A 72,089-nucleotide genomic window follows, 5' to 3' on the forward strand; every position below is an offset into this window, starting at 1 on the left:
TTTTGTCTTTGAAGTTCAGTTTTAAAAATTCCATATCTAGATATTGCCAAAGCTTCTACAGCAGAGATCAGTAATCTTAGAAAATAGATATTCCCATATATTATATCTAGCTATTTTTTACTTGCTGTCATGAATATTGTAACATCTTCTTCTTGTACTGCAATAATTAAAGTGCACATGACATTTCTTTTAAAAAAATCATATAACTCAGTGGGGAAAAGTTGAATGCTCCAGCTAGGCTGAAGTTCAGCTTTGGAAGTATCTGCCTGAAAATGAATGTTTCCGTTACCTTCAAATTTTAAATTGAAATGTGTCTAAATAAAAGTTGTGGAAATATGATTTTAGATTCTAAAATACATCTCAAATGCCATCAAAAGAAAAGAATTCGAGGCAGTATAGCTCTTGGCAAGGTAATTATTCAGAACCAGCCATACTTTTCAGACTTTAACTGACTTCTTCTGAACCAGATAAATAATTCCTCAATGACTTTCTGGGGAAAGGAGCAAAGCATGTTTACTGAGGTAGTGATTCAGTTCCCAATACATCCAAACCTTTAATGGCTGACAAAATGTGACTGTTTTTTTGAAAAGACAATCCTACACTATTGTCTGGGTATGAACTGATGCTCCCAAATTTCACCTTCTCCTCTTCCCTTCAGATCCAAACTAGAACATGTGGATGCTCCATCCTTGGAGATATTCAAGGTGAGACTGGACTGAGCTCTAATCAACGTGATCCAGCTGTAGGTGACCCTGTCCATTGCAGGGGAGTTGCACCAAGTGTCCTTTAAGGATCTCTTCCAACTCAAATGATTACATGATTCTATAACTCCTTTGGAGAAGCTGCAGCCATTGCCTTGTTAAAGCGATTATCTTGATGCTAGAAGTCTGCAGAACTCAATGTAACAAGGGATAGTTTTTAGGGAGCAGAATGATATTCAGGAAGACAAGGAACCAGAGAATTCCCAGGTCTCCACAACTCATATGTAGATCCCGATCCTCCAGAAAGATTTTTCCTACAATAATTTCTTAATGGGATTATTAGGAGTAGAACAAATACGCAATCAAAGTGAATCCTGAAACATTCATATTAATAAATGACCTGACATTTGGGATAATAAGGCCAGGTCCCTATGATCTCATAACTCCCTCCTTCAAAAAAGCTGTAATTTGATTCCTACTCTGTCCTAAGGATGAGCCTGTGTAGAGAGCTGTGTGTGGGTATGATTTGTGAGATACGGACTAAGACTAACCCACATGCCCCTTGATATGATGCTAAAGGAATGACTCACTGTATTGCTGGCTGTTCTTAAAACAGCATAAGACCTTATATTAACCTGGATCTTCATATTTTTTTAGGCTGCTTGTTATACACTATTTACTTGAAGAGCAAAGCAGACAGAAAGTCTCTTTAATGAGTACAATAGGTTCTGATCTCTTCTCACTCTTCATTTAATTCAAATCCATGTTCCACAGTCAGCAGGGAGTACAAGTGGGGAAAGGAAAGAAGGAGGAATAAGGATTAGCTAGAATGGAACAAACTGAAATGATGAGTCCAATAACACATATGACAAATTTAGACAAAGGAAAACTAGGTTAGGAATGATGTGAGAGGATCTAATGTAGTCAAATTATGGTGATCCAGACCAGCAGCTGGCGCTTTAAGACACATTTTATCTTCATTTGTGTACAGGTTGGATGGGATATCAACCAGAACGGAATCTGCCCATTTGTTACGCACTCTGCTGTCTACACTGAAACTGCTTTAGTGAATCCTGGACCCTGTTCTGATGACAGGTACAAATATTTGTAAAATATAAATCTACTTTTTATGTGCAAATTAGAATTTAAAGTACTGTGTCCTGTTGGGTTTCTTTTTGTGTGTGATTTTGTTCCATTACAGTCTATAACATTTATAAGGAAAAAACCTCTCGACATTAGGACTTTTAACTCAAGCCTTTATTATCAGTTCAATTTTAAGATAACTTTTCTTTATGATGCAGGATCTCAGCTGTTCCCCTGTAGTTGCCCCACATCCATTGAAAATGTTCCTCCCCAGCTCAGCATAAAAGTAGCTCTAATGGATGTCAAGTTTGGATAAAGTTTGGTTGTTGTTTTTTTTTCCTTTTGACATCTTTCTTTGCACTTTGCACTTTGCACGTTCCCTGTATCATTATCCAGCCATGGTATATTGTTAAGCTTTGCGGTTAAAAGCACAGAAGTAGAGATTAAATGTCACTTGATTTGTTTGCACACTTCTCAGCTTTCCTCAAAGCACATTGTGATAGAATCTATGCGGTGCCTGCCTCAAATGCAAGCAGGTGCACTGAACAAGATCAATAAGGGATACTGGCAGGAGGGTGTTTGCAGCAGGTTTCATGGTTCAAACTAATGAGTAGGTATTGCAACAGACTTCTGTACATTCTCAGGACACAGCCTCACATTTTCTCTAGTGGAAAGCTGAGGCGGGAAAGAGGGAAGTCCCATAATTAGAGGACAAAACCTTTTCAGCTTCTCTTTTGTGTCATTAGAACACAGAATAAGAGAAAACTTTCAGTCTCTGTAGAGTTAACTTGACAACAAAGCAGGAGAGTTCCTACAGTCTGGCTCTTCTTCTGCAGTTTATCATCAGCCTCAGAAGCTAACAGGGCTTTCAGGAGGCTCTTGCTGCAACAAGGTCCAGGAACTCCGAGATTTAAATCAGATTCTATGAAATACAAAGTGTGTCAACAACCTGAGGAAGAGATATGCATGCTTCTCCCTCCATTGCCTGCAGTAATGTTTGTTATTATATAGACACTCATCACAGCTTTTAGCTCCAGCAAGAGCTCTTATTAACCGCCACCTGGGAACAACATACACAGAGCAGGCGTACATGAAATTTTGTGAGGAAAAAGTGGGAGAAGTATGACTGTGTGTCATGTGGGGGTTGGAGTGATGATTTTGGGGTGCTGAGTGAGAGACTGAAGTGAGGAAGAAGTAGAACACGCAGGAAAGAGCTAAAGAACACCACAAGAGCTGTTTGAAAAGATGGAAGGCGTAAGAAAACAGAGGAAAAAAAATAAAACACAATTTCAAACAAATTATGGAAAGGAGGAAAAAGCTCACTGGGTAAAATAGCCCATTTTGGCTTCACTTGTGCTACAATTATTGTCAATATCTAGAAGACAATATTACAGTTATGTCAAGACCAATTGCCTATAGCAATAATGATACTAGGAGAAATCCTTTGCCCAGTTTCTGGTGTAATTCTTCCCTCACTTAAAAGACTTTCATCTAGACCTCATTATGAACAATTTTCTTTTGGTCTTAATTTGTACTAAGAATGGCACAGAAAGTATTCCAGCGCAGACATTTCTCCCATTTCCTGCAAGGCTTTCCTCTGATCTGTGGTAATTGGTGGACTACTAAAAAGATTATTATTATTGATTATGTTTATTATAGTCATGCCTAACAGCCAATGAACGATAGTCCATCTTATGCTAAGCACTCAACAAACATGGAGTGGTAGAAGGTCTCCTTGGCTCCAAGAATTTTTAGTCTAAACAGAGACATGAAGCTAATTGATTTAATGCACAAAGAGTGAACAGTGCTGGTAGCATGTGGCCTGTATCAGCATCTCCACACATTTATTCTACTGGCATGATGAGAGAAGTTAACTGAAAAGAAATTTTGAAAAACAGAAAAAAAGAAATGAAATCCTTGATATGATGTCAAGAGTCTCTGGGTGCACAAGACAGGCCCGTTCAGGGTTACAGATATGTATCTTAAATTCAGTAGTCCTGGATAGAAGGGTTCCGCATCCAGTTGCTTCACTTTCCTGAGTGATGCCTCTCTACAGCTTTGTGTTTTCCCTTTGGAGTACACAGCAGCGTAAAAGTGAGCAAAAACTAGCATGCTATTACTTGGTAAACTCGGACCAGGGAAGTTTAACACCAGCTGCTTGCAGAATGGAAAACAGAGTCAGCACAACTGTTTTAGACATAAAATGTCTGACTTCTGTGCTACAAATGAAAGGCAGTGCTCTAGAGAGTCATTTTTTTTTTGAGGACTTAGTCACTTTGTCACTGTTTCCCAGAGTATAAATGTAGGAGTAATGAAACAGTGCATAAAGAAAGAAAAATCTTTAGGTCTTTTCTGATTTGTAGACAGAGAATATTTTCTTCCTGAACTAAGGAATCTGTAAGGAATCTGTGATTTCTTTGACCATTTTTTTTTTCTAAAACAGTTTCCCTAACTCAGAGATACTGTCTTCCCACACATTATAGGTTCCATTGGTGGCTGGGAGGTTCATCTGTAGGAGATCAGGGATGTCAGTCCCAGTAGATGTGACACAGGACCATGTGTATGACTCTTCCTATCATAGGCAGAAAGACTACATCTCTACTGTTAGATCAATGGCCTGATTTTTGGCTCAGAGAACAGACAGCATGACATAGCTCACATCTGAACAGACAAACTTCTCCTCTCGAACGGGGTGAACTTATGTATACTGAGCATTAGGAAGAGTTCCTGGCTGGTGCTATTGTCAAAATGAGCCTGGGGAAAAAGCATTAGCTGCCATGCAAATCCTATGGCACTAAATAGCATGGATGAGCATGGACCATCTTTGTTTTCCTTGGCACTTCATAGTCCATAACACAGACAAAACCAAAAGAACTTACAAAAAGTTGTAATAAAGACAGGCAATATCTTTTCAATATAATAATCTTATTTCAGACTCTTATTAATGACTGCCTTGACAGAATACTTTTTTTTTTTTAAAGTGATTAATTTGTTACATATTATAGTTTTTAATCTTTGAGACTTTTGTCTGAACCCAAGCGTGCAAAATGAATGGTCTTTACTGACAAAAACAGCTCTGCAAACTGGAGCTAGAACACTTTGATCCGAGATCCCTTGCCTTTTTTTTTAATTTCAATCCAGTTGACAAAATCAATCTAAACTATTTCTGTACTTAAAGCTGCTCAGATGGTTGTTGGATCTGTATGCAAGTCATATACTTTGACAACAGGGAATGTCAGGCTAGTGTGACATGTTGTGTTTTCTTTTAGGTAAAGCTGGCAGTATCATGTGGTTTGGTGACTGTGGCAGTGTTAATCTGATTTGTTCAGCAGATGGCTTCAATATACTGGAGCTCAGTCCTTTGCTTTGAAATACATAGTCCTTGGCTAATTTTATGATTCAGAGAGACACTGTAAGATGCAAAATTATGTACCTTTTATCACAAGAGGCATTACACATTTGGTGGTATGGTGCCAATTATACATTTCGGGATGTCTTTGAGAAATCAAGATATGAAAAAGTTTTAATTTGAAGCAAAAACTTAAAGATAAATTAATCCTTTTTACTGTTAGATCTGTTTCCATGTTGAATGTTCCATACTGCTTAAATAATGAGATTTCTACCTGTATGTCATCTTTTTCATTGAGGTGCCCTGTCTAATTTCATTGCTCATTAGGATCACTAATACAGAATGGTGCTTTTTTATAATTATGCATCATCTTCAGTAAGTCTTTGGTTCGCCCTTACCAGGGTGATATTTTAAAGGTAGTATATTTTATCATGCTGGTTGATTTTCACCTCCTATTTTCAGGAATCAAATGTTTTGTTCTATTGTATTCTGAGGTGAAAGAAGAGACACAAACTCTGCAATATAGATTTAAATTTGGCTTCCTGTATATGCAGTCTTTAATACATACAATTTCCATCACTTTTAGCAGTGAGTAAAAATGGCAAAGAAAGCTTTACAGGGAAGAAAAATTGTTGGCTTTTGCTACTGAATAATTCTTCAACTCTTAACTTAAAATGAAGATATAGGTGAAGAAATGAAATGGGGAAGAAAACAAAGTAGGAGATAGATACAGCTCATTTGTGACTAGGAGCTATGAACCAATTACTGCACTGTAATTTGGGAAACACAGTAGGGTTGTTCTATACATTGCTTATTTCTAGGCTGACAGGGAATATACAGAACTGCCTTTATAACAAATTTGTGAGGTACATGTGAATCATTGGTAATAGAATTGTCTGTGTAAAAAAAAAGACATTTGTTTTAATGTTTAATAAGGTCCCATAATTAAAAGTCAGGAGGTAACAGTGAGGTGTTTGTTAGGGAAATACTAATAGTGGGAGATCTTTGCAATTTATAAGTAGGATGGTTATTTTCCTTTTTTAATGTAGATGCCTATGAGAACAGTACAAACAAGGCCCTAGGACATCCCACTCCTTTTATCAAGGGTGAAACATCTTATCTGACTTTTGTGTTCATTATCTGTCTTATAACAACATTAAGATTCATGGATCCCATTAAGGCAGACGCTGTCATTCAGGGAGGGAGTTCCCACTGTGAAGAGTGCATTACCTACTGAAGCTAAATGAACTCTAAAAATTGTTGGTTTTTTTTTTTAAGTTTTGCATTGTGCCCGTTTTGTAGAGGAGACCAATGGACCACCGCCAATAAAGGATATGCTGAAAAAATATGAAAGATCACAGAAAGCATCTAGAAATTAAACTAAATTCGAGAGAGTTCTAGTACTGTCTTATGTGCATCTCCAGGTACTGTCGGGCTCCTGGTGAGCAGACTTCTTCCAGAGATCAGCTTTAATATGTCAGTTGGGCAAGGCATAGCACTCATCAACACAGTAAAGATAAGTTTTGGCTCCCTTCCCAGCAAATGTAAGGAGAAATTCCCTTATAAGTAAGTTGGCTTATAAACACCACATAAGAACTTGAAAGTTAGTTGATTTAAAAATAAGTAAAACACATTTATAGGGAGAAACTTGTGGTTTTGGTAGTAGATCTCAAAGGAAAGTTTCCTGTATGAATTTTAGAAAAAAAGCAAGTACATGACTCTTCACCTAATATATTGCGTGTAGAACACCCAGGAAAGCAGATTCAACTGGAGACATATTTTGCTAGCATTGGAAAGGTAGTGGTAAACATGTTGGAGGAAAAATAATGCTTGAAAGAGAAGACACATTTGTAATGTTTGTAAGAACATATAGGGAAAGTATTTGCTATTTAGGTATAAGCATTTATCTTTCATGATAGTTTATTTTAGTACCCCTTTGAAGGTAAATAATCTTATTGTGGTGGAATGAGAAATATTCATCCACTGCTAAATCCAAGAATATAACATTTGATTTTCTTCTAGATCTTTATAGAAAAACCTGTTGAAATTTAGTGCAAGCTTTGTAGTAGTGGGGAGTTCAAAATATAGCTTTTTTTCAGAGACATTCATTTAGTAACATTTTCATTTGGACTTTTGTCCTCCACCCAGATACTTTTCTACTCCTGCATATGGAATATATTATTGTACTGAATTAATCTGATTTCTCATGCACTGGGTGGGAACATGGTACAAACATTCTGGAATTTTGTTTCTTGTTATTTGTAGTCCTTAACATTTGCCTTATAGTTGATTTAGGTATGAGCATGGATACACCATGACCTGAAGTTAGTCATAGCTCTGAGATGGGCAGAGAGCACACAATAAACTTGTAAACTGCAAAGATCCATTATCACATGTGGCCTTGTGAAAACATGAAAAAGAAGTACCTTATAAAATGGAATTTTAAAATGAACTTTCAGTTCAAAGATTTGTTGGCCATAATATAATAGAAATAAAAGGATTTGCGATCAAATTCTTCCTCTAAGGTTCTGTTCAAATCTGGTTCTTTATTGCCGTTTTGGACTCAGTGTGGTGATTTCTAGTACATGGGCTACAATCATTATGGGAATAGGATGCACTGGGTCTGTGGTGAAATCTCTTTTTTCTTATTCTGTGGAAGTTTACCAGCCTCTGTCTGTGCTACAGGCTCACTGCTGGCCTGCACCTTCTCTGCAATACAGCTGCATTACCTGGACTGCTCTCATAAAGGTCATAAATCCCTCTCACTCCAGAGGGCACCACCTCATGCAACAAATATCCATCATTAAGACAAACAAGCAGCTTTCCTTTCTGTACCCTTTACAACAGAAGGAAGGTGTAGTAATCCAGAGCAGACTGCAAGCAAACAGTTTAAACAGTTGTAATATGCCAGTATATCCTTCCTTGATACTGTTTCCCTCATCAGCTCTTTTTGGATTCCCTGCCATTGTTTCTTAGATTCTTGAGTTACGTTTGCAGGAAATAAGGTTTTGAATTCTTCTGGGCTCAAACTATTTTCTTGAGAGCCTGAACAACTACTCATACAATAGAGCCCAATTTTCTTTTACCCCCTTGGCCATTATCAGAATACAGAAAATAAATTATAATGGTGGAATATTTTTGTTCCTTTAATAGTTCTTCCTTTTCATCCTGTTTGGTGCTTCAGAGAAGTGCTTGGTAATAGCTTAAAGTAGATTGTGTTATGTGTATGTTAAGAGTGCTAACAGAGAGGAGATAAAAGAATTCTTGTTGGAAAAGTGGCCTTTGTTCTCATGGGTCAGTGTACTTTAATTTCAATTTCCAGTAAGCTGTCTAATACATCTCAGTGCCTGTTATATCTGTGTCATCATCTACCCTCAAACTAATAAGAGTAATTTCATTAGTCTGGACATTTGAAAAAGCAAAACTTTTGTCTGAAATTAATAACTCCCACAGATTAATCAAAGGTAATTATATTAGGAGAAGTTATGTCTTCTTGTATCCTGAGTCATAAAATGAAATTCTCATTAACATTGTATTACATTCATTACCCATGTATACCCAGATTCCCAGAGATATACATTATATAAGAATCTCAATCTCAATATTGCTTTCAAAACTCATTTTAATTCAGGCCTGGATTGCAGAATAGTACCATTCACTCTGAGAAAACCATGCAATTCCTACATGTGTGACATAGATAGTCCTGTTTTGTGTAAAAGTGCAGCATTCAGCTTAGCAAAGGCCAGAAAGTTTACTTAGTGTACTTGTAAACTCCAACTGATTTCTGGTTGTAAATATCCAACATTATTTCAGGAGGATAATTAAGTTGATATTGCATCTATCCTGTTGGAAGTATACCCTAAAATCACTGATTTTTTTTTTTTTTTTTTACATGGAAATTTTTCTTCTGTGAGCATAGCAAGTTGGATAGAATCGAAGAAACATGTGTGACAAGTGCTTTGTTTTACACCTGGTGTCTCAATGCTTTCATTTTGCCCTCTAGCTTTCTGTCATTCTTTTCTGTTGTCATTCCTTCTGAGGAGCAACTTACTCCTTATGAATCTATATAGTGCAAGCCTGATTTTGGCTGGAACAATGCAGTACTGTGAAGAAAACAAAACAAAACAAAGTAAATCTGCAGTGTCCCATTCAAAACATTTACCTAAATGGTTGCACAAGGATTTTGCTCTTCTGATTGGTTGCGATAAAGACTGCCAACCATGCAATTTTTCTAGTGAAGTATGCTAGAGAAATAGGAAGTGTAAATTTTTTTCCATGATAAGGCAACTATTAGGAAGGTTGCTCTGAGAAAGCAAAAAAGTTATCTAATCATTTTTGAGGCCAATAATACATTAATTACTTGGGCAAAGAAAGAAAATTCACCAAGAGATACTCCTCTTTTAATTTTACTCACTAGCAACAATGCATCTATTGATGTGATTTTCCATCTTAGAAAAATTCCACAGCTACCACTTCCTTTTGAATCGCTTTTGTTCCTGCAATTTCCCCAGAAGTCCATTCGCCTACTAACATACCTCTGTCAAAGACTGTAGTCCACAAGGTATATCTGAATGAAGATGATATTTAAATAATTAGTAAAAAAAAAAAAAAAAAAAAAGATTTGGAAAGCTCATCTATTTCTTGAGGTCATATTACTTTTTTTTTTTTGTTTGCATGAGGAATCTCATTATCACACTGCACTTCCTCTTTTCTGCTAGCAGCTCCAGTATGAAGTAAATCAAATAAATTAACTGTGTTGCTAATCTAAAAAAGATCATTAAAAAAAAAGTAAAATCTAAATGACCAAAGCAATGTCTTTGAAAGTACCAGAACCTGGTAATATGTAGTGTATATAGTGCTCTATGGAAAATGAAATTGTTCTTTACACTTCCACTTTTACTTTATTGGAGAGATTTACTGCTTAGATCATAATTAGTCACATTCTTCATCCTTTGTGAGGGAAAGCTCTGGTTCTTTAGCTTTAAGTTTTGTGAATTAGACGAGAGGAATTACCATAGATTCTCAGACCCAGGGGTTACCAGTACAAAGGAACAATCAGAAACGCACCTGACACACAAAGGCAGGCATGATTTAAAATGTTTTATCAGGATAGAATTATATAATGAATATCAATCTAAAGGAAGACAGTCCAAAACCAAAGAAGAACAAGCAAATAATCCAAAACCAAACAAGAATAACCCATTTTTTTTCCCCCATGTTGCCAAAAGTAAGGTAGTGTTTTCTTATAATGATTTTTGTTGTTTTCTGACTTACATATTCAGTGAAGTATGTGAATAGAGGAAAATCAGATGTTGGAGGAAAAGAATGAAAAATGAGTCCTTGCTGGGTATCTGCATCACAGCTGTGCCAGCATTAGAGCTTGCACTTCCAAGGTGAGGGAGCAAAAGCGCATAATATTGGTAAGATGCAGTTAAATGGAATAGTTTTTATGCTCCTAATTTGGGCAGGATGTGTCCCACTTCTCTGCAATACCAGTGAGGGAGGGTAGATATGCTTTTCAACTTTCCAACATATTAGGAAGCTATAGTGCAGGACCCTAAGCACAAATGAAAGGAGACCAGAAACCAAGCACATTTACTGTAACAGATTTCTTTTTGCTGGCATGTTACCTCATGGAGTAACTTTCTGAGAAAAAAGATCTGTGATAGTTGCAATACAGCCAATGGGATCTTGCCATGAGAGTCTCCAAATGAAGTAGAATGTTTCTGAGGACAAGATATCCACCACTATATGATAGATACAGTACGTATAATATCTCATGCAGGAAAGCTTTCTGGAACAGCTGTAGTGGAGGCTGACACAAACTGTACAAAACTCATGACCTTCAGGCTCAGCATGTTCCTAATGTCAGCAGCAGCAGGTGTGAGGACGTGAATCAGTCATGCAAGCAAGTGTTCTTTGCTGCAGTGGTCACCCAGAACATGAGTTGTAGAATAAAATACTGCAAGTGGCTGGGATTTTGATCATCTGTTACAGCATAGGGCATTCTCATGATCAGTCTGGTTACACATCTTTCCTTTCACCCTCCTTCTTTTTTCTGACCTTTAGGTGCTTTTTTTCAACTCCTTGCATGTTGGAATATATCCCAGGCAAATTCTCCTGAATTTGGCAAATCTAGCTCATGTGAATTATGGCTCTGTGTCAACAGGATTTATTTTTATTCATGGGGAAGCTCGATGAAGATGTTGTAAAAAGGTATAGACAGAAGGATCATTTCAACATATCTGAAAAACCGAATGGTTTTGGAACTAGACTAAAAGAGAGATTATGAACCTGGGCTCAAGTCAGGATTATTCGCAGCAGCCCTCCATAAGACATTAAATGGCAACAGCAACAATTCAAGAGATAATCAAATGATCCTTTTCCTCCATTAGAAAGCCATCCACCATATCAGGACCTTGTTGGAACTACCTGTGTTATTCTGTATTGGATGAGCAGTAATGGACTTAAGTTGCACCAGGAAAAGTTCAGGTTGGATATTAGGAAAAATTTAATCTCAGAACAAAGGGTGAAGCCTGTCTCAGAACAGGCTGCCCAGGGAGGTGGTGGAGTCACTGTCCATGGAAGCATTCAAGAAACATGTAGATACAGCACTGAATGTCGTGGTATAGTGGGCATGATATTGGTAGGTCAGTGAATGGACTAGATGATCTTGGATGTCTTTTCTAATTGTATTGATTCTATGATGTTATGATTCTTCTTTTTTGTTTCCCACTACATTGGAGGATACCAAGAAAGGGTTTCTTACTTCTTTAAGTCACTTCTACCAGCTGAAATGGTCTGGAGCACCTTCCCTATGAGGTCAGGCTGAGAGAGCTGAGGCTCTTCAGCCTGAAGAGGAGAAGGCTTCAAGGAGACCTTATAGCAGCCTTCCAGTACCTGAAGGGTGCCTACAGGAGAGATGGAGAGGGGCTTTTTATAAAGGCAGGTAGTGACAGAAGGAGAGAAAATGGATTTAAACTGGAAAAAGGTAGATTTAGACATTAGGAAGAAACTCTTTACTGTGAGAGTGGTGAGACACTGGAACAAGTTGGTCAGTGAGATTGTGGGTGCCCCCCACCCTGGAAGCATTCCAGGTTAGGCTGGATGGGGCTTTGAGCAACCTGGTCTAGAGGGAGGTGTCCCTGCCTGTAGCAGGGGGTGGAAATGGATGATCTTTGAAGTCCCTTCCAATCCAAACCATTCTATGATTTTATTATTATGATTCTATGAAATGGTATTAATCCTATTTAATATTCTGGGATTCTGTCAACTTCAGGTGTGTAACAGAGAAGATGAAGCTTTCCTAAGTTCCTCAATACTTTGAAAAATATAGGTGCTTTAATATATATATATTTAAATTCCATTTTAATGAACTCTGATTTTATTTAATGCTTATATTTAAACATAGCAGAAAAGTATTTTATAATTACTTTAAAGGAGAGTAGCATTGGTACTGAGGCAGGCTGATGTTTTGTGACTTACCACAAGACTCATATCTTCCCTTTTAGAGAATGTGGCCCTGCTGTGGCCCTGTTCATTTTTATCCCAAAGATCATTTTACACTGAAGCAAATGATAGCTGTCTGACAAATCTGAATCTGTGATCTTTCACTTCTTTTCTTTAACGGCCACCTAGAATACATTTCTAAAAAATTTAAAATGTAACTGTTTTTTAAAGCTCATTAATCTGTAGGTTATTTTTCTGATTTATTTTGGCAATGCTTGCTCTTCTGAGAAAACATTTGCATGATAGTACTAAAGAAGTGTGTAAAATTTGTAATTAAGGAAGGACTTTTCCAGCAATTTTATGTGCTAGATGAAATAATTTTCCAATAATAAAAGCCTTATTTGCTATCTGTAGCATGATTTAATCATAAGTTACTAAAAGGACACTGTGATCCAGACAGCCTTATGTTCACTCTCAAGTATCTAGTCTGTGACACCAAGATCTTTTCATAACCTTATGAATAAATTCATGTTATTACATATGAATTAGTTATTGTTGAGACTTTTTATAGCATAATCATCAGTTTGGCATATACACTCTTTCCATTTCATTGGATCACAAGCAAATAATTTTTTTTTCTAAAACTAATTTCATTTCACTAAACTTTGTCTTGTCGACAGTTCCATGCCTCTTCCTAAATCAGAATGATTTTTACTGACAGAGCATAATGATAATTATTAACAGGAGCAGTAATTGTGAACTGTAGAAATAATAATTATTTTCTTGCTTAATTGCCAGGAAGCCAGAAATCTCTAGAATGAGCAATTTACCCAAGCACAGTTTTGGTTGGTGGCAGAGTAAACTCAAGACTGAAGTAACTGCACAAATATGTTTCCTTACTGTTTTTTAAATGGGATTAAAAGCGCAGGTTTGTAACTACCATCTGAACTCTTTTATGCATTTTATAAATCAAGTATTGTCCTTACCCTGATTTTCATCACCCTTAGTTATGCCAAAATTATTTATCGTGTTAAAAAATATGTTTGAGATTTTTTTTTTTCTGATTTTTGAAAAAAAAATTCTGAGATGTATACTTTAAAGTGGTACTTTAGTAAAGTGGATGCATCCCATCCTCAGCCCATCTTCTCCAAGAATTGCACAAGTGGCATGGTGAGGCTTGCTCCTTCTCCAGTAGCACATTGAGTAGTCTGACCAGCTGCTGATATTCACAGTTTGCTCTTTCATCCTCTCAGCAGAAATGAGTGAGGTGAATGATCTGAAGGTAAAGTGAAGGTAAAGCAAAGACATGGACAGTTGTAGGAAAAGCTGGTGATCAAGAGAATTGTCTCCAGGCTGTCAATTAGACATGAAGCCAATCCCATGTAACTGAGCACTGCTATGCTGTTTTTATATGGGGCACAGATGTAAACCCACAGATGAGTTGTGCTTCTCTTGCCTTGTGCAGTGGAATATGAGCTTGACCAAGAGCTCCCATTCCTGTATCCATACTGACAAGCCAGCTGGCATCTCCTATGGCATTAGCCAAGGTGCCAACAAATGTCAACAACAGTGGCCTAAGTCAGCATTAAATTATCTGAATTATGTCAGACAAAATTATCTGAAATCCATGGTCAAAACCCAGACTGAGTTTAGTTTGATGAGGTGTGAGTATAGCAAAAGTGGACTTACCTTGATGTTAAACTGGTAAAGTTCTCACACTATCAACAGTCTGGCCTTAGTGGCACAGATCATCTGCAGCACTTTGTGATTTGAGGGGCATCAGCTTTCATCTCATATTGCTTGGGGTCATTTGTTTTTATTCTGTCTCTAGGTGATGGCTCTGAGTGTCGTGTAAGTGTCTGTTGTGTGGGTCATCTATTGTCTCTAGGCTATTTATTTTTCACTATTTTTTGATGGCAACAGACAGTTCTCAGTCATGCTGCATGTGAGTAATGTTCTTGTTTGATTTTTGTTATTTCTCTTTTCCCATTTCAACATTTTAACTATTTATTTATTTATTTTCCTGTTCTGTCTCATTAATTTGCACAAATTTCTTCTTTATGTTTAGGAATGCTGTCTAGTCTGTAACATAGTAAGCTGGATATCTGGCCTAAAAATTGCTAGAAAAAAAAAATTCTGGACAAAGATTCTCTTTTGTCTTTTTTTGGGACCTGAAGTATTCTCTGAAGTATTCAGGGCTAAGCGTTCTCATGTTCTGATGGTAAGAACAATTCAAAAAGATTGGAGCAGTGGGTTCTCATGTGTGTTTCAGCACATGTAGTCTGAATGACAGAGAGCTTCAGAAGACTCAGACATCTGCATCTGTTCATCTTTGATATCAAAGAACCCTGGTCAGAACCCAAGATTTCATAGAATTGAGTGAACCAGAGTGCTTCCAGGTCTGCACATTTCGCTCATTAACAAAGCCTTTTACTAAGGTCTTTCATGTGCCAGCAGCAGATCAAGAAAGAAATACACGGGAACAAACCTTGTGGTATGACTTTTCATATTTACAGTTTTCATGAAGTCAGTAGCACAATTCAGGTGGCTTAAGGATAGTAAGGAAAGGATTAATGGGAGCATGATCTACATCATAGACTACATAGACTATAATAATGGCTCCAGTCATTCTTTTGAAATGGATTTTTTTAATATGTCAGCCACATGGTTTCATAACTGAAATATCCACAGGGGAGAAAATCCTTAAGAGAAGCATGAGGATGCACAGCTGTTTTGGAAATGGCTATAAATAAAAATGTCTTAATTCTTTTAGCTATACATTTGAAAGAGGTCAAAGCTGCAGTGAAAATTTATAGGACAATAAGGAAAACACTCAAGATTAATAAAGGTGGGTTTCCATTTTCCTAAGCTGTAGAGAAAAAAAGGCATAGAAACTTAGCAGTCAATATATTTCACAGTGCTGAGTAAACAGTAAAAAAGAAAATGTAATTTGCTCATAGCAATTTCATTGCAGAAAAGATCATGGAAAGGGTATTTTTTTTTTAATTTATAAATATATGTGCATATATAGGAAAATTTATAGACTGCATTTCAAATACTGATGAATGTATACAAATGCTACGTAGATATTTGAATGAATATCTTTTCAAGAGAATAAAAAATTGTTTTCAACAGATACAGTTCCATTTATAAATAAAGTACTAATGTAAAAAGCACCAAACAGTTGCTGGGATTTGAGAATGTAAAGGTGCATGTGTTAGAGGAGAGGAAGTATCTTTCAATCTGTCCCATATTCATGTCCTGTGCTGATATTTCTGTGAAGCCTATAGATAATGTACAGTTAGAAGTTCCAGTCTTCATATATGCCTGGAAAGCCATGTCCTTTCAACTTATCTCCTATTCACATGGATGTTGATGATTTACAGAAAGTTTTTAGAAGGTTCCTTAGTATCTTGGATCATCCATGTTTCTTGTCTCTTGAAAGTAATGTGCCACAGAAAGGCTTTGACAAGCTGATGCTGAATATTAATTCATATTCATGATGTGCTTGCATAGGATTTTTCTTTGTAGAGTGTGAAGAAAAGTATAATCTAATGCATAGACTGAATGAGACATGCATCTCTCCTTGAACAAAATAAAATAAAACAGAAAAGAAAGCAATTCTGACTCATCTGGTGGAGGTAGACAAAAGTGGAATACTGGACGTAATGGGAAATTTCTGACAACTGACAACTACCATCTTCTCCAGCTGCAGTACGCTTCACAAAACTCTTGCATCCTCACTAATGGCCTGCTTTGTCAGCTTAGCATTCAGATGAAGTATATTAGGAGCCCCTCACATTGCTTGGGAAAACTCAGATCCCTAATAGGAGAAAGGGAAATTGTTCCTCTTCCTTTTCTTTACCCAACAACTAAACAGCTGGAGCCCTCAGCTGGCTTAGGGAAGAGTTGACTTCCTGAAGTGATTTGAAGGCATAATGCCTGTCACTTAAAGCCATCTGCACAGGTCAGCTAAGCTGTGTTTACAATACAAAACACAGTGATTCTGGGGCAGAAGAACATAGATCAGAATTTGAAGAAGAAATGGCGTCCCTAAGGATGGATAAATGTTATTTTCCTCTTCTTTACCTGCTGCTGAAACATCTTAACTTTTTTTACTTGAGGGCATGATCCGAGTATAGTGAATCTAAGCATCTCTTCTTTTATCTGCTTCCTCCTTTCCAAAAATGCTGTCCCAGTTTCCACTCCCATACATATGAATAACTTGGTTAGAAAAGATGTCAAGGATGAGGAGAGCTGCTTATTATCCTCTTCTCCACCAGTGATTCTTGATACCAGCTGCCACTGTGACATTGACACCGTGGGATCAAATATGATGAACCACAAGGTGCCACTTTAACTGTCACTTCACATTCCTGGAGTCTTCATACATTTACTCATGTTTATTTATAAGATACATTTCCTGTTTCTATATTGGCACTGATTTTATACTGCCTGCAACTGAACATTGCCTGTCAAAATGCATCTCTCCTTTCCTAAGTATATCATGGTGAATACCATTTTCATTACCTAGAAAATGATTGTTTCAGTCTATGGAAGCAAATATCTATTGTATTCTCATTTATCCCCTAGTCCAATCAACAACCTCATCATTTTCCCCTTTTCAGTCTAGCAGATACTCTTCCATGTGGCTCAGAGGTAATTTCCAGATTTCCTTGACTGATCTTCAAATCACCTGACCATCTGTTTCAGATTTAAATATCCCAAGATACAGTCAATCTAACTACGTAAGGTATGTTGTAAATTATGTTCAGAGATATCCTTTAAATCATCTGTTGATGGTTTTTTGTTTGTTTTGTTATTATGATTGTTAACTATTCCATATGTAGATCTATAATTGACTTTAGAATCTGTAAACACTTTATTATCTGGAAGAAAAAGCTCAGTGCTGAAATAATGTGGATGATGGCAACTGACGAATCAGTGCCTGAAGCAGACTCATAGACAGATAAGTACAGAGGGATTAGTTAATAGTATCTCACACGGAATTGTTGAGATTGGTAATTGTGATATTCCAGCTGGAGCTATGTTGCACCAGGCTGACAAACAACAAACCATTTCCACATTCCATAAGAAGTAAATCAATTTAAAAGAAAGAATAAACCTTGACTTGGTGTTCATAAGTATGCATGCTTCTGTTAGGAGTGCAATATACAAATTAGGAATTGTATTGAGCCTGAAACAGATGATCTTCTAATATCCCTTCTGGAATTACCTATCTAAGACACTGTAGATCTTTTTATTTTCTTCTTTAAGGTTCCTGAAATTGGTTGATTTAGACTTTTATTATTGCCCTCAGAAAACATTATTTTCTAATGAATATTAAACTTTATCCAAGTGCATAAGCTCAGTTGGTTTTAAATGAAAAGTTTAAACATACGGAAAATCAGAATAGGTATTTCTTCTACCAGAGAAGTGCAATGCAAGGATTACTGGGCCACAGTTAGTCAGAAAAACTGTTAGGAACTTTTCACTCCTGAATAAGATATGGTAAGAAAATTTGTTCTGCTATCTCCACAGTCCTCTATGGAGAGAATCAAGACACCATTCTCCACAGCAGTTAATCTGAGACCCACACAAAACTTAAAATTTACTTTATATAGCTAAAAGAAAACATCAAATCTTTGTGAGGCTATTGTTAGGTGCCCCTTGGCTCCGAAGTAGACTTATCTAATGAGTATTCAGACTGAAGAAACACAATTTCAAAAGCATTTATTGTTTTCCGTGCAGGCTGAGCTCTGCTGCACACAATCATTTGTGTGGAGAACTTATGAATAAGAACAGCACTTATGGATCCAGGGGGATCCAACGAGTGCAGAGTCAGCGAAGAATGACCTGCTGAGTGTGTTTGCTTTGTAACCACCATTAAAAATATGCAGCAGCATGAGATGCCGATCCAAAACAGAAATGGCTTCCTCTAACCATTCAGATAATACTTCTAAGATGAACAGAAGTTTGCCTTTTAATGACACGTTTGGGATGAATTCTGGTTTTCTGTTTTTGCTGGAATGTGTTTGCTTTGATTCTATTCCAGCCTAATTTTTTCTTTTTTTCTTTTCCAGTTCCAATAACATGAAAAAAAATAATAATGTACTGTACATATTTCCTACTTTTCTCCTTTTATTCACAGCAGGGCTTGTTATCCTTGCACACTGACCAGTAAAATCAGTACCATGTCTGATATGTCTTGCTACAGCCCACATACCATATTCTTCCATGATGCAGAAATTGAGCTCACCAACATCAAGACAAGAGCAGGTGATTTCTCTGCTTGTGAATAGAATGATGAGGGTGGGAACCCCTGTCTGGCACTACAATCCTTTCTAGCACTGCAAATCCAGAGAAAACATCAGTCTTTTCACAGGAACTTGCTTGAGGGTCTTCTAAAGTATTGGTCAGCTAATCAGGTTTTATCATACTTACCCTCATTCTGTGTGATTTGCCACAAGAATATGAGTTGGTGTGTTTTGTGCATGACAAGTCTCCTCATAAAGCCAGAACAAGGCTTGATTTAATTGATAAAGGTGATTAGGAGTAGTGTAGATCTAAAACCCATAGCTGTATACCTTCTAATTTAAACCTAGAAGTGTGAGTTGTATTTTATCTTTTCCTGAATCTTTAATTTCTGTTCTCCAACACACCACTGTGTTGAACTCCAGTGGTGTTGAGCTCCAGTGTTGGAGCTACACCATTAAGTAAATTGTGGGATTTGAACTTTAACTGAGTTTGATATTAAGCTGCAATTCACTTAGCCTGGTCTCTACAGGATTTCATACTACACATTGTGTTGCCCTTCTTTAACATACTTTTGGTGGCCTCACTCCCTCTTCAAAGGCTCCTTCAGCATTCACCTATGATTTCTGGTCAAAATCAAGCATATGATTCACAATTACAACTATGCAAATTGTCTATCTTACACACAAAAACTTGTCAAAATAAACTGAATCAATAAGAGAACTACTGTCTTTTTTCAATCTTCTCCCTCATTGGAGTGCTAACAACCTTCTTTATAGTGCTGATATTCAGCACTAAAAATGACTGATCATGCAAGAACTTTGATATTTGGATAGATTGATCCCTTTGGCAAGAAAGACTGGAAATGGCTACTAAATTCAGAAGTTTTTCCTGGCAGAGGATAGAGGACTATTAAATAGACATCTGGACAAACAAATGGAGAAATAGTGTGATCTGTGGACAAGCAAGCTGAAGTTTTAGATTGCTTTTATTTTTTATTTATATTTTTGTAAAAATTTCATTTCTTGATGCTTTTCATGTGTTAATATCAGCCAGCAATACATTCTGAGGTTTCGTGGACAGGGTTTCAGTCAGAGTTTCACTGACAGTAACTTTGGAACAACTCTTCCAAGTTCATCAGAAAGATGCAGAAGGATACAATTATGCAAGAAATCCTTTTGGGATTTCTCTAGTTCTCTAAAGCAAGAGAAGAGAGAAGTGGAACATTGTGGGGATTGGTTATGTGCCAGAGGAGAATGGTTCAGTTCTGCAGACATGAAGGATCTGCTTTGGAGAGATGCATCTCAGCCACAGATGTATGTATGTCTGGGATGATAAATTAGTTACAGAAGATAAAACTGCTTTTAATATCCCCTTAAAAGCAAAAATCCTCACAAGCTTGGCTTGTAAGGCATACACAGGAGTTGGACTCAATGATTCTTATGAGTCCCTTCCAACTCAGGATATTATATGATTCTGAGATAAGTTGTCTTCTTATTTAGGAATCTGAATACAAGGAAATGGGAGCTAGTCCATGTGAGTGAAGAATGAGTTTGAGTACATTGTCATTCTAGTTGTCCTCTGATCCCATTGCTTGAAAATCTCTTTCAAGCCCATCAAATTCGTGGCCCTCGGAGCAAAGATTTTTGAAGTGTTTCTGTATTAGGCACTTTCCTAATTACATTTGCTTGATCATATTGAATCTTCCTGAAAGATTTATGTGTAAATTATTAGAAGTTGCATATTCTTCACTGTGGCGTAGTTCTGAATACATTTTTGTTCTGAAGAGTTTTAGGTTTGAGTTACAGTTTAGGGAATAAATGTTCTTCAGTAAGAAAAACAGCAACTTCAAAACAAGGTTTTGTTTATATTCAGTCCTTTCTTCAAGAAATTCACTTGTGCTTTTGTAACTTTCGTATCTTGTAGATGACACAGTTTCAAAGAACTGTGATAGCTTTGTGACTAGAGCGAATTCAAAGGAATGGTGGAGGGTAGGGTAAGAGATCTGGGCTGAGAAGGAAAAAGTGTTCAGCCTTGAATTTTTACCTTCCAGATGTTTTAACTCAGTAAATTGAAAAACTTCTATTGTTTTCATCATCTTTTAAATGAAACTGAAGCTGCTGAGTTTTTATTTCAGTGAAAGACTAAACAATGCTGTAGTCACATTTCATAAAAAATCAGCACTTTGAAACACTTGTTGTTTTTAATTTTCCAAAAGGAGAGCAGATAAAATTATTGGTGCTGACATTCAGTGTGCATATCCTCCCTTCTTTTTAGAAAGTTCAGCATTCAATTTTGATGATTCATAACACTTTTAGCACACATTAACATTTATTTCTGGGCTAGACCTCTTTCTAGACTTCTGTACTTCATAGTTTCATGTTTTGGAATGTATGTAGGAGCTACATCCTACAAGAAGCTGTCTTGGGAAATGTTTAGGGACACAACCATCAGAGTGACACCTGGTTTTAATCTGTTGATTTCTAGATATTCTCCTTGAGTTGAAGCATCTTTTTTGCACTCAGATATTCTCTTCACTAATTTGACAGCCAGGAGAGACTGAAGTGAGAACAGAGTTGATGAGACTAATTTGCTGTCAAAATGTATTTGGAAATAAAGGTGATTGTTTTAGGGTTTTATTAATTTTACTCTTGTAAAATATCTCTTGAAGTGTGAATATGTTGATGGCTACTCATCTTAGTACATATGGTTACGCTAACACTCTTCAGACGGGAGTATAACTTCAGAATGGATAAAGGAGTTAACAACAGTGACAGGGCTAGAGGAGTTCGAAAATACTATTCATGAATATGCATTTATTTCCGTGAGCAGGTCCTCAATCACAGTAAGACCAAATGAGCTGCAGTCTTCAGTATCCATTAAAAGGATGGTTCTTTTGACCACTATTTTTATAAGCAGTTTTAAAAACTTTACAACTCTGGCTACTAAAAATGGACTTCCAACCAACATAATCTCAGAAATTAAATACAGGATTTGGTTTTTTTAAAACCTTCTTTCATGCTGTTATTATTTTATGACAAGAATGTACTGCTTTTTTATTTCATCTATGAAACTGTTTTTGAGAGCATTTCAGCTTTTTGCGCTTGATGATATACTAAAATACCTTCATTTGCATTTATTCAAAAATGGGTTCTCTTAAATAAAAGGTATTATGCTAGAATAATAATAATAAAAAAGACTTTTCTCAGTAAGACATATTTATCACTACAGAGTGCGTAAGTGAAAGATAAACCATTAAATGCATGTCCTCAGAAATGCAAATATCAGACTTTTTTTTCTATATTTATCAGTTTGTAACTGTACCTATCCAATATTCATGAAAGGCCAAGATGTCAGCATCAGTTAGATTGCATATTTAAACTTTGCAATACTTAGTGCACAAAACTTGAAACATTCTCTGAAAGAGCAAGAAGGATTTAAAGAACAAGGAAATGGGTGAGTACAGGGTCAAAAATCCTACCCTGAGGCACATAGGTACTGTATGCTACAGCTCTGTCAGACCCAATTGTGCATGCCAATAGTGTCCTTCACTTATAACACTTCAAGTCTGCATTTATACCAGCCATTACACATTCAAATAAATGCAGTGTGAGGCCCCATATATATATTCCAATCTCACATTTCATATTCAGAAAAACACACATTTATTATTAATATTGATAATGAGATATTAAGCTGTCACAGGAGATTGTGATGAACAGTATCAAGGCAAGTCTATTGCTAGCATCCACAGAGGAATTTCTGCCAAGTAAATGTAATGAGGAAACTTGGGGAAAAAAGGAAATGAAGCAACAGAACATGGTAGTGTGAAGGGTGTGTGGGCTGGGAATGCTATCTTGGGAGTTCACCAGTTCTGCTAGTAAAGATGCAAAGTTTAACCTGTCATTTTTTTTTTTTGGTAGATTTTCTTTTGAAATGAATATCATGCTCATTATCGGTGCCAAACTGACAGCCCTCAAGACTGAAGTTCCCTCTTAAAAAATCAGGTGCAGCAAGCAGGAGCAATAGGAACTTTTTCACACATGCCTCATAAGTCTTAACACTGACCAAGCAAGGATGATCCATGAGGACAGGTTGAGAGAGCTGGGCAGTTCAGCCTGGAGAAGGGAAGGCTCCAAGGCGACTTGATAGGGGCCCTTCAGTATCTAAAAGGGGGCTTTAAGAAAGAAAAGGATAAAGTTCTTAGCAGGGTTTGCTATGACAGGGCAAGGGGGAAATGGTTTAAAACTAAAGGAGTGGAGATTTATATTGGATATAGGGAAGATATTCTTTACAATAAGAGTTGTGAGGCACTGGAACAGGTTGCCCAGAGATGTGGTGGATGCCTTATCCCTGGAGACATTCATGGTCAGGCTGGATGGTGCCCTGAGCAACCTGATCTAGCTGTAGGTGTCCCTGTTCATTGCAGGGGAGTTGGACTAGATGACTTCTAAAGGTCCTTTCCAATTCAAATGATTCTATGATACTATGCAAAGTAGTTAAAATTTATCTTAACTCCCAGTAATTTATTCAGTAGCAAACAGACTTTCAGGATTTTTCTACTCTTGGAAATGGATTCAGATAATCACATTTCTCTTGGGTCATTAAGCATTTCATAGAAAGGAGTAACATTTTCCTTATCTTATCATCAATGAGTGATCCTATCTTTAACACTGTGAGGCTCACCAAATTTACCACCATCTTTTTACCAAAATCTCAGGTGATAATTTAGTTTCTAATAGCCTTTAAGAGCCTCATAAGGAAGGATCTTAAAGAAAAAAGTGAATGAAGCTTACTATGGGCACAACTGCATTCCAGTGAATAGAATCATAGAATCATTAGGGTTGGAAAAGACCACTAAGATCATCAAATCCAACCATCAATCCATTCCCACCATGCCCACTGTAACGTGTCCCTGAGTGTCACATCTCCACATTTCATGAACACCTCCAGGACTCCACTAAGTCTCTGGGCAGCTGATTCCATTCTTTCAGAGATGAAATTTTTCCTAATAAGTCTTAAAGCTCCCAGCAGTGTATGCTACTTGTTGTTCAGATTTCTTATGTCCTAATATCTTTTTATCTTGCTTTTTCTCAAATATTGTCTCCCAGTACCCAAATTCCATTTATCTGTTAAACTCTTGTTAGTTTGCTTTTCTGTACTGTAACTGAATTGTCTGGTTTTCAGGTCTAGTTTGTTCACTTCATAATAGAAAGCAAAACAGGAGGAAAGCTCAACAGCTCATCTATTTCATACCTCTGTTCCATGGAGGTATCAGTTTTATCTAGTCCATCCCTCAGTGGATAGTCATTAAGACATTGTCAAAAGCTTCTACAGAGTAAAAAATCTTTGTTGTAAGAATGACCTTCCATAAAAGATTGTACTATATATATAATACAGCCAATAGACCTAATAAGATAGACTTCTATCCCAATTTAAATCAGTACATTTCTCAGATAGATGGGAAGATACAGCAATATGTGAAGGCTGAGACTGTGACTAGCAGTGGTTAGACTCGGGAAAGAAAGGGAAATGAGAATTCTGATTATCTTTTTAATACTCTAATAAACACTTTTAGAATGGGGATATGATATTGATTCATTTGTCATCCCTGCCTCATTCATCAAGTGTGTGCAGCCATGTGGAGAAACTTAGACAGACTCAGCTCAGCATTAAAATGGACTTCTGACCATAGTGGTGCTCAAATATTAGGATGTGATGTCCTTGCTTCTTAGGGACCTAGAGGATAGTTTATACTGAAATTCAAACAGTTGTTCCAAATGAAGTTTGTCTGTCCCTGTAGTATGAATTACTGCTGCTAGTACTCTTAAATTCTACAGCCTCATAGAAGTCCCAAATAGAAGGCAGCACACAATCTCTCACTGACCAAAGATATCTTCCAAGCCACAACTCTGCTCCAATATATTACAGCAACAACAGACGTTGCCTTTGCTCCTCTACAAACCAGCACTGGCAGAAGTTAGGTCATTAAGCAAATTCACAGAGTGCAAATATGGAGAACAGGAGCATCCCTGGAAGGGGTCCAGATCACAGAGCAATAAAACATCAAAAATCAGAGCTAGCTGTCTCAGTGTTGAAGTAATTTCTTCATACAGGTTTTATCACAAAACAGATGAAGTCAGTGACGATATCTTGATAGCCTCTCGAGAGAAACTGTGTGGAGGTATAGATGATGGAAGGCGAGGATCAGAATGCCATGAGGCTTTGTGGGCAGCATTCAATATTCTTTCTGTTTACAACATTGTAAATGCAGCCAGATTGGAAACAGTGGTATGGGAACAGGTACTTGACAGTCACTCTGTCTTTCCATTCTTTATGCTTTTCTGGTTAGAGAAGATGCTAAATTTATGTTTTTAAATGTACACAGAGATTTCTCATAGTTACATTTTCAAGTAAAAGGAAAAAAGAAGCAAAATACAAAATTGTCAATCCCCAAAATTCTTCCTAAACTCTCATTGTGATGTATTGCCCTGGGAAAGCCTGCCAGACCATTTAACAGCTTTATTGTTTGATCCTGGGAGCTCAATTTGTTATTTACTGATCCTTCTCTTGTCACTCCTCATGAGCACCAATCTGCTTATATTATTCCTATCAGGTTCTCAAGCACACATCGGTTCAAAAATCAATCCCACCGTAGATCCATCATTTCTGTCCCCTTTTTGGGCTACATGTCTCAAGTGCTAATTTGCCAGTTGTGGACAAATGCTGACTACAGTGCTACCTTCTTTTTCAGCATGAGGAAAGAAAAGCTTTTCCTCTTGTTTCTCCAGCCAAAGTACCCTAATAAATTGATGGTATGGATGAATAAATGCATATATCTTTCCAACAGTACAGAGTTCCCTGTGGTATTTTTATTTACGTTCTCTGAATTTTCAAATAGTTTTACCACTCCTCTGGGGAGGTGGTTCTTCGAAACATTCATCAAGATTTGTTTAAATTATCCTCATCTTATACTACCCTGAGCTTAATTTCATCTGATTACTTATGCTTTAAAGTGATATTTAAAATCATTCTCATCTTCTTGTTTATTTCCTCTATAATGCATATTTAGCCAAGATTCAAAATTCTTAGTTTATTCATTTTTCTTATTGTTCATTTATTTCTCCAAGTTTTTAATACGCTTTTGGGTAACTCTTTAGATTATAGTCTTTTTTCACACTCCCACACGTATCAGTATGGATGGCAAAGGATATTTATCTAAGTACTGGCTTGTTTTTTTCTGCCATACCTCATTGCTAGCTCTTCTACATTTTTTTTGGTCACCTTTCTTAGAGTTATATTTTCCAGGTTACTCTTCTTTCATGTAGTACTGAATAGATACATTATAGCTTCGTAATTTGTGTTTCCTGTTTTGTTCTGTTTTCCTATTCATACTTTCCAAATTTCTTAATTCAGGTCATTTTGATCTTTTCTCCTATTTTTCTTTGATGTTCATAAATCATTTACTCCTTTTAAAGGCTACCACTGTGCTAAGTTTTGTAAATAAAAATGGAAAAAAAAAAAAAAAAGGCCTTGCCATAAAGAAAATTCATTCTAGGCCAGTAACAAAACAAAACACAGAAAAACAAAACCAGAAAAAATCAGCCAGGGAAAGAGAACAATTTAGCAGTGAGGGCAGATGAGAGTGAGTCACATATTCTGCTTTGAAGAGGTTTCCTGATTTCAGATCCTCGGTTGGAATGGAAGATGCAGATGAGACTTCACAGTTTTGCAGTTTAAAGGCTGACAGTTTAACGTCTGACCAGCTTCAGTTGTAAGGTTGGTCATGCACTATTTTATGCACTCCACATAAATACTTAATTCTAATTTAAAAAAAAAAAAACATTCTTGTGCTGCGTCATTGAAGATCTTCTGATATGATAAGAAACAACAAAAAACAAAACAAAACAACAACAACAAAAAACCACCCAGCATTGCACAGCAGTGAGACCCTACAAGGTCTTAATATGTGGATTGGAATTGAGAGGCACTTTATGGAAGAGTTACCTCATAGTAATTTTCCAAAGAAGGGTGGAAGGGAACAACCTGTTAGTCTGAAACAACCTTCCTTTACTTCTTAAGCTAAACTGCAACATATCTAACTTTCATACAAACTCATTAGGAACTGAGATTGGGAAAAATGAAATGGAGTAGTAATCCTTTAAGTTCACTTTTACAGTTCTAGAAATTTCTTAAATTACTTGCAAAAAATAGTGGCTAATATTTTGAGGATATGTCTCATTATTTTTTAAGGAAATACATTTATCTGAAAATCCTAAAGACTTACATACACACACACAAAGCATCCTAAAAACAAAGCAGTATTTTTCTTTCTAGACACAGCCTATACAGAAGCAAATCTTCTGACAAAACAAAAGTTTTCCTTAACTGACCTCTGCTGGAGCTGCTTTATTTTTGTCCTAAAAGACACTTTGGCAAGGACATTGCAGGTTACAAATTTTCTCTGTGATTCTTGTTCATTTCATGTCTCTCAACTGGCCATCCATTATTTATCACAGCACAATGTGTACCTGGGTGACCCTGAACAATAGGTAGAGCTTAAAGAAACAAAGCAGGATGTCTGCTTAGTGCATTTTTCAATCTCAGTACACTGCCTGGAAAAGTTATGGAAAACAGCAGAGATATCACTGTTCCCACAGAATCACAGGATGACAGAATGACTGAGGATGGGAGGGACTTCTGGATCCAACTGATTCAACTCCTGCTCAACGGAGTTGCCCAGAGAAGGTTGCCCAGGGCCATGTCCAGGTGGTTTTTGAAGATCTCCAAGGAGGAGACTCCACAATCTCTCTGGGCAATCTATGTCAATGATTGTCACCCACATAGTAGTGATTCCTGATGTTCAGCTGGAACCTGTTGTGTTCTAGTTTGTGGCCATTGGAAAGGAGCAGAGAGGCAAGGAGAGGCGGGGAAGGGAAGGGAAGGGAAGGGAAGGGAAGGGAAGGGAAGGGAAGGGAAGGGAAGGGAAGGGAAGGGAAGGGAAGGGAAGGGAAGGGAAGGGAAGGGAAGGGAAGGGAAGGGAAGGGAAGGGAAGGGAAGGGAAGGGAAGGGAAGGGAAGGGAAGGGAAGGGAAGGGAAGGGAAGGGAAGGGAAGGGAAGGGAAGGGAGGGGAGGGGAAGGGAGGGGAAGGGAGGGGAAGGGAAGGGAAGGGAAGGGAAGGGAAGGGAGGGGAAGGGAAGGGAAGGGAAGGGAAGGGAAGGGAAGGGAAGGGAAGGGAAGGGAAGGGAAGGGAAGGGAAGGGAAGGGAAGGGAAGGGAAGGGAAGGGAAGGGAAGGGAAGGGAAGGGAAGGGAAGGGAAGGGAAGGGAAGGGAAGGGAAGGGAAGGGAGGGAAGGGAGGGGAAGGGAGGGGAAGGGAAGGGAAGGGAAGGGAAGGGAAGGGAAGGGAAGGGAAGGGAAGGGAAGGGAAGGGAAGGGAAGGGAAGGGAAGGGAAGGGAAGGGAAGGGAAGGGAAGGGAAGGGAAGGGAAGGGAAGGGAAGGGAAGGGAAGGGAAGGGAAGGGAAGGGAAGGGAAGGGAAGGGAAGGGAAGGGAAGGGAAGGGAAGGGAAGGGAAGGGAAGGGAAGGGAGGGGAAGGGAGGGGAAGGGAGGGGAAGGGAGGGGAAGGGAAGGGAAGGGAAGGGAAGGGAAGGGAAGGGAAGGGAAGGGAAGGGAAGGGAAGGGAAGGGAAGGGAAGGGAAGGGAAGGGAAGGGAAGGGAAGGGAAGGATACAAGTGGTACAAGACAGACTGTATAACTTTTAACACTACTCTGCATTGCATTATGAGCTTGCACTCAGAACACAAAAAAGAAGGTATATCAGTAAGAACCTCATGTCCTCATGTGTTGTTTACTGCTGATCTAAATCAGTTTTGATGAAGTCAGTACATGATTGAAATTGGATTCCCAGGGAGCCTTTTTGCCAGAGGGTTCTCTTAGGTTTCTAAGGGCAGCACTGGGGTGTGTCTTGGTATAAAATGAAGTAATGAAGTCTATGTGATATGCTTCTTTTGAAACACAGCTCTTATGAAAAATGCAAGAGGAAGTGCTCTCCTTTTGTTCACTGCCAGTTCATCTAGTTTGCAGCTCGAGAAAGAGAGAGGATTATCTTGGGGTACTTTAATGTGTGGGAGCTTTTAAGTGGATATAGATTTGTTCTGTTTGTTCTGTTTGTTGTTGATATGCCAGAAGTTCTTGAAGCCTGAGAATGCTCTTTCCATGTTTTATTCAGGTTGTCATCAGTAATGAAATACAATTTAATTTTACTTTCCTATTATACTTTTCTCATATTACTACAAAAAAAAAGTTATGCAGAATATTTTTTTATCACTGCTCACAAACAAGGGAGCTTTAAAAGCAAATGTATGCAAAGAATTAATGTTTTTGCAGAAAGGCTTTAATTTATTATTTAGCTCTATTTCTCCAGTGAAAGCAAGAATATGGTTTTTATGAACATCATGGTACACTTAATTCTCAAAGACAATTCACATTAAAAATAAATTGTAAAATCCCAGTAGGATTCAGCGTGTTGACACATTTTAGATTAATGATGATAATGTTGATGGCTACTAACTTTTAAATACATAAGTTAGATTGCAGAAAAGTGATTAGCAAGAGTTATGTTAAAGAAAAGCAGAAAAAGACATTCCTTGAGACAGTTAGCCTTGTTTCTTGAAGATGGGACCTCAATACTTCTTCACTTATGCTGTTGCTAAGACTCTTTCCAAATAAAATTCTTCTTAAAATTCAAGCATCACTTTGGAAAAAGATTGCAAATATATTTTTCCAAAAATCTATCAGGTCTGGATATCTGTTGCTGCCCCTATTTCTGTGGCAACTGGTTAGTCTCTCATTGCCTAGTCTGCTAAAGTTTGCACTCTTTTAACCCTTTACATCAACTTGGTGTCCAGCCAGGATGCAGCAATGTGCATTTGGCACAGAAGAAACTGCTGCACTGGTTTATGTTGTTCAGAGCTGCTGCAGTTACCAGTCAGACTTCATTTAAACTTGTCCCATTCGTAGAATCATAGAATCATTTGAGTTGGAAGGGACCCTTAAACACCATCTAGTCCATCTCCCCTGCAATGAGTAGGGTCTCCACTGCTAGATCCACTTGCTCAGTGCCTGATTCAGCCTGCCCCTGAATGTCTCCAAGGAGATACCATCAGGAACACAGATCTTTTTCAGGAGTTTCATCCCCAGCCCCACTTTGGAAGATTGTGACTTTTTTCTGCCCCCCACTGTGGAGTGTCATCACACAAACTCATTTTGTGCTCTGGTTGCCCAATCTCCTGTATCCCTGACACCCATTTCCCAACAAAAATCTTCACCTTTTCAACCTTCCCAGTCACTCATATTCATTTCCCTTAACCTTCTTCATTGTGCTCATAACTCCTATTCCTGCTTCAAGACGCACATTTTCTTGAAATAGATTTTAAGGAGAACAAACCCTTTGGCTATTAGGTACCTTTTCTGTCCTTTTGCAGATTTTTACTTAAATCCTACTTCTTTTGCATTCCTTCATTAGGTTGCTGTCAAACCTCTGTGCATTTTTGCCTCAGGATAATAGACTACATATGCATAATACATAGTTTGGATGTCAATAGATTTTATTACAGTTTGGGATGGTGGTTCTACTTAATTTCATGCCATCCACAAACTAGACAGTAAATTGTTGGTTCTGAAAGGAAGGTTATACTTCAGGCTAAATTTTTCCCTGACTTACATTCAAGTAACTTTTTATCACAGTCAGGAGTTGACCTATAAAGCATCTGAAAGTGAAACAGAATTTCTTGCCTCCTTAATAGACCTTCCATACAGTCCTGTATATTACTGATGTATCTCCCTGATATGAAGTCAATGAAAAATCCCCAATTCATGGTGAATTTCTATGGTTAATATTATATTAATAAAATACAACTGAATGAACAGGACATTGAGAGAAGGTTGTTGAAGCAAACAAGGCATCTGGGAAAGCGTTGCTACATCCCTAGCAGAAGGGCAAAAGCAAGAATAAATGTAGGACAGCGGAAAAGCCAGAAGCAACAATGAAATATTGAGAAAATTCTAGAAGAAATAAAGAAAAAGTGACTTGGAAAAGGGCTCAGTCCTCAGCATATCTCCTAAAACAGTCCGTCACAGAAAATTGCAGAAATCAGCTCAGCTCTATCAGCCTTTTTCTCTGCATTGTATGAGAAATAAAGTAGTAGTTCTGCAAACCCATCTCTTGATATCTACAGGGCCACAGATTTCTGATTAAAAATAAAACACTTTGGAATATCACCAATAATTCCTTCCTGTCTGCCTGAGAATAAAACCCAGCATGACACTGATCTGATTCACTGTGCGAGTGGAAATGCCATCCACACCTCTCATGGAAGGATGGCATGATTCTCACCTGGCTTCCCCATTTTGATTTCAGAGTTCAGCTACAACAGGTCCTCCCACATGCAGTAAGGAGGACAGCACAGGTTGTTTGAGGTCTGGTTCAAGCCCAATTGTACTTTTGTACATACAATGACTGCAGTAAAGAGTGTGGAATGGTGTGTAAGAATAAGGAGCTGCTCAGAAGATTCTGGGATAAAAATCTGTCTGTACTCCTTTTGTATCTCTCTTGCCTAGATTGCTTGCCATTATTTAATTTCTGTTTTATAGAAGCAAAAATGTGTCAGACATAGGATCACTGGGACATTTTCAGGATTGATTCATCCACAGATTTAGAGATCCCACCTACAGGGATGCATCTTTTCTGTACAAAGCAGACTTTGTGGCAGCAGATATTTGGAAGTAATTAATCACACCAAAGGCAAACAAATCCAGACATAAATCATTAAACTAACAAGAACATGATCTGCTTCTCTACTCTTTCCATCTCTTCATCTGCCCCCATGCTTCTTTGGAGGAAGATCCCCATCCTTCAGGGAAAAATACATGGATCTCATTGTATTTTATACCTTATAATGACAGAAAGAGGACTCATTTTATTTTTTTCTACTATGTTATTTTCTTTTTCTCTTGTCTGACCATGATATGAATATGTTTCTCCATAGATCTTCCAAGTGGAGAACACACATATAAAGAGAGCAGACTTGATTCAAGCATCATTAAGTATCATTTGCGATCTTGTAGTTTGTCATCAATATACTGTCCATTCAGCAAATTTTCATGCTTGAAATACCCATGCTGACCCCTGAGATGTGTCAGCTAGTTTGTGTAACAAACAAGTTCTGATAACATGCTTTTTACTACTACTGTCTTCAGTGACTCAGCTATCATTCACATTCATTGTACGATACAAAAGCCTTGCATCTCTGACCTTATTCCCCATGACCTAGATGCAATACTTCAGATTTAATGGTCTTATTTTTGAGCTGCCCTTGGAGAGATTTTTATGCTTTTCCTATGGAAGTCTTCTTGAAATATGGTATCTTATCACACTGTTTGCACTTCAAAGTACTCTAGAAGGGACTAAATCACCAGCCATTTCACCAAATATGGTTTACATCTGTAACATAAGCTCAACTGTGTCCTTCAGAAAGGTCAGTTATTTTAGGAAATGAGAACAAATTGGAGAAGGATATGCAAAAGTCTCTGATCTCTATTTCATCAGTCCACTCCCTTTCAATAGGTATCCAAGGAAAACACCCTAACCTGGCCGATATGGAAAGCATACTCTGGTTAACTCATTATCAGCTGATGGGAATCCTTGAAATGGAGAAGGAATGTTATGCATGTGATTATACTCTTATCATATGCAAAGTGAAGTGGCAAGAAATTTGACATAGATAATATCTCAAGACATAACTAACTGGAGGAAAGTACTAGCCAAAAGAGGAGTCCAGATATTTCATTAGTGTAGAGCTGAAAATGGATAGGCAAAAGCATGAGTGAGAACACATGTTCTGAACATTGAAAGTTAACCAAGTATACACATCTTCTTACTTCTTAGTAAATGCAAAATAAGATAAATGAAAGCTAACATACTTTGCTTCCCCTGAATTTTAATCTACCTGTGACCCTGTGTTTCTTGATCTGGAACCTAGGCCTTTTTTTTTTTTTTTTTTGACCAGTTATCAGCAGCAACCTAAAGTGGTTAGATAGTTGAGACTGTTAGGTTGGTTTTTTGTGTGGGTTTTTTTGTTTGTTTGTTTGTTTGTTTTTGTTCTTTTTTTTTTTTTTTTTTTTTTCTTGATTTAAAAAAAAATACCAAGTCAGTCAATGTCAGAGGTCATTAAGATTCACAACAATCTGGAGGTTTTAAGAAAATTAAATCTTGTCAAAGAGATTTAGCTCAAGGAGAAAGAAATCACCTTTACTATAATATGTATTATCCCAAAGTTTTATAAAGTTGACAGGAATGTTTGTCTCCTACTCTCACTCCCAACTGCCGTGTTATCCATCTCTGAAGAGCGCAGCACAAAGGAAATACAGTTAAAAAGATCAATGAACTTTGAACACACAAGTCTCTGAGACAAAGTTGTTTTGTTTTGTTGTCAGTGAATTTAGTATTCAGTTCATGATGCATAGGTTAGCCAATCTATTAAAATGCAACCATATATCTCATTAATGAAAAGCTGTTAATTTAGCTTATGTCCAATCATAATGTAAGGTTTGGTGCAGGAAAAAAAAAAAAAAAAAAAAAGCAAGCAAACATCTTCTCTGAAGGATAAAGCAGAAGTAAACCTTAGTAAACCTTACAGAAAATGAGATTTTGTGAACCATTTGCAAAATCATTTAATGTTCATAATACTTTCCTTCTAGTAATTTAAACCTATATGTCTCAAGTCAGTTTTCTCTTGGAACAGTCTCCATTCCATTGTGTTTTGCACTGTTAAGTTTAAATCCAGTACAGCTGTCATATACATTAGAGACTACTGTGAGTAATTCCAGACCATGATTCTACCAAGCCATTGCATGTTCCAGTAACAATCGTTTCAACTCATCTGTGCCTCTTCGTGTAACATCTTAATTTGTATCTAGTAACAAATGGAGCCTCAAGTTGAAATGATTTTACAATCCATGTAAGAAGGCTGCCAAGTCTGCCAACATAAATTCCCCAGACTGCTGTTGCCTTGTGTTGAGAAAAACAGGTGACGTCTCTGCTTTCTGAAAAAGTAAGCATAGGATCTATTTAGTATGTACTATCTGGGAAGCTATTTCTGAAGACAGAGGTCTGAGATCAGATTATAAATAATCTATGACTGCTCAGTGTTGCATGTGTCATGCATTTAAAAGCCAGGAGGAAGAGCACATAATTGCCTGTAAGACTGCAGGTTTAGGAAACAACCAGTTCACTGTAGGAATGCTCAGAGGCCTATTATCTTAGTCACTAGTGGCTTGATATTCAACAGAACATCAGTTCTTCAACCACTGTAACAGTTGAAAATTTAATGTGTTAATCCTCACCAGCCTTTTACATTGTAGCTGAAGATTATATCCATTACTCAGGGAAGGAGCCTGAGGCAATGAGTCTGAGGGCTCAGACAGAAAAGTAAAATGAGGTAGTCTAAGATAACAACACTCAGATTTCTACTCCATCCTTGCTTCACTGATTTCCTACTCACACTTAGTCCAGTGGGTTGGAAGCCCAAATAGCCTAAACATTCAACTTTGGGCTCCAGTTGCTGTTTAAGAGCAATGGGGACTGTTTCAGGGCCAAATTCAAAAAATCTTTATGTACTTCAAATCCGTAGGCAAGGAAAAAAGTCCATAAACAAATGTAAATATCTTTGCCTCACACCTCATGGGTAACTATCCCTGACAGCATGGTAGATGCATGGGAATCCCCATATTAGATGTCATGGTTTAGATATTAGAAGATTTTTTCTCTGCAATTTTCATGCTCAGGCATCCTTGCCTATACCGTTTATGTATGAATTACACTCAACCTAAATAACAAAACAGAATAGAGGAAATTTGGCATTTTAATACTTCATGGCATTGCAAATGTATCATTGACAAGTTCTAAAATGTATAAAAACAGAAATTATATTTATGGATACTGTATGGGCTTCAGTGTGAATCTAATATGTGAAGTATGTGCTGCTTACCTCCTGCATAGCCTAACCCTCCTTACGCTAAGAGGGCAGAACAGAAATACTAAAACCCACAGTCAACAACCAAATAATTGTGGAAAGCACTGTGATAAATGACCAATGCATTTGTCAAACAAGGCACCTGTAATTGCTTTAGACAATTACAGAAGTTGTAGTAGCAACAAGACAGGCAAGGGAAAATTATCACAATGAAAAATCCTAGAAGATAAAGCAGCACTTTTAATGGAGCAATTGGACAGTTTCACTAAGGATGAATTGCAGGAAAAAAGTTCAAGGTTGCCCTTTTTGCCAGATGTTGGCAATGAGAACGAATGCCCTTGCTTTTCTGAGAATGGTTCATGTCAGCAAAGAACCTGAAATCAGTTGAGATGTCGAGTTAAATTAATCACCTGACAGTCTCATAACTAATTCTAGCTGGAAAGCACAAATGGAACTTCATGAAAACTGTCACTTTTTGACACTTTTGTGTTTTCCACAGTCCTCTCAGAAATTGAGAGAGACATAGGTGAGTTTCAGTGGCTCACTTATATCCAGGACTGGTTCCTCTGCCAGATTTTGTGTTTTATATCAAGGAAGTGTCTTCAAGACAAGAGATCTGCTAGTTGGGACACATCTACTTGATGGGTTAAAGGTTTCCCGGCGTGTAAACTGATAAGACAGATTGAGAAGGCTTTAAACTACAATTGACTAGGAAAGAGGATACCGTTAGGAATGCTGAGGCTAAGCCAGGAAATGGTATGGTACCATCTGTGAGTGAAAAGGCAAGTGGGAGCATCTATGTCACTGCAGGGACTGTTGCAAGTTCAGGAGAACATCTGAAATGTTTGTGTACCAACACACTCAGGATGAGGCACAAATGGGATGAACTGGAAGTCTTGATGGTTGATGTCCTGCACCTGCTAGTGCTCACAAGACATTTGGATAATACCCTCATATATATGCTTTAACTTAGTTAACCCTGAAGTGGTCAGGAAGTTGGACTTGATGATGTTTACAGGTTCCTTCCAATTCAATTATTCTATTCTATTCTGTTCTGTTCTGTTCTTTTCTGTCCTTTCCTGTTCATTCCGTTCTCAGAAAGAAGGCTTTTAAGACTACTGGTGAAACTGTACACAATGAGAATTACTCTAGGTCACCTAGTTGGTGTCAGGGCCTGGAGAATGCCAACAGACTTTAGTGACCATAACACATCATTTTAAGAGAATATTTTAAGAGAAATAATGATTCAAACACCTTCTCTGTATGATTTAGAATTAATGTCCCAGGTGACAGTCAATCTCCAAACTCCATATTCTGTCAGCAGTCAGTCTCCCGGCTAGAGCTGAGTCACATTGTATAAATTGGAAATGTTAAATATCATAAGGGAGTTAATAATGTTTTCTGGAGAATGTAACATCTTCCTCCAGATAGATGGCCCTGGTTTGAAATAAGCTCAGTTTGTTTTCTGAGCCCTAAGAGATTTCTTTCCAGGCTCTCTTTGTTTGACTGGGTCACTTTCTGGCTTTTGGATCACTTTCTGGCTTTGATCAGGCCTTGCGTTATCTTTTCCAGTTTCCTAATTGTTACTATTACAGCTCTAGAAATGAAGGTTCAGTTTGCACAGAGGGCCCAATGAGTGAATCAGATGATGACAAACACAAAGAATATTTATTGAGTTAAATCTTCCTTTATTACATAAAACAACGTTCCTACTACTTTCGTTAATCTTACTACAAGTGTTTGTTACATACAAACAGTGTTCCACATAGCATATGCCACAACGTGCACAACCAGTGAAGCTCAAGCCCTGTCAGCACATGTGCACACCTGCTGCCCTGCAGAACCACCATTACCCAGTCATCAGTCACTCCATGTGGCAACACCACGGAAATCATGATCCCACTGACTTGAGTGAGAATCCTTCCTGATGGTAGTAGGCAGTTGCCACCAACACAGGGTACACTGAGCGGTAACAACTGCCTATGTGCTCCTCTGCCTCTGGCAATCAGCAAAGGCAGGCTGTCCTCTTCTCTCCAAGTGGCAATCAAGTATCCCAAGAGGTTTTCCTAGGATGAAAAACTTTCCCTGTGTTGATCTACCACACCCTATGCTTGTATTGGTGATGTCCTGTTGAAGTGCCATGTGGATCAACAGCCAGGTAACGTTCATCCAGCATGTTGTTATCCATCTTTATCTGCCTCGGACAAACCATTTGCTTTTTTATGATAGTTTTCTGATCTAGTACCATACTTCTTACGTTTACTGTAGCAGTCACTCTGCATCCAAAATTCATGTCTGTTGTGGTTTAGCTCTGTTGGGCAGTAAGAATCATGCAGCCATTTGCTCACTCTCCCCAAGCAGAGTAGGAAAGAGAATCAGGAAGGTTAAAGTGATAAAACTGTTGGTTGAAATAAGTACAGATTGCTAGGTAAAACAAAAACCACACAAAACCAAAAGAAATTAATTTTCTACTTCCCATCAACAGAAAAGGGAAAGCAGCGCTTATCATGTGTGATGGTTTATTGGGAAGACAAACACCATCACTAAGAACATCCCCCACCTCTTCTGTCCCTGCATGTTTATTACTGAGCATGACACCATTTGGTATGGGATATCCTTTTGGCCTGTCTAGATCAGTTGTCCTGGCTCTGTTTCCTCCCACGTCCTTGGCTCTGTGCAAGTACTGTTCAGCAGCAAGTGAAACACTGACTTGTATATCAGCTTGCTATAGCACCAATATTGCAACATAGCAGCTACTATGATGATAATTAACTCAACATAGCCAAAACCAATGCAATATTCATCTTTTACAGATTTCTGATGTCATGGAAATGCCCTACATAATCCTTCCTACCAACACACTAAGATAATCTTTTTAAAAAAGAAAAATAAAATAATTCCTTTGTTTAAAAATTCCTAGCAAGTGTTTTTTGGGGGTGATTCTATCACCATCAGTATTTACGGGTTCTTTTTAATCTCTTGCCCAAAACTTTACTAAAATTTATTCTTGGAATCAAGTCAATCACAGCTAGACTGGGGTGCAAGACAAGTACTGCACTAACTAGGCCTCAGATTTCTTCATCTTATTCAGTCACGATCAGTATTATTTGCTATGCTATGGACAAAGCCAAAACACAAACTAGGCAATGTAACTTTTCCAGTGCTACTACCAAACATCACCATTGACAACAGGTTATACAGATCTCCTCCTTCTTCTTACTGAGTGCAGACAGACTGAATAGATGCCAGATGGGCAGTGAACTAAAATCATCACAAACAGGCATGAATCTCAGGTTATCATAACATAGCCCAGCTGCACAGTTTGATGGACTTCACTGACAACAGCCAAAACTTTGCAATCCTGAAGTTGACAACCTGCTTAGAACTCTCATCAAGGGCAGAGGTGGAATCAATTATCTATTCTGGTAGCTTAGAATGAATAAAGACTTCACCATTTATCTTGCTCATCATAATTCTCCTCCTCTGCCCTCTCTTCATTCTCATTTCTTAAATCCCAAGAAGCTCCTCATACAGTTTCTGTTACAACATTTTCAACTAGGCTCTCTTGGTAACTTTCCCTTGTGTCTTGCCTTGCCAATCTTTGAATATGAAAATTTTATAAACTTATGAAACAATAACCTGGATTCAGTGTGGAGATATTTTTACTCCTACAGAAAAGAACTGTCTGGGTATGTCAGAGATGAATTTTGGATGTTGCCACACTGTTAAGTGCAGCTGTTTTCCAGAAAAGACTAATCAACTCTGCCCTTAAAAATGCCATGATATTTTAGTTACTTCCTAAGGAGATATAGCTGGTTTTATAGGAATTATATATGTATATATAATATTATATATGTATATATAATATTTACATTAGTATTCATGAAAGACAGATATGCTCATCAGAATTAGTAGTATGCAACTACATTTACAGTCAGTATCACTGATTTCAAACTAAAGCAGATACCTACTTTAAGTACATTTCAAAAGTGAACAATCATCTCCCATGTAGATATACACAGTGCAGATGACTAAGCTTTAGAGGGATGAACCGTAGCCTTTCTGATTATCTAATTTTGTTCCTTCATAAGGAATAATGTTATATTTGAAAATGAAGACAGATGAGTACAAAAAGTGAAGCTGCATGCATCAAACAGAAAGAGTTGCAAGATAATATTATAGGAAATATTAAAAAACAGCAATCAAATCATCTAAATGATCTATCCACAATTTACTTTCCAAAATCTTACATGAGCTAGGCTATGTATTTCCACTCTAACAATATTTGGAAACTGCTTCATATCAGATCTACTTTTCATCAGTGAAATCAAGTGAAATCATGATACATAAGCACACAGACTGGGTAATGCTTGTGCAAAATGTAAAATGCCAATAGGACCAAGTGCAGTAAGTAGTGTGGGATTTTAGGCATTCTTTGTCCTGTGGAGCTGGATTGTGATTTCTGCTGAGTCTAATAGGACCTTTTCGATAGAAGTACATTAGGCACCTTTCTTTTGTTCAGACCATTTGCTTTTTTAGGCAGCTGATTTTTCTCCCTCCCTCCCTCCCTCCCTCCCTCCCTCCCTCCCTCCCTCCCTCCCTCCCTCCCTCCCTCCCTCCCTCCCTCCCTCCCTCCCTCCCTCCCTCCCTCCTTTTCCTTCCTCCCTCCCTCCCTCCCTCCCTACTTCCTTCCTTCCTTCCTTCCTTCCTTCCTTCCTTCCTTCCTTCCTTCCTTCCTTCCTTCCTTCCTTCCTTCCTTCCTTCCTTCCTTCCTTCCTTCCTTCCTTCCTTCCTTCCTTCCTTCCTTCCTTCCTTCCTTCCTTCCTTCCTTCCTTCCTTCCTTCCTTCCTTCCTTCCTTCCTTCCTTCCTTCCCTCCTTCCTTCCCTCCTTCCTTCCCTCCTTCCCTCCTTCCCTCCTTCCCTCCTTCCCTCCTTCCCTCTTTCCCTCTTTCCCTCCTTCCTTCCATTTTTTAATTAATTAAAATTCCACTGCTACAAGAAAAGAAAATTGAACTATTTTCCCTTTCCACCTGATGCAGATCTGACAGATCTACTGCTTCCCACTTTCTCCCCCCTACTATTTTTATTCAAAATTTTTACCAGTTTTCATGCCCAGCACTGTGGGTTTCTATTTAATCAAAGTGCAATTAGAGCCATAAAATCCAGCATACTGCAGAATCACCATCCTTCATCAACTACTATGTCCCACTGTACAGTTTTCATACCACTGTTCTGTTCTCTCCTCTTCCCTTTCTTTGTCTCAATGTGTTGATTTGGATGTAATGCGTGGTAATGGCAAGAGAGCCCAGCTTCTGTGTGTCTCATAACTAACGGCTGATTGACTGAATATTTCCTCAGCCTGCTCCTACCTGGAATTTCTGAAAATGTAAATGAAATTATTCTCTAATTAGATGCAATATTTAATGCTCAGGGGCATCAAACATCCATTTCTCTATTTGTAATTACCAAAAATGCAAACCAGTATGAAGACATCAGGGACACAAGGCTTACCATAACAGACATAACATAAGAGATGTTATTGCATGGTACAAATATATATAGCTGGTAAGGCATCTCAAATTAGAGCATTTGGATGGAGGAATGTGGGAGTGGGAAACGATGAAGCTCTGAAATCACTTTCACTCTGTGGCTGTTGCTTTGTATTCTGTTTGCTGTACAGTAAGGCAATCACACTGGTTTTTATTTTTCTTGTACTTAAAGATCATTCTGAAAAAGTCATGTTAAAGCACTGTTTCCTTAGCTGCTCATGTTTGCATTATGTTTCAAACACTGCACATGGCATGTAATTAATGTTTATAAGAAGGAGGCTTCAAAGTGGATCTAAGAAGTCGAAAGTACTTAAATGAGAAGTCTCAGGGTTGAACATCATGGTTTGATGATCAAAGTCAGAGAACTGGCCTCTGAGCTGCTATTACGGCTTGGCAACTCCTTCACCAGAAGTTATGAAGAACAGTCAGGCTGGCAGTCTGGACAACAAGTTCTGAAGACTGCATTCAGGATGATTTGAAGATTCAGACGGAGAGATGGAGCATGTTCTGGAATGCCATGGTGTCTATCTCCAGCCATTCCTGCATTTTGTTTTTGGCAGGCAGTGCTGCCACACTTTAAGGCCTTATACTGACAGCATCTTGTCTCTTAGAGACAGCATCTTCCAGCTTCTGCTGAGTCCCAGTCAGTGTGTTCAACCTCTTCTCTAGGAAAGGAAAAGCACCATTTGACATGCTACCTTTGAAATATGGATGAGTTATCCAAGAACCTTCTGAAAACAAATGACCTCTCTCTATAATAAGTAGAAAAGCCAAAATTCCCCTCTGGGTTGAATAGAATGAGGGATTTTGATGGTGGCAGGAAGGGATTCTACAGATGTATCAGCAGCAATAATAATGCAGCATGAGATCTGTTGAAAAATAACACAGAAAAGGATGAGGTATTCATTGCTTTCTTCCCTGATAAGACTGCCCTTCAAAACTACCAGGTCCATGGAAGAAAAAGTCTGGGGAAATGAAGGTTTGCCCTCGGTAGAGGTGGACCAAGTCAGGGAATATTAAGAGGCCTACAAAACTCAGGACTTGATGGAATGCAGTCATGAGTGCTGAGGGACATGCCTGACATCATTGCTAGTCCATTGCCAATCTTCTTTCATGGCTGTGAGAAGTTCTGCTTACTGTAAGAAAGCAAATACATCACTCCTGTCTCCAACGAGGATTCAAGGAATTAGAGGTCAGGAAGTTTTACCTCAATCGTTGGGAAAGTAATGGAGGAAAACCTGTCACTAGACTCCTTGATAAGGAGTCCTTCTCCAGCTTTCCTGTAGGCCCCTTTTAGGTACCAGAAAGGATGATGTGTCAGAATGCACCCTTAGCCAGTTTGAAAATGATACAAAATTAGGAAGAGCAGTTGACAGACCTGAGCGTTAGGTTGCCATCCTGAGGGACAGGCTGGAGAAATGACCTGGCAGAAACCTCACAAAGTTCAGATGCAGCCTTGTGCATCAGTACATACTGAGGGCTGACAGGCTAGAAAACAAATGTGCAAGGCAATGTATCCCCCTGAATGCCAAATTGCACATAATTCAGCAGTGTGCCCATGCAGAAAAAGCCACCAGCCTTCTGGGCAGCATTAGGCATATTGTCACTACCAGGTCAAGGGAGGTGATCCTTCCCCTGTGCTTGGCTCTGTGTTTCTTAGTACAGGAGGTACATGAAAATGCTGTAGTAAGTGCACTGAATGGCCATGAGGATGGATAAGGGGTTGGAGAATAAAAACAGTGGCTGAGAGAGCTGTGACTGCTTATCCTGGAGAAGAGAAGGCTTGAGGGATCTTATCTGACAGGAAGAACAGATCAAACCAGACTCTTTTCAGTGATGTCTAGTGACTGGACAGGCTGAAATGGGCACAATCTGAGTTGAGAAACATGAAATTTCAGTTAAAAACAAGAAAAAAACAGAGCTTTTCAGTGTGAGGGTGGTCAAACATTGGAGCAGACTGCATAGAGAGGTTGTGGAATCTGCACCTTTGGAGATATTTGAAACACAGGTGGACACAGCCTTCAACAACCCACTTTGATTGTCCTTGAAAAAGGCAGATCTACATTAGATAATATCCAGAGTTCCCAGGCAGACTCAGTGACTCTCTGAAAGTTATCCCTCATACCTCTTACTCAGAGCAGAGTGTTTCTTCTGGTATGTGAAGAAGTTATGAGTTTTTTAAAGCCTCACAAAGCCCTCACCTCTACAGTAAAAGAGAATAAAAGTCTGACTACCTTCAAGCAGCTTTAAATAATAACTCATTCTACTGACAGCAGCAAGTATTTAGACACCTGCTGCTTTCTGGACAAAGGGTCTGCTACCTCAGGCAAAAAGAGAAATAAATATACTGACTGTTAGTCAGAAGACCTTTCAGACTGGTGTTTTCTGGCCTGCAAGGCACTTAAGATTTGTTGAATTCTTTATTCTAGGACTTTGTAGCTTTGTTGATTTTTTCTTTTTTATGGGCAGGGTAAGTCTCAGTAAGAGGCTGGAATGGATGTGGCTTAAAATGGCTGTGTCTTAAACCGACACATAGATGACTGTTTTAAAAAGTCATGTGCTGGGCTACAGACTTAGCAAAGGAGAAATTTCATGAGAAATTCTCCAATTCCTGTTCTTTTCTGAGGTTCCATCCTTATGATCTACATAGGTCCTCCCAAAGTAATGCCTCCTATTTATTTCCATGGAAATTACAACAGATCAACGAGCACAATAACATATAATAACATAATAACATATAACATATAATATATATGTTATATATATACATATATATATATATAACATATAACATATAATAACATAACATATAATAACATAATAATATTTGATAGAGCAAAATTCTCAGTTACAAAACACTATTTTTCAACACCTTCATCATAATCATCTAAAAATTTTCACCAGTGATGAACAAGAACTTGCATACCATGCTCTTAAGAATCTGTTATGGCCATCTGCTACGTGACTTGTTTTTCATGTTGCTGGTGCCACTGCTGAAACACATCACTCACCACCTCACTGTTCTCACATCCACTGTTTGGTCTCCATAAATGCTCAGCAGGTGTCAATGAATGTCAATGGATTAAATTCCGGACATTTGTGTCATACAAACTTCCATGTCAGATGCCATTTTGTCAGAGTGCCCCTCTGCTGCCATCTGTCATACAGCAACAAAATGTAATGGAATACTGTTAGGAAGATTCAGCCTCTTCTGTCATACCACCAACATGCTCCTCTGATGTCATGAGCACATCTAATAAAATAAGAGGCATTACTTTCAGAGCAGCCTTTGTAAGCAGACACTTCTGATTTGTTCTCTTATTGGAGACATCTGTCAGTTCTTTGCACACCACACCCGACCTTGTTGGCTGTTTTCACTAAAATTATCTAGTGGTTGGTGACCCTGCCAACAGCAGGGGTTTGAAACTAGATGACCATTGAGGTCCTTTCAATCCAGGCCATTCCATGATTCTATGAAATTAGAAAGAATGATGGTGCTCCTCTTGGGGGAAGAGAAAAAGCCGAAAATAGAGCTCATCACTCAGCATCCAGTTTCGCCATCTTCATTTATCTTGCAAGGAAAGTTTTACACACAGCTTCTGGTTTACTAGAGAGAAAATAATCCACCTAGGAGGCACGAAGACATAGGAAAAATACTTTGATTAATTTTGCTTTCATTTTCTTTGTCAATTGCTTCATACATGGACGGGGTTTCTGACACTGTGATAGGGGAACACCTTCCCATGGTGGTCTCATGGTGGTAAGATAAAACTGATGGAGGGAGCATCAAATGTGAGCTGTATTTAGGGGAATTCCAGGAGATGGAGGGGAAGACAGATTTTTAAAAGTATGAACTGTCTGAAACCAAAATCTTTAGATTTACCATTAGTTGTCAGTGAGGTGTGTGCTGTTTACAGTTTATACACTTAGAATTTCTTGTTCGATTACAACAAGAAAAAATTTGCTTAATAATAACACAATGTCTGTGCAGAAAGTATTCAGTCTATTTCTATAATAACAGCTACACACTTCTACTGCATTTAAAGGATCTCACAGAATCTTGCACATATCTTTTCTACAAGGTAGACACCATAAGTGGTGTTCTCATTTCTGCTGTCTAAAATAAGTAGGGGGATTTAAATGCAAGAGGGTATGCAAGGCAACAAAACACATTTGCAACAGAGTAAGTAAGCCCTTGGACTTTCCCATTTACGGTGTGAGGATATATGTCCTTTCGAAAGTTGAATAATAACTAGAAAAGGTCTGTGAGATTTATTGTATTTCACCTGACCATTTGCTCATCCAACTCTCTGTAGTGTCTTCTAAACTGATGCATGAAATGAATTGAGACAGAAACAAGGTCATTTCAAATGAAAAAGGCTCCTGTCCACAGAAAAAGAATGCTGCATCTATTCTTTAAAAACAGAATCACTGTTAAGAAGCTGGAGCATGAAAGCATGCATAGACAAGAAAGAGACTACAATTAGCTGGAGGAAGTAAAAACAGTGATAAAGAGGGGGAAAAAAAAGAGATACGAACCATGTATTTTTTCAGTTGATTAATATGACAACCTGGAGATATCAGCATGATGTTTGTGCCATTAGTAAGACTCATAATTCCAGTACTGGAAACACATAGTGCCAAAGAAGAAAATTTTGAGCCAAACTTTCTGTAACACCTGGTGTTAGGAAAATATGCTTTCTATTTTTCCATCTATTTGAAAAGGCTTTCCAGAGTTCTTTCTCATGAGAGCATGCTACCCTTTCAGCTCTGCTATGTTGTTTCCTATATGAAAAAAAACTCATTATATATACTCAAAACTGTCACTAATCATGAACTCCCCCTAAACCAGCAAGACAACCTCAAGGTGACTTTCATTTCACAGGCTCTAACAGCCACTTCACTCTCATAAGCTTGTATGACCTTGAATCCTACTGAGGCATAATTACTCATGCACAATTAGTTTTGTTGAGTTTAACTCATTTCACTGGGCAAGGATATGTGACATTCAGATAAAGCAGGTCCTGATCTAACCACTATCCTGTATTCTTCAGAAATGTGAATGCTCAAAACAACACCTCTTCACTTACTCATGTGACTGCACCATTCTGAGCTGAGACAGTATCAAAAAATAGAGCTGCTCAGATACTAATATTATTACTATCCTACATTCAGTCTTTTTCAGCAGCAAATCTTCAAATTCTACCTAAAGGAATTCAGATCTACCAGCACCTCTTCTAATGCAGAAGTGGATGTCTGTGTGCACAAAATGATATGCTCAGGATCACACTGCTACAGAACACCCTTCAAGCTGCTTTTCCATAGCCAGAGCTCAGTATCATATCACAAAACTACAATGTAATTATTGTTGGACATCTGCCAGCTGCCCACCCAGCCATAATTTCACTCTCCCTCTTCATCCACAGCTTAAGTCTGCTGCTGTTACCATTTGTAGGTCCAGCAAGTAACCACAGTGAGATCATATCAAAGATGCACAACCACAGAGCAGGTAGATGTCCAAGTGCACCAGCCAGCAGGGACAAAGGCAGCCATGCTAACACTACCAGCTGTCACAGATGGAAGCTACTCTCTTATGAGAGAAGCAGCAATATATTTACTGACAGAATACTGTGATTTGACAAAGCTTAATTGTAATTAAGACAGCAACTTAACAAGGTTTTAGATGGTAAAGTACACTTGATTATTAACTGTAAAGAGGGTCATCCAGGAGACCTTCTTGTTGAGTCCTGAGGTTCACAGTGAATCCTCTTGCTTTCTGAACTCCTCTTCAGTGGAGGCTGGGTATAGCTGGGTAGCTGGGTATAGCTTAATCCACTTCTACTCCCAGATTTGATCATCAGTTTATATCTAAGGGATTATATGGCCACAATCAACCAAAGATATAATATTAGCAAAACTAACAAACTTATAACAAATAATAAGCCACTTACTGGTCTGTATCAGCAAGGAGTCTCCTGACATCAAGATGTAAAGAATTTCTGTGCAAGCATAACATTGAGAGGCATTCCTACTCCAGGGGAGATCCTGTTGTATAGCTTGCTGCCATGAAGGAGAGCTGAAGGGGCTCTTGGGCTGCTCAGTATTGATGGGGCAAAATCACTGACTCATAATTATAGTTTTCAGCACATGCTCAAGTAACTGGCCTTCAGCTGTTGAACCAGACATCTGTTATCTGTTATTTGAACACTCGATTTGAGACAAATTAGTGGTTACTATCTATTTTAGTAAGGCCTTCTGTGTAATGGAGAGGCCACAGGAGCAAGCTGGGAGAGGTATGAAGTACACCAGCACATGCAGATGGTTTGATCCTGTTCCTCCTTTCCAGATGATTGGGACTGAGATTATCTTATGTTCATACATACTTTTAAGTAACTAAGCACAAATTCAGGCCCTAATCACTGATCTAATCACCAGCTTTAACCTCCTGTCATTCCAGGTGCTGTCTGGCTAGGCCAGCTTGAACTTCAGGAGCACATCAAACAGCACAGAGAGTGATGTCACACAGGAAATGGGAATAGGATTTAATAATAAGAAAGGACAGACAGCAGTTCTCATGTTTCCATTTTCCCATGTTCCAGTTCCAGCATGATCATTACTGATCCTTGCCTTTTCCACATTTGGCTTTTATCAAACTGTCCCATAATAATTTTCACACATTCCCCAAATCCCCTCAAAGCATCCTATAAGCAGCTTAATGCAACCCCTCAAATCCTTTCAAATATCCTACAATCAGTTGTCTCTTTCCTATGGGACATGTTTCCTATCTTCTTATCAGTCACTAAGTTCTGGCTGAACTGCCTCAAGGCTTTGAATCATTTCGTCAGTGGCCCCTCAGACAGTGACCTGAGATTTCCAGACTTTGCTGTTGTCTGTTATCTCATCTTGTCCTTAGGGCTTGTATATCTAGATGTTTAATTTATTGTTTCCCCTGTCTCTTATCTTTGCCCGTTATCTTTGTCTCTTATGCTGATAGCTGTTAACCAGATGTCCTTAGATTCCATATATCCTTGCATCAGTCAGTGTTTGGATTAAAGTGTCTGAATTAAAAGGAAACAGACAACAAGTATAGAGTAGACCTGAAAGCATGCTAAAGGCTTTGGCTCCAGGGGCTCAGCTCAACAGCTGAATTCTTAATTTCAGTTTACAAGAGGTGCCAAGCCTCATCCCTCTGTTTATCAGCTATTCATATACATTAGAGGAAAGATCAAGGCTACGTGGAAATGAATATATTGTGTATTCAGAATGCAAACAGATGTATAAAGGTTAGTGAAAGCTAGTCTCAATCTCATGACACTTCCTATGAAATTACACAATAAATGAGATACAGAGTAAGATCTGGTATTATTTTTATTTTTTGGCCTAGACTCTGAGCCACAAAGACCAAACAGCTAGTCCAGAATCCTGCAGGAATTTTATGACAGATTGAGAACTGGACCTTTCTCTATCAAGTCTCAACTTAGTGATTCACCAGCATGAAGAATCCCCAAATTCAAATTTGCAGCCTTCCTAAAGTGTAAGTGTACCGAGTTCAAAGATGGAATCAGTAACCTCCCATAGGATACTCCACAGATTCCCTTAAGGCCTGCCAAGTTCTTCTTTTTTTGGAGTCCAAGAGGGTCTTCAAAATTTCCAGTCACAGACAAACACTTCTTTAGGCGCTGGAAGGCTGCAATGAGGTCTCCCCAGGACCAACTCTTCTCCAGTCTAAACAACCCCTCCTCTCTCAGCCTGCCTTCACAGGGGGTGCCTCAGCCTCCTGATGATCCTTGTGGCAGACTGCGATGAAGAAATAGACACCTTGCTGGAAAAGTTTGATAGCTGCTTAATACCCTGACCACTGTTGGTTATTCTTTGTGAGTGCAGTTTCTACTTTAAGTGGTTAGCAGTTGGTTTTTGGCTATGTTTTAATTTATCCAATTAAGCATGGATAACAACTGTTATCAACTCATGGGCAGCCTTTAAGTTTAAGGCATGTAGTTATCTACGCTGGGAGCCTAAGCTGCAAGCATAAAAATGATGAAAATCTGATAATTTCCTTTAGTATGAAACCAGCTGAAGGATATTTAAACCTGTTTTGAGTGATGAGTATTTCCAAATCTAATGTAGTCCTCATTTCTGTGAGTAGAAAGTTTCCTCTTGACTTAAAATGAATCATGTCTTGTTTTGTCTGTAGAATCATGGGGAGATCCCTCACTGTGAACATCTTCTGAGTGTAATCACAGACCTATAATGTGGAGAGGGATTATATGAATATACATCTATATGCTCTAAAATTAAATACGGTATGAGATCTAATCTGAGACACCAATCCTGCAAAGTGATGGTAGGCAGGACATACATTCTCTGAGAAAAGAGAGTTCATGTCTCTCGTGCTTTTTTTTAGGGTCTGATATTGAAGAACCAGAGCCAAGCTGAGAAAAATGAACATCTGCTTTTGCAGAATATAAAATACGCTTTTCCCTTCTTCTCTGTCACTCTCATATAGTGCAAAGATAGCATGAACTGCACCAGCCCTCATTTAGTAATGCTTTTACTTGTTAGCCCTGAGGTAAGTAAATAGATGCATGCTGACTACAGCATGGAAAAATAAGGTCTCTCTTGATGTTTAGCATATTAAATCATTACTTTTCAGCTTGAAAATGTTTTCTTTGCCTGCTGACCCTTCCAAATTTTCCAGTTACTCCAGGCAAAAGAGTAAAAACAAAAAAAAGTCATTTATCTGCTAGATGAGGTTAAAACTCAGTTTAATTCTGGAGTAGGGGTTCAGCCCATAGTTGTTTGAAAATAAAAAGCCTGTAAGCAAGGGAATTGCCTAATTCTTTTCAGGTTGCTCATCCTCTCTCTTATAGCCATAATTGATTGTTGCATAAATTAAACAGGAATTAAGTGTGTGACATTTTGTGCCATGTGCTGTGGATAGTTAAGATTTCCTGATGGAATCCAACCTATGTGTTCAGTTCCTCCTAGTTTACTATAGCTCTTTCCCAAGTTTTTTTTCACACTCAAGCACTTGCAGTGTGGTTTCATGCATAAAAATCAGGTTACATAACAAGTAAGAGCTTCACTTTCTTCCTCTCTAGGTAATAGATGAACAAGTCAGACAGGAAATCAGTTTGCTTTCATACAGGGTATATTTAAAAATTTATATTGCAACGATACTGTATCCTTCCTAGGTTTAGAGGAAAAAGCATGGCTTGATAAAGAAACATCCTATATACAAAGACAGATTCTAGTGAAATCTATTGCCCATGTACAACAGGAAACAGAACTATTGACAATATCAATCCTGTTGTTAATCATTCTGTTGAGAATAGCTAGTTATGATTCTTCCAGTAACTATGGCTTGCCTGACTTGAACCTAAAGAGCCCTCGGTGATCTTTGAGGGATAAAGGAAATGTCAGATTTTTGCAGAAGTCACACTTCATGGATCTGAAAGCAAAATATGGAAATGCCTTTAAAGCCATAATGGCCTCTTGCAGTAAATCAGGAGAGAAGTCATAGAAGCAATCAGGAAGGTTTCTGGAAATTTCCCATCCAATTCTGTGAATGTAATTAAGGAGCACTTCCTGGAGAAGAGGAGCTGGGTGCAGCCCTTCCTGATGTGTTGAAATGGTGTTCTGGCAAAGCTGTTGTAGGACAGAGGAGAGTACCTAGGTGGTTCCCCTCCTTCCATGTGGACAAGGAGATGGATTCATAGGCTTAGAGCCTAACCCACCTTCCTAGGCCCTGCTGTAAGTTTTCTACAAAACAGAAGAACCAAAGATGGAGGGTGACAGAGGAGGCGTTGGCTGAGACAGCTGTCTTGACAGAGGTGCTGGCTGGAGGTCTGCACCAAACTATAGGCTCTTCTACTGCTGATGTTACTGAGGAGAACTGAGGGAATAAAGTGGACATTGTTCTCCACAGAGAAGGGGCAGTGGGGAAATGTTTGTCATGCCAGCAAATCCATTTCTAAGTCTGGTGTAGAAGAGATTCTTTCTGCTGGCTTTAATGAAGGAAGGAAGAGCACTGTGAGGTGAGGGAAGTTTGCCCTGCTGGCACTGTAACTCTCCATCTGTTCTGCAGGCAGTGAAAACTTTGGTATCAAGAGCAGTGACATCAACATTAAACATACTTTTTTCTCTCTTTTTTTTCAGGAAAAAAAAAATATGAAAAGAATCTGAAAGAAATGGATAAAAGTGCATAACTTTCCACAGGCACTTCTCCTGTGAAGAGAGAAAACAGTCTAGGTGGATGCTGAGTTGAAAGAATTCAGGAGTGAATATGTCAGTTAACAGCGATTTGGCTTGAATGATTACTTCCCAGAGGAAAGAGATAACTCATAAAATTTTCCTTCTGGAAGCTCTCAGATTCCAGCTAATTAATTGCAGTGAGGTATTTTTTAAACTAGAGGTGTGCCAAGACAGATCCGGTCGCTTCTGAAACACTTGCTGTTGCCAACTCTTGCTATTATTATTATAAAGCCCAGCTCCAGCATATATCCTTGGTAGCATGATGATAATACAGAAATACAGCAGATTTTTAATGAAAAATAATATTTCAATGAAGACAAGAAGAGAAGGAAGCACAAAAAAACCTGCCTGGGGATTTTTCAGTCTGGAGAAGAGAAAGCTCAGGGGAGACCTTATCACTCTCTACTGCTCCCTGATATGAGGTTGTGGAGAGGTTGTAGTCTGCCTCTTCTCCTAGGTAACAGTGATGGAATGAGAGGTAATAGCCTTTAAGTTGTGCTCGGGCGGTTCAGGTTAGGTATTATGAAAAATTTCTTCTTCAAAAGTGGTGAGGCATTGCAATGGGCTGTCCAGAGAGGTGGGGGAGTCACTATCCCTGAAGACATTCAAGAAACGTAGATTTGGTACTTAGGGACATGGTTTAGTGGGGAATATTGGTGGTAGGTGGATGGCTGGACTATATGATCTTAGAAGTCTTTTCCAACCTTAATGATTCTATGATTCTATGACATGCGACTACTTTGAAACAAATTTCTGTACATTCCAGGGTCAAAGGCTGGTGAACAGTGCAGCTTTAGACACGTAATTTCATAGATTTTCAGGATCTTGCTTCATAAATGGCCTTGTAACAGCCATTCTTACCTGACATGGAGTGTTGCTTCTTCTTCCATCTCTTACACTTGGCTTGAGACTCCAGGGGTAGGGTTCATTCTCTATGAAAAGTCTACTTTCATTGTTCATACCTAAGGGTTTTGTAGCACAACTTGTGTGTGCTGATCTAAGCAGGAGGGAGATTCGTGGACTCCAAGAATTACGCTGAGGCTGTGGGTTGCCACAAGGAGGACCAAAATCATCTGAGTCTTTCCAAGTAAAGTACAAACAGATATGTTTGATTTCACTTCCTCACAGCAGCTCCCTAAATGTGCTAGCTGATGTGGACTTTTTCTTGCTTATGAAATTAAGTAAATATAGAAGTCGTCTTCTACAATTTTTAGCCTCGTACCTGCTGAAGTAGGTGTGGTATGCCTACACTGCCATACTCAAGAGAACAAAGACTTACTTCTTATTCCAGTTTATCTGGAGTTTTCCAGATAAAAAGCTGCATAGACAAAGGCACCTGCTTTTTAGCTAGCAATAGCAGCTCATAACAAAACCCTTGTAAAGCATCCTGAAAAACCAAACAAGAGCTTATATTGTTTTTTTTTGTTTTGTTTTGTTTTGTTTTCATTTCTATTTTAACCTGTGATAAGATCACAGGTTTTCTCAAGCTGAGTAGATTGACCCAGATTAACCCTTCCCAAGTTTTTGGATGATGGAAAAGATGTTCAAATAGCAGAGTGATAGCTAGCCCTAGAAAAGCCTTGATATGTAGTTTGTAATTCATGTACAGTACAGCATGAAAGACTGAAATTAGTGGCAAACAGTTTTGTTTTGAATCTATATCTCACACAAAAAGGAAAACTAAAAAAAAGTGCACAGTGACCTAAATAAGCTGTATTTTATCTTGCTTAGAAATGAATAGCTAAGTGAAACTTCTGTGTTTATAGCCCTGAGCCCCACAGAGCCACAGATGGAGGTTGCCACTTTGAATTTTTAAATGAACGTTATTCCTTAAAAAGTGCAGAGGAATAATAATAGGTTTCAGATAACTTGCTCAACTATTCTGTTAGAAAGATGTAGGAAAAAGACATAATAGTGATCATCACAAAGTGGGAGAAAAAGGTGGAAAAATAAACTATGATTTCAAAGCCATAAAAGCACTTGGGAGGCAGTTTTTCATCCACCTTTTCCTGCGTCTGACTTCTGCACATCAGAGCAGAGAGATCTCAATAGAAAGGCAGTTGGAAAAGATTGATGAGAGCTAACAAGACCAGAGTTTTCTTTCACAAGTGACTCTGCATTTTGATTTAATATTCAGGCCTATTCGATGCAAAAGCATAAAAGTTTTGTTTCTGATTGGAGACAGAGGCAAGGAAAATGGGAGCACACAGAATGTGAGGTGGGAATTGTACAGCTTGAGGTGGCTCTGCTTAGCCCCACCTCGACCTCCCATGCTCACATTTACCCCTCTGGTAGCTGCCTTCCTGGGGTATACAGCCAAATAGATTCCCTGAGGTGCTCACCTAACAGGGTTCACAGGCTACAACTCCTGCTGATTTATTTTAAAACACTGGGTTATAAATTGCAGAGCTTCAACAGCTGCTGTAAGAGCAGATGAACCATTTCTGCAGATTTTCATTAAAAAAGGGGCCAGAATGAACACTGTAGCCAGAACATATCACAACTATCCTGAATTAAGCTGTAATCTATCCTGAAACAGTCTCCGAGCATTTTGTGCTCACATTAAGAATTGACTGCAATGGAGTTTAAACATCCATTTTAAGACAAGCATATGCTTATGAGGCTCCTCAGATGGAATACAGTTTTAAATCAGGATAATTAATACAGTCTGGTCATTCTGAAAGCAGCTTCACTGAAGTGAAGGATACATTTTTTCCTTACCAAAATAACACCAAATTTGAAGGATGTAAATGTTGCTATTCCAATAGTTTATCGCTTCTGTGGAATACAAACTGCAGGATATAGTTAGGGTAGGAAGAAGGCTAATAGAAAGCATCCTCTGTACACAGTCTTGATAGTCCTGAAATCAAGAAAGCTCTTAAACATTTTAGTCCATTAGAAAGTTCTTCTGAGATTGAACATTATCTCAGTGATATGATCGATGAATCACGTCACGATGGTGAACTTGTGGCTTACAGGGGCAAAGAGAAAATAAACCAGAACACATGACAACGGATAGTTCAGTCTAGGGCCAGTGTCTATGAATGTATATCCCAGTTCAACAGTCATATTTACAGATATTTGGTTAATGATGTCAAACCCATCGAACTTCTGTAACTTCAGGACAAAGGAAATACCTCAAGCATTAGCTCGTAACTTATTTTTGCAGTACATCAGTACATTCGATAAATATACAATGTGTTGCAGAACAAATGCACAAAAGCTTCCTGCATGAAACCTTGCTCTTTTCTTTTTTTCTTTTTTCTTTTTTTCTTTTTTTTCCTTTTTTTTTTTTTTTTTTTTTTTGTGACAGCAATATTAAATGCATTCTTTTGTCTGACTATTAGAGTTTTCTAACATAGCTGCTTATCTGTGAAAGTAACATAGGTGTGTCCTTCTCTTTCTTTCTCGCTGGGAGACTCCCTGGTTTCCCAGATGAATGAATCAGGGCCCATTTCTGACAAAACCATGGGCTCTCAGCTAATCTCTATATTTCCCAAACAATCCTGTTTTCTTTCCATTTCTCCCTTAGTATCTCAAGTTTGTTTGGTTCCCTCTGATTCTAAAGCACTCATATCCAGCTTTCTCCTTCACTCTATTTTTCCTGAGGCTATTTTTACCCATATTATGGTTTATAACCCTGCAGGCAGCCCTTTCACTCTGACTAACAGAACTGCCGTTGCAAATTTTGACAGCTTTTCCTTTATAGCCAATAACATTAGAAAAGACTCTATCTTTCGTAGAGTCTTCTGGAGTGGTCATTTATGGCATGTCACTTCCAATGTGAAAAGCTTTCTGAGACTCACTCTTTGAGTATACCTGACCTTTCATTCAAGTCTCACTGTATCAAACTGTGATCTTGGGTCTTGATCATCTGCACAGTGTCAGTGAAGCTCAATTTCTGTCACATGGATGTGTGGCTTGAAGTCTGATGTAAGTGGAGTGGGAGTCCTTGGCTGATTTACAAGTTAAATTTAAGTGCTCAAGCTTGCATCAAGTGTAAGGAACACACTCCTGGGAATGTCTTGCTTACGGATACTTGGATCACAGGAAGACAAAGAGTTGCATTTCTTATATCAGTAATGGTCCTCATATTCTTTTCTGGTTAGAGGGGAACCTCTATTGGTGGTGACGACACATGGATGACGGTGGCTGCAGTCTCCTTGCCCACTTCAGATCAGTGTACCTGGCTCAGACCACAAGCACCATCCACTTATATGTAATAATAGATGTGGATTTCGCAGTGCTAAAGTTTGAGCTCCACAGCTCACCTCATAAGGCAGAAAAAAAAGTCTCAGCTCCCCAGCAGCTTTGAGATGAGGCACTGCAGTACTTTACAAGCATCTTTCTGCACAGTAATTTTCTCACGATCTTCTCACTTCAGTTTCCAGTCTATTGTAACAACTGGGTTACAGGGGGAGTGAGTTGGCCCTGAGGTCTCCTGTGACCACACCTTCTTACATTGCACTTCTGCTCCCTCCCATTGGGAAGGGAGTTACACTAGCTGAAGCTTTTATTTTCATTCCTATTCAGTCCCTAGCAGCTCCCTTTGATGCCTCCTGCCATCCCTCTCCTTCTTGCTGTGCTTTGACAGCTTGCTACTGCAGGCACAAGTAAGATCATGCTGTGACGAGCTTCCTCAAAGCAATGTCTTGCTGGTAACAGGTATCTGCAGTGGAGGCTGGCAGAGAACTGCTGTAGGGAGACAATATGCTCCTCTCTGTCTTTTCAGATTTATCCCCTCTCGGGACTTACAAGGCCACCCTCTTGACCAGAAATGTCAAACCACAGTTTGAAGCTGGCAACAGATACACAGTGACAGGGTTCAACTCTGCAAATCCTGAGAGCAGCAGCTTCCATTGATGTGCTTCCCAAAGGTCTGCATCTGCATTAGGAGGGCAGCTGATCTTTCCCCTTAAATGTTTAGTACTGAACAAGGCACAAAGGTAAAACACTGACAGAGGACATAATCCCATTCCTGAGTTTCTGAAGTTTTTAAAATAAAGCCTATAAGGAGTTATTTCCTCTCATTAAACTGTTTTAAAAACAGATTTTAGAAATCAATATGCAGAAAAATAAATGATGAAAGAATGTATATCACTTTTAAAAAATGAAGACTAAGGAACTGATATGTTTTCCATTAGTGAATAATAGAGGAATAAATGACATAAAAGAAACTTATGTTCATTTGTTATGTAATATTCTGCGGGCACATGCATGTTCATGGCACCTGATATAAAGACAATATCCAACTTTCAGTGACTTGTAAGAAGAAAGTCATTGGAAACACTGATCTCAGTATAGATTTCTACATATGTTTAGAAAACCAAAGGAATAGCACAAAAATATCAGCAGAATATATATGAAGGGATATATAAAGGCAGGAGAAGCCCGGAAAGTGTGGGAAACAAAAATAAACTAATATTTTTGAAATTATTTTGGCTTCTTCTTATTAAATTATGCCTACCTACAGGTGATCTGGGCTATAAAAATGGAATTATCCTGCTCTAATACTTAGCAACACTCTCACTGTTAGTAATCAGATTGGGATACTGGCATCCATACACTTGCAGGAAGGATGGAGGGAAAGCACTTTAGGTCAGCCTATCACAGTGTGTTACATTCAAAACTCTTTCCTGAAGAGTAAAGCAAGCTGATACTTAATTCCACTATTAAAATGAGACTTGCATTGTAATTAGAAATCCTTGGAGACAAGATTGTTTTTAGCACAGAGTTTTCAAACATATAAATTATTTGTTTGATGTCCTTGAACATTTCTGCAAAAGGCTCTTTGCAAGAGTGTTTTAAACGTTAAGTGGAGGGATCCATCCAAAGACACACTAACAACCTATTGTTGCTGCAGATACAGACATTTTTTCTTTGCACTCTGAACTACCACAAATCCACTGTAGCTATTCAAGCCCCTTATAAAGGAATTAAAGTTCACGTGAAAGCAGAAAAAATACTGAAGAAATCAGTGCAGCATTTTTCTGCTTCAAGATCTTTCTTTTCTTTTAGCTCTCTTTTGTTTCCAGGTTTTAAGTCTAGCTGAAGAATAGCCATTGATGCAGTCAAGGTTTTTACTCTCTTTCTATGTTAAGGTTGATGTACTGCTTTATGTAAAAGTTACAGATAAAAGTTACTCTTAATATTTATAAGAATTTTAAACCTGATGCTAATTCAGCACTGTTGTCCTTAAAGATGCAGCAAACAGTCCTCCAGGAAAAAGTTATGAAATGAATAATTTTTTTAGACAACACATTTATTCACTTTGAATAAATCTAACACTACACTCTCTGTATGCGTGATCTTTTCTCTTAGTCCCCACAGACATTTGGCTGTGGCGAGATGTCATAAAATTAACAGAAGCTTTGGAGAACACTAAGCTTTAAGGATGCTGAATTTAATATTCTGCTTTTGTTTTGGATGGCCTACTTACTCTTCAAAAGCCTTCCTGTGTCATAACATGCAGAGAGGGGATGAAAAAGCTATTAAACTATATTTAGTCACTTATCAAACCTCAGCTGTAAGCACCAACAAACAATATTCATAGAAGCCTTGAGATGTCTGGAAAAAAAAAAAAAAAAAGAGGCATGGAGCAGTCATCTTCCATTCAGAATTGCACATCATGGACCACCAATGGTTCTGTCTCCAGGAACTGGACTGAGACTACTATGTCACAGGTTGATGAATGCAGAGGGAACTGATGCCTACAGAGATTTGCCTGAAATAGCTAATCTACAGAAATCACCTGTTGGGGATCATGTGCCTTCTTGCCTTGAAACTCCTTCATTTTTCAAAGAAATCAGCTCTTTCACATGTTAGAACATACCTTCATGTCTTGAGCATGTGCTAAATGGAAATGAATAGAAATGCAAAACATGCAAGAGGAATAACGTTGACATTGACTGAATGTATTAAAATTCAATTTTTCCAAGTGTTTCCATCCACTCTCGATATTCTTCTTCCTTCTTCTTTATTTTGCATCTCCAAAATCTACACTCCTACAGATTCACAAAGTCCCCATCCCTGGAAACATTCAGGGTCAGGCTGGACAGGGCCCCGAGCAACCTGATCTAGCCGTAGGTGTCCCTGTTCACTGCAGGAGAACTGGATGACCTTTAAAGATCCCTTCCAACTCAAATGATTCTATGATTTACTTCTTGTAGTTCAGCAGTTTCTCATATTCCCACATTCCTTAGGACCTTTGGAGGATCTCTTTGGCTACTCAGTTGTTGACGTAATTCTACAACAACTAATGTTTGGTGCTCTTTAGACTTGCAGGCTGAGCCTTGACATTGCAGCAACTCAGGTGCATTCTGCTACTTCACCGAACTACCTTCAGTGCCCCCAGGCAAAGAAGTTTCTTTCCTTGCAAACAAATTTCAGCTTCTTTAGCAGAAGGTAGATTTTATTTGGAAATTCAAGACATGAGAACTAATTATTTGTCTCTCCAAGGTTGAGTTCAATGTAATATGATTCATAACATTATCAAGGATGATCAACTTCCCAATATGCTTTTGAATCTATGATATCTACATTACTATCTGTCTATCTTTTCAACTGCCAGTTCTTCTCTTTTCCTGGGGGGAAAAAAGTTAGTGAGAACTGTTATATATTCTTATTCCAGTAGCATTGATAAATTTCTAAATTACGAAGTTTGTAACTTCAAATAAACCTATTTGAGAGTGTATGGTTAGCATAGACTTGATTAAGTTATTTGATTTTGCCTTATCAACAGAAGTCTTTCAAAGAAAATTGGAGATGATTCAGCTTGACAGTCTGGAAGGAAACAGTGACTTTGGGCTGCTAGAACATTCCTTTCTGGTTTGACTTCTCTAAAAAATAACATAAGTATGGCAAAATAACAAAAATAACTTCCTGTCACAAATACTTAGTGAGCCAACTAGAAAAGATGCCCTACTAGATCTGTTGTGTGAGAACTGGGAAGGCCTTGTGGCATATGTGCTGGTATCTGGCTGCCTTGGCTACAGTGATGATAAAATTTTTGAGTTCAAAGTTTTCTGTATAAGTAGAATAGAGCTCAACCAAGATGCATCTCTGGACATGAGAGAGCAAACTTTAAGGTTCTCAGGGAGCTAGTTAGCAGTGTCCCCTGGGAGTCTGATGTAGACAGTCTAGGGCTTTATAAGAGCTGGTCATTTTTCAAGAATCACATTCTAAAATGAGCAGGCAATCCCATTGTGCTGCGAGACATGCAAGTGGGGCAAAAGATCAACAGCAAACCTCTCCTGAAACCATTGCAGAAGAAGGAAATATGTGAGTTCTGGAAGCAACATCTTTTTTTTTTTTTCCAACATAGATGGTTCGGTTCTATCCTATCCTATCCCATCCTATCCCATTCTATCCTATCCTATCCTATCCTATCCTATCCTATCCTATCCTATCCTATCCTATCCTATCCTATCCTATCCTATCCTATCCTATCCTATCCTATCCTATCCTATCCTATATCCTATTCCACTCCACTCCACCCTACTTTACTTTACTCTAAAACACCTCAGGAAAACTATCAAAGGTAGTAATGGATTCATCTATGTTTTGAAAACAATTTAGCTGAAGGTATTATTTAAAATCTTACCCTGGTGAATTAAAAAACAAACAAACAAACAAACAAACAATATTTTAAGGAAAAAGCTCATCGAAATGTGGTATGAATACACACATGATTTTTTCATCTTTAAACTGTAAAGATCTAGAATGGCTCCAGATCAGACTCTAATGAACAATACAGTATTACTCTATAGTGAATAAAATAATTGCTTCCAAGTATGATTTGCAAAAAATTGCTTTTGGGGAAAATTGTTACTTACAGAAGACATGTTTTTTTTTTTTTTTTTTAAATGTGCTTAAAAAAATCTATGGATGAAATAAGTAGTTTAGCTTTTCCCAGTATGTCATTTAAAAAAAATATATATATAAAAATGCTGTTATAAAGTGTCTATTTAACTTTTAAAATTCTTCTTTTTTCATTTGGCTAAAACTGTCAACAAAATGCAATGCAAGCTTACAAAAAAGTGTTCTTCTTAAAATCCATTATTCAGTGATTTATGAATTAATAACAGTTTTAAAAGTAGGTACGAAACTGAATAAAATACATTTACTTTAAATACATTAAAATTAGCTGTAAAACGTAACTTGAGTCAAAATGAAAAAGAAATGTGGTTATCTTGGATTCTGGTAAAACAAAAAACGATATTTAAAATAATTTTATTTTATTCTAAAACTTTTAAAATATATTCCAATATATTCTTATGTGCTCAAAACCTCTACTTTTGTTTCCAGATGTACTAGTTGGAAAACAAAGGATTTACTCTTCATAAAATTTTACTATCAATCTCCTTAAATCATTGTTGCTGGAAATATTATGGCTGAAAAGTAAAACTTTGCAGTATACAATATGAAACATTTATAAAAAAAGTAAAAAATCCAGCAAGAACTTCTGAATTATTTTATCCCCCCTCGCTAAAACCACAATTTTCTAGTATTTGCTAGCAAATTACTAGTTCTAAGTGTTAATCAGTATTAAAATCTAAAGAGCTGCAAACCTTCATGCTCCAGGAAGATGCACTTCTGGTTGTACTGAAGAAGAATTTCCCTTTTGTGCATTAGCACATCACAGAAGTGGGCATGGTCAGCAGCTGAGCTTCCCTCCCACTTTCTCCTGTGCTAGCTGCTATCCAGATAGGATGTATGAAACCACACTGCAGTTCTTATCATTTTAAGCAGATTATAATTACAGTCTAACTTGACTTTACAAGTGATGTCAACATTAATTTCAGTCTATTAATCCACCCTTAACTGTCTCTCAGCTCTGCAGAGAAGCTCATAGCTGTCTCTGATATACACAGTGTGATAAGCTTCTTCCTGGAAGAAATTCCTCCTCTCAATTATTCATATTTGACAGACTGAGAAATGCTGTTGCTCTCACGATTATGTGCAAGCAACAGGTATATCTGTCTGCTTAGCCTTCCAAACATTAGTATGATTTTCATCATTGATACAATTCTGAGAAACTCTGCCAAAGAATTAGAATTGTCCAATTGCTCCAAAAACAAGTGGCCACCACAAGCTGGAGAAAGACTGCATGACCAGAGATTTCCTTCTAATTCATCGTACCAAATAAATGTGTTCTATAGGTATATTTCATATCCATATGAGAAATCTTGATGTTGGAAAATCCCACACTCATATATCTGAGAGTTCCTCGCAGACCTCACAGAACATTGCTTGAAGTCTCCACATGACTCATGGGAAAAAAAAGAAAAAAAAAACCAACCTGTTTCTGAGTTCCCTTCTCGTGGTCATATCCCCCATTAAAACAAGGAGAAGTTCTGCTTTTGCTGGATTTTGATAGTTAAGCACAGGAACAGGTTGCCCAGAGAAGTGGTGGATACCCCATCCCTGGAGACATTTAACGTCAGGCTGGATGGGGCTCTGAGAAACCTGATCTAGCTGTAGGTGTCCCTGTTCATTGCAGGGGAGTTGGACTAGGGTCCCTTTCAGCTCAAATGATTCTATGATTTGGTGATTCTATGTTTTTATGATCTTGAACTCAGGAGTCTTAGGGTCTTGGGTAAGAACACGTCACCATCTCTGACACTCAGCTGACAACTGCTGTCTCCTGAGGAGATGCATTTATATTTGGAGCATGGATTTTCCTGATCGGGCTGCACATGAGGTGTACATCTGTCATGTAGGCATTCAAGCCTGGCTGATTAGGTATAGGTGGGCACCTGTTGCTCTGTGAGTGCAGTGGAAATAAATTTTGGCTTTCACATGCAAGAGATAAAGTGTAAATTCTAAAAAGTTAAATTTCAAACATTTTGATTTCTTATTTCATAATACTCATCTTTCAGGTAAGCTGCTGTAAGGACAGCATGAAGAAGCATTAAAGAATCAAGGAATCTGGTCTTTCTTGCATGTGTGTCTGTGTCATAGGCTTCTTGTAGATAGCTGTATGTTGTTGTGATCGTTGGACTGAGAGAAAGGCTTTATCTACCTCCACGATGAACTTTTTCTGGCACTGGTTATGTACCAGAAAGCATCAATGAATCACAGCTCTGCCCCTTCCTGTCCAGCCCTGTGTTCAGCACAGCTGAGGAAGAAGAGAGCTTTGTGTTGCTCCAGTTTATCGGAGAATAATAGAATCACAGAATATCCCAAGTTGGAAGGAACCCTTAAGAATTATTAAGCCCAACTCCTGTGTCTACCCAGAAATCAGACCATGTGTCTGAGAGCACTGTCCAGGTTCTTCTGGAAGTCTGACAAGTTTAATTCCCACTGGGCATTTAGGATCATAGCATCATTTGGTTTGGAAGGGACCTTTAAAACCCATCTAATCCAACTCCCCTGCAATGAGCAGGGACACCTAGAGCTAGAACAGGTTGCTCAGAGACCCATCCAGCCTGACCTTGGATGTTTACAGGCATGTGGCATCCACCGCCTCTCTGGGCAACGTGTTCCAGTAAACTTACGTGCATCAATCAGCACAGTTCACTGCAGACTGGAGAGGACGGAGGAGGAATGAGTTAAATAAAAACTTGACATTAAGTAACAAATTGCCATAGGGCTGACTAGTGAAAGCTTGCAGTCATATTTTTACCAGGGCAAGACAGATAAAGTAGATTTTTACTGGATCAACAATTACTGTAAAAGGCATTAAAGGTCAAAATGGATAAATATCAAGTAATATAAAGCCTATCTCCAGCTAACAGCAATTTGGAAGATTGTGCTGTTTTAATAACAACCCATTGTACAAGAGCTGCTGGAAATGCATCACTGATTTGCTGTAGAAATCATACGTTGAAGTTCTGTCTTCCTAGCCATTAATAATACCACAACAAGTATCCTCCTGTATCATATCAGTGGTTTTTAACTGCTTTTCATAAATATTTCTGGAGTTGGTTGAATTAGACTTCTAATGATTTCTTCATTTAATGTGGTCTGATCAATTTTTATGGCATCGCCTGAGGAATGAAATCAAACAAATGTCATGCCACACTTACATTCCTTCTATGGATTTTTGAGGCATTCCTTTAAAAACATATTTTTGTTTGACAGCAGAGACATCGATTTGACAACTTGCTTTACAAAATTAGAGTAGCTTTCGAGCAAGGTAGTTATTCTGTGTGATCTGTGTACTGCTTTGTTATTATTTGAGGTTTCAACTCACATCCCAGTCACATGGGGTAATTTGTCATTATCTCTGCTAACGACTATGTGAATCTGGATCAAACCGAGTAGCTGATAAATAAGTATGTTGATTTCTGGCAAACTACTGACAAAGAACATTATTTTAATATTTGACATTAAATAAGCAATACAGCGTCCTAAATACTACTACAACCTTGAACCAACATAGTGCTGTAGAAGATGAGACACATCATTTATCAAAGGTATTGTTTGGCATGCTTAATATGTGAGTGGAGGAGATGTGAATGACCAGTAAGTTAGGCCAAAGGGTCTCCAGCCCAGGATTATGTCCCTTGGCTTGCTGAGCAGTTGCTGCTTTGAGAAAAGTCACAGCCACTCTTGAATTTAATTGGAATAGCTGAAATATTTTGTGTTCATCTATGAAAGGAGATAAGAAGGGCCCTTGTGCTCAAAAAAAAAAAAAAAAAAAAAAAGATATTTGCTACACTAATTGTCAAAAAATGCAGGAAATATAGGGCTGAGATAAAGAGCAAGATACATGGAGCCTAGATAAGGCACCTCATTAAAACCCCATTTCATTAGTGCAGCTTGTTAAACCGGTAACTTGAGGCTTAACGAAGGTCTACCCACTGCAGCAGCTGTGGTCCTGCAGGGTTCTAGGTGGAACATCAATTGAATTATCCTGACAAACAGCAGAGATGTGTCTAACAGCTTCCTCATTGAAGTAACAGATACTTTCACTGGTGTGTACTGAAATGATAGCAGATTGTGTAGGCAACCTTTTTCAAGTCCTACAGAATCAATAAAAATGGTCAGATTTCAACATACCTGAACAATGGGTCTGACTATGATCTATGCTGAAATAAAAAGAATCAGTTAACTACGTTGTAATGGGAGCCTACAGTGAACGAGCAGAGGGCTTCTCTCTTCCTTATTGAAAAAGCTTTCCTTGTGTTTAATAAGAATAATCAATGGTCCTTTTGATTTTGCATTTACAGTTATGAGTAAGACTTTAACTTACATCAATTTTCCATAAATTCAGGGAATAAGAATTTAGAAGAGATCATTGTAAGCTTTTTATCCTGTCCCACCTGAGCTCTTGCACTGATTTCCAGCTTTCTGCTGGTTGAAAGCATACTGTTTGAGAAACACTTTACGTTTTATTTCAAAAGCATTAGGTAAGCTGAAAGATAAATCAGCAGAGTCAGGAAAAGTTGTACATCTTCTATCATGTCTACATGATACTCAAGTGCTTTTTAACAGTAAAGGGACAAGTTTGATGTAAAAAAAAAAACTGCTCTCCATTAAATTGCATCTATGTGCAAGGCTGAAGAGTGTAATGCTTTGTGACCACTGCTTTTAAATTAAACATTGCCTGTATGAATTTGGTGAATAAGGAACTATTTGATACAGATGTAGAACCAGTCCAAAACTTGTATAGTGTTAGGCTTGAAAACGTATGTCCACAATGAGACAGGAGACAGATTAAACACAGCCCCTGGTGATGAAATTCTCTTTACTGTGAAAGACAGAGAGCTGCTTTGTCTTGACCGAGAATTTTAAGAAGGAACAAGGAGGAGATAGGCAATGATTATTCACAATGGGCAAATGGTGTCTAATCTTACGAAATGTTCCTACCAAAATAAAACTTTCAAGTCATTCAAGATTTGGAACAGAGTTGCTGTTGAGCATAAATTCTGTAATGGCAGTTAAGCAACAGTTACAAATACAGCTCCTTCCATTGATAGAACTTCAAATTAATCTAAAAAATGAATTACATATATATACATTTTAATGTATATAAGATTAGTGGCCTTGACCTCAGAATTTCACACATACACCCAGACACAGAAAGGGTTTTCCTCTATTTCTGTACTGACTCTGACTGGGTTGGAATTAAGAAAAGTCCTTGATGCTTCATAAGTACTGTTCAACAACAGCTAGAACATGAGTGCTGATTAGGTCACAAATCTAAAACATAGCACCATACAAGCTATCATGAAATAAATAACTCTAATCCTGTAAAAACAGACACAATTGCTAAAAGAAATTACTAAACTTCAACAATATCCTCTATTTATTCCAAACTCTATCTTCTCCCATACTGATCAAGTTGTAGAAGTCCCTGTTAATTGCAAGGGAGTTGGACTGGATGATCTTTCAACATCCCTTCCAATTCAAACAATTCTGTGATTCTGTGATATAAACCCTCACTTCCATACAATCTTGTTATAGACCTGAACTGGATATAAAAGTACAGTGATTGGCATTGCTATAGATTAAAATATATATATATATCAATCCCAACTGTGCTATGAAGTGCTAAAGTATTTAGCACAAGTTTCACTCAGCCAAAAACATTTGCATTCCCACATCTCTAGACATCCACTGACATACTTCATAGCCAGAGTGAGTGTCCTTATGTTCAGAATAATCCAGCTCATGGTGAGACTGAAAGACAACTCATTAAATTACCCTCAGTGGTTTTATTTGCTTGACATGGGGAGAAAATCATGGAGGAATGACATGTCCTGTGTCTGTAGTGCTACGATATCATTCATTGAATTGAACACTGTACATAGTTTGAATTATAGCAATGAAATGAGCAACTTAATTTCAGTTGTATTGGAGTCAAATAGCAAAACGCATGTATCTATCCTGGTAGGAGAGCTTTTACTGATGCTTATTGACAGAGCATTCATTCAGAAGAGAAATCCTTTGGCCAAGCTTCTATATCCATGAGCTATCTGATTGTTATAATATTCAGTAACCAAACAGATCATCCCCCAGATGAGTGATTGCAATAGCGATACCACACAGATGTATTTGGAGGCTACAGAGGATGCGATATTGAACATAAGTTGATACTGCAGTGCTGTCACAAGATGGCAAAACTTGCACTGGATTGAATTTACACAAGTGCAATATATATTAAAAACATTCAGTGGATTTTTCACTGTGATTGGCTTGGGTTAGGTCTCAGTGGCAGGGATTTATTACTTTTGGTTCTGGTGTTACTGATTAATTCTATTACTTGTGTTATGACACTGATTTACTGTTCCTATTGCTTCAGAAATAGGCGCTACTCTGTGCACCACGGCCCTCTCATTCATTCATTCATGGCCCTTTGGTGCTACTCTCATTTTCGCACCACGGGATGGAAGTGTGATCTGTGCCCAAAATACTTCCAAAGAAATCAAGAGATGCTGACAGTCAGAAGAGCAGAAGGAGCCAATGCACCAACTGATCTCCATGGTTGGTCGTGGTCACAGCACAACCACAGCCCAACAGGGAAAAATAATACTACTAATAAAAAATAAGTATGTCTGCAAAGAGATACTGACATATCTACAGAGGCATGTGAAAGGACAGGAGATAATAAACAGAGAAAACAGGAAACATCCACTCGGAGAACTGAACAACATCTCCAGATTTGCAAAATGTCTGTAAGGAAGCCCCAGATGCAGTAGTGGGAGTGGATTGGATGTCACAGCAATGAAGTACAGACACCCAAGCAGATGCTGTCTGTTATGAGTGCTGCTAACCTCTGAGAGGCTTCCCAACTGTTTTATTGCTTATCAGTTCTTTAGGTTTTTTTTTTGTTTGTTTGTTTTGTTTTTTTCTGGATTGTTATGGGGCATTTAGGGAGAAAGTCCATTTGTGGACTTTCACACTGGTTGGATAATAGAGAAATGTATGCTGACTGGGAAAACTCAGAGAACTGGACAAGTTTATAGATAAGGAACAAATTGTTTGGTTTCTTGACTTCTTCTTTCTCTCTGCCTTATTAACTTATACTGTTTAGTTAAGAAAAAAAAAAAACAACAAAACAAAGCAGTTTCTGCTTATCTTACCTTGAACACAAAGATCCCATTTCCCTTTGGCAAATCACATAGCATTTGGCACTTGATTCCTATTAGAGATTGAATTTAGGTTTATTGAAAAGTTGTGTATAGATTTGTTAAAATACGCCCTTTGCAAAGTGCATAGTATCCAGACAAACTGGCAGCCTGTGCCCTTTAGCAGCACACAGCTGTGGCTTTTCTGAAGAAAGGTAATACTGTGTTTAAAAGGTAAAGAAATATTATATAATATTATAATATTAAAAACAAAACAAACAAAAACATCACCACAAACAAAACAACAAAAACACCCTTAATAGGGTCTCAACACTTCAGGCTTTAAACTACTGCTACTACTACTACTAAGAAACATTAGAAAAGGGCATTCCTTCCCACTTTCTCTCTTCCCTGAAAACACCATTTTAACAAGGGAAGAGAGGACAGGGTACACCATGAAAACAGGCGCTTTATGTAACAAACCAATATCTCAGCAGAAATGCTTCTAAAAACTACATGCAAGGAGACAATGCAGTAAGAAAGGAAACAAAACAAAACAACAGCAACAACAAATAAATCAACCTGCAATCAAAAGTTGTATGTAATATTGTGATGGGAGTATGATTTGTGTTGAGAAATTAAATTCCAGCGATGAGACTAAGTTACATTTTCTCACTCATGTGGGAGCACTGAAAAAGTGGATGTATCTTCAAACCACAAGAGAGCAAATGTGCCTGGGAAGAAATTAATACAATAGCTGTTAGAAAAGAATGATGAATATTTGTATATGTTTCAGCTGTAAATGAATCCAATTGCTGTCTCAGAGGAAATCTTCACAAATCAAATTACTACAACGCAGGCTGTGGTTAAGAATTTTATAGTACAAACCCCAATTTTTTGAAAGCAAGTGATTAATTGGCTTCATATCATAAATCTGATCAGCTGGTAGGATGATTAATCGGACATGCTGGTTCCCTCTCTCAGATCATTCCTTCTTATCGATTATAGCATGGCTTTTTCTTCCCTACAGTTACAGCTCACTAGTTTTTCCTTAAAATGATCAGATTAGACCTGAAATGTTTACTGCGTGTAAGCTAATTCTAGTCACTTGAAACTTCATGTAGAATATATTCTGGCTAAATCTGATTAAAATGGACAATTGACTTCTGATTTACGCTCACTTCAAGGGACAATGTAGCAGCCCCTGATGTGTAATTAGATGAAGTGCACAGAGTCCCCTGTGCGGGAGGAAGCAGGAGCTCCTGGCCAGTCTGCCACTTACCATTACCCACACCATCAGAGGCTGTCACTGAAGCAGGAGCTGAAGTCCAAAGGCAGAGACTGAAAGTGCCCCGTTTCTGACTGCTACAAATGACCTTGAGATATCTCCTGCAAATGTCAGGTTGTCCAGCGGTACTCTCAGGCAAGAACCCATTGTGATGCTTTTCTCAGTTATGAAATACTATTTTTGAAATACAGTTCTTGAGCTATACACCACAAACAGGATAAATGAAACTTGTGGTTAGCAGTTCTATTTGTATTTACAGGAGGTTTTGAACTCTTTCTGGATTCTGGGTTGCTTCTGGTTGTCTGTGGCTCCTTATTTCCTTTTTGTGGTTCAAGATCTTCAGGGAGCTCTTGATCATAAAATATCTTAAGTGTCTGTTTTCATCTCACCCATCTTGACTTCTCAGATACTTCGCACAGTCAGCCACATCCTCCCCTAAAATCATACTTTTTCTGGCTCTGTGTTGTAATTCCAGGTTCCTCCTTTCTGTTTTTACTCCTTCCTCTCTGTTTTATTTTTTATTTCACTATTTTCCCACCTTTTTACTTCCATCAGTCCTCAGAAGCTCAGACTCTGTACTATTCTTCTGATTTCATTCAACTAATTTTGACTTGCTGCCCTTAATCACACCTTCCAGTCTTTGCCATATCCTTCGCATCAAGCGCTTGTCTACGGTACTTCTCCCCTTGCTAGTGACTGAAAGCAGCAAACCAAGTTGCTTTGGGCTCTTATCCGTGCAGTCCTTTCTGTACTCATTGCAGAAAGGGTGTTTAGTTTTCTTGATCTGGTTTCCACTTTTAAATCTGATCCCTGATATCCTCTTAGCTTTTATAGGCACTGCAGTCCTTTTTCTGAGTCCCTTCACTATCCCTCTGTGAGTCAGTGACTTCAGATGGAGGTTAACTCTGTGTCTTTTCCTGGAAAAAATAGTTCCATGTGCCCTTGTACTTTTTAATGATCTCCTTCTTCCTAGTTCCCTTCTGCTCATATCACTCTCCTGCAGACTCCCTTACAAGTTTTTCATCAAAAGTCCATTTATCTAGCCCACAACTCATAAATAATCTCTTAAGTCCAACTCTCTTGTAAATTCCTCTTTCAAGTCTGTTCAAGTATGCCCTTCTCCCCCTATGCTTTCTGTAACAAATTGCTGGGATTGAATCTTCTAGTGTTTGTATCATGTGCCATGTACCTTATATTAAATCCAAGTAGAGAAGTATAATGCTGATCAAAATATTACTCCAGTGCTCCCTCTTACCTGAGCCACTGTGTTGACAGCGACATTTACTTGTTAAGTATTTCACAAATAAGTTGTAGTTAATGAGGATAATGCAGTGCACCTCGCATAGAGGAACAATGATGACTGGATGGTATCTTAGAATACAAACAGTAGAAAAAAGTGTAAGAAAAAAAGTTAATTATAAATCTATAAAGTTATTCTAAATCTAAAATGTTAAAATATAACTAAATGTCTTTAAAATATTTTTGACTGCTTGACACAACCCAATATACTGCACTTTTGTGAAGCATTGATTTGCACGTTCAGTAGACAACTTAGAATCTTGTAGAACCTTCTCACAAAGCCACAGGATTAAGGCAAAAAATATTTCTGAACTGAATCCCTTTTCTCCTTTCAATACCACTGATTTGTGGTAGAAATACTTGTAGGAATACTATTTCCTTCCACAAGGGTCCTGAAGTCTATTTACTAGCCTCAGAATAACAAAAAAACCCAAACCAACCAAACGAACAACAACAACAACAAAAAACAGAAAACTGTTCAATTGCTTTAAAAGTCGATTAACACAAAAAGGCAAGAATAGATGCAAATTTTAATCTAGGCCAGCATTTTATTTCATGCAATATTACTATTCTATTTCAGAGTATTTTTGGTATTTTTATGGTATTTAAATTGCTACAACCGTATCTTCCAAAGAAAAGAAAAAAAGAAACTAATAGAAAGCAAAGCAATTCCTTGCTCTGTCAAAAGATCTGACACTAAATCTTGATATCAGATGCCAAAGGAAAAAAGAAAAGAAAGAAAAATCATGGAGATTAATAGCAACAAAATATCTGGAAAAACAAAAGTGAGAAAAGAAGAGGAACAAAATAAAAAAAGAAAAGAAAAGATAATTACTTTTCCCAACTATAGTATGAAACTTTCTATTAATGTGTCTCTCGTCTGACTTGTAATATTCATAGCATGCAAAAATAACCTAGTTATTTTTTGCATGACTATTTCTCTTTATATGTTAAATGAGATCCCACTGTAGAAGTGGGATTCTGTTGTGTAAACCAAGGTACTGTTGATGGTTCTTTGAGATGTATGAGTACATCCCGGATGTCTCATTCTGGTAATAGGTATGGCATGGGGTTCTTGGGAGACCCTTATCCTCAGGCAGAGATCAGATGGCATATCATAGGGCATGCAATCCTTATCAATTGGAGCTTGTCTCATTTATAGATTGCATTTTGTAATATGGTTCCAGAAACTAAGTGGAAATATCTATATGATGAGAGGCAACAATTCTAGTAGCTGGGAAAAGCAAAATTATAAAGCAGAGGACTTTGTTACTATTACATGTGCCAGAGAGCATAAAGACCTTGAAGATGGCAGTTGCTCTGAGTAAAAAGACAATAAACTACAAATGACTTATACACAGGGACCAACACACAGATGTAACTCTAGAGGTGAGAAAGCATTATGATGCTGTAGGACAGAGCTGAGAGAGTATAAAGCTGGAAATAATGGTGGTATACGGTTTGTCTTTTATAACGAATAGCATGAACTCCTTTCTTTCTTCGTTGCCATGGTATCCTTTTGTGACTTTATTTATAAGTGCTTTACATAGAATTCATACTCAGTAGATGTTTCTCAGGATGGATTTACTTTTTTTTAATTTTAATTTCTGTGTATTGCCAAAGTCTCCTCCTGTACCGACTTCAACAAATTCCAGCATTATTATTGAGAGTACCCAGACTGGATATTTTCAGAACAATGAGAGAGATGGTAACACCTCATATTTTATAAAAAAACATATTGTCTCCAGCACAGATTTTCATGCTATTGCTATCAGTACTCCGTCTTCTAAAAGCATGTGAACCACAAAGCATAGGACTCCTCAAACTCTACCAAAACGTCAACTGAAGAGCATAAGTGCCTGTGGGAATCCTCAAGTAGTTACTAGGGTTCTCCAAATAATTTTAATGCATTTTTCCTGCTTTTTTTTTTTTTTTTTTTTTTTTCTTTTTGTTTGTTTGTTTGTTTTAATTGCCAAAAATAATAAAACTTTCAAGGTCCAGAAAATAAGAAAACCTAAATCTATGCACATATAATTAGATCAGCTAACCACAAAATAAAATCACTCGTTGTTTAAAATGTGTAACAGCTCCAGAGAAAAAGATGAGAAATTATCACCAAAGTATCCAGTAGCCCTGTGGTCAGCACCCTGTCTGAAGAGTGGATTCAAAGATCACTAAATCATTGCCATGACCACACTAGAAAGCAGACATTGGCTAGGCTCCAGGTGATTCTTCTGTAGGATTTCAACTGTGCTCAGAAGAAAAAGCCTTTGAAAATCCTACTTCAGGGCTTCCCCTGCAGCTGAGGACCTTAGCAGCATGTGAATGTCAACAGGCATGAATCAGATGCCTTGGGGATTACACAGCGGATGAGTTTTATTCCTGAATGCTTAAAAAGATAAAATGGTGTTTTGAGTCCATCTCAGTTCAGTATTTTGGAGGTTTAGCATGGTTTGGGTATGCTGGATTTGAAAGTCGGCAGTACTCAAAGGAGTGAGCAAATTAATATTTCTAGTTGCACATGTTCATTGCAGGGGAGCTGGACCAGGTGACCTTTAAGGATCCCTTCCGACTCAAATGATTCTGTGGTTCTATGACATGTGCCAGCCAAATTTGCTACCCTGGATAAGGTACTCATCCACAGGCAGTGGCAACTGTAATCTGAACTGAGGCTTCTTTGCTTTTGCAGTCATGCTAAGGCATCAGAGCTGCCTGCCATCAGTCTAGCTACCCAGGGAGCTTTGAGGATCTGCTCTTCCACAGTTCCCAGGGGGTACAAAATCACAGGACACAGAGGCTCTATCTGTCCTGAATG

At 38.2% G+C, this 72,089-nt stretch overlaps 1 long non-coding RNA gene across 1 annotated transcript; it reads left to right on the forward strand.

The window, feature by feature from the left end:
- Positions 1–14,426: 14,426 nt before the first annotated feature.
- On the forward strand, positions 14,427–48,977 carry LOC128090872 (uncharacterized). The gene is made up of 4 exons (XR_008211129.1): positions 14,427–14,527; positions 27,498–27,606; positions 47,802–47,951; positions 48,822–48,977. It is a non-coding gene; the product is annotated as an uncharacterized LOC128090872 (long non-coding RNA).
- Positions 48,978–72,089: the final 23,112 nt, after the last annotated feature.

This window comes from Tympanuchus pallidicinctus, unplaced genomic scaffold (genome assembly GCF_026119805.1).
Source record: "Tympanuchus pallidicinctus isolate F22 unplaced genomic scaffold, pur_lepc_1.0 scaffold5, whole genome shotgun sequence".
NCBI lineage: Eukaryota > Metazoa > Chordata > Aves > Galliformes > Phasianidae > Tympanuchus > Tympanuchus pallidicinctus.